This window comes from Phalacrocorax aristotelis, chromosome 2 (assembly GCF_949628215.1).
Source record: "Phalacrocorax aristotelis chromosome 2, bGulAri2.1, whole genome shotgun sequence".
Classification (NCBI taxonomy): domain Eukaryota; kingdom Metazoa; phylum Chordata; class Aves; order Suliformes; family Phalacrocoracidae; genus Phalacrocorax; species Phalacrocorax aristotelis.
In genome coordinates this window covers 75,828,826-75,900,299 of record NC_134277.1, presented here as the reverse complement: position 1 = coordinate 75,900,299, position 71,474 = coordinate 75,828,826, and the positions used below count along the sequence as shown (strand labels likewise).

The 71,474-nt window shown below is 46.3% G+C and overlaps 1 protein-coding gene across 1 annotated transcript; it reads right to left on the bottom strand.

Annotated features, from left to right (window-relative positions):
• Window positions 1–36,890: 36,890 nt before the first annotated feature.
• Window positions 36,891–43,305, bottom strand: FOXF2 (forkhead box F2). The gene is made up of 2 exons (XM_075084159.1): window positions 41,838–43,305; window positions 36,891–37,855 (listed from the first exon to the last, which is right to left on the bottom strand). The coding sequence occupies exons 1-2, from the start codon at window positions 42,853–42,855 to the stop codon at window positions 37,689–37,691; spliced, it is 1,185 nt and encodes a 394-aa protein (XP_074940260.1). The 5' UTR covers window positions 42,856–43,305; the 3' UTR covers window positions 36,891–37,688.
• Window positions 43,306–71,474: the final 28,169 nt, after the last annotated feature.

Sequence of the window (71,474 nt, the reverse complement as noted above, 5' to 3'; positions counted from 1 at the left end):
AGTATTCACTGACCTCATAGTTTGTTACTTAAGATTGATCTTGACTTTGGAAAAAAGTTGGTTAAAAAAAAAAAAAAGGTAGCTCTTCTTTCTAAAGCTGTATAGGAAAAAAAAAACTAACCACAGGAGCTATACCTTCCGCTGGCGGAGGTCAGCATGAGTCCATTGTCCTAATTTATTGTTATGGTCTGAATATATCTGAAATGCAGAATTTTTTTGTATTAAATGGAAAATATTGAAGTCAGTGGCAGAAGCCTTGTTAAGAAAAAAAAGAAAAGCACAACAAAAAAACCCAAAAACACATGTTCCAATTTACAGGTCAGTTGATATCCTCCCCTGAGGTTGCCTTAATTTCTAGTTCAGGCATGTCAATAAATCAATGCCACAAGCCATCAGCAAGGCAGTATCCAGCAAAGCAGCTGCCATGTGAACACCATCCTTGGAATCCAAATATGTGTAGCCAAAAATCTCTCAATACATTTTCTTACTTCATTAGTTTCTGCTTTACATAAAAATAGCTGTCATTTTTGCAATGAATAATCATGTCTGCCATGTAGACAGATATGTCTACATGGTATGTTTGTTAAATAAAGGAAAGGAAATAAGTTCCTGTATGACCTGTAATGCAATTCAGAATTACAGTTTTTTTTTTCTTGTTAATATATGTTTCATTCTTTAAGCATAGATTTTGTGCTTGTTATATGTAGTTGCAGAGGCAGTAGATGAAGCAGCATCATTATGCAAAAAAAAAAAAGTGATGATTTTATGCATATAAAATACAAGAGAATACTATTGCTATGATTAATAGAGGGTTGTAACACAAATAAGACTCTCTGGAGAGCAGACTTTCTGCCTCATGCTATGTGCATTTTTCACTGCTATGCAGAGTGGCTATAAAATGCTCTCTTATTGGATCCTTAAGGTTTGATTTTCCTCTAATTTGTGCTGAATGCACTTGAGCAGGTGAATACAAATCCCTACTATTACTGGACCCCTGATGTCCACCGAACGTGCAGAAGTACAAATGACTGCATCATCTGCAAGGCTGTGGGAGTCGAGCCTGGTTTGTGCTGGCAGGTGAAGACTTGGAAGGGGAGGCCCCCCAGTGCGCCCCAAAGTCTTCTGGTCCCAAGAAGATAGAGACACCACAAGACAGGGAGGTGGGTGACAGGGAAGCCTCAGAATTTCTTCAGCCTTCAAAGACTAACACAGTACACTCTCAGATCTCTAAAATGATCTGTAACTTTTGAAACTGAAGGGTCCACCTTCAAGAAGGTATGATGGAGTACGGCCTGCATGGTATCTGTTGTGCCGGATACTTCCTGTAGAGATTAAGCTAAACAAGTAGTTCCCACAGCAGAGGAACTAACACAACCTGGTTTCCTGCTAACCTGTCTCAAATGGTCTCTTCCTCTCTGACTTTTCTGTCTCAGATGGAAAAAGCATATGATAAAGCCTTTCTCTTAGGGGAGACATAAAGAACAACAAAGGCTTTTCTCCTCCTGGACACCAAGGTGCAAAAAAAGCTTAATGTACTGGAGACCTCAACCCCCACTGTCTGGTCAAGACAACTAATGAGAGTTAGGCGTAGGGAACAGAAACAGAGAGACAGACCCAGCGTGACTTCATAGACCTTGTTTCCTTAGGAAACTGGGCTCAAAACAAAGCACACAAGTCTGGTATATTTATAGCTAAAGACATGGGGGGCTTTCCTTTTCAGAGGAAATACACTGCTTTCCTGGGCCTTATCCTCACTTTACTGGAAGCTACATGAGTTCGTGCTGCCTGCAGATCCTGTCCTGCTTTTCCCAACCTGGAAACCTGTAGAAGTTCTGGAAGAAGGTAGCAGTGCCTGCAGAGGTATCAGAAGATACCTCAAGCACTCCAAGGGAGCATTTATTTCTATATTAATGCTATGTGTAAGATAGGTCTAAGGCATTTACAATATGTGTCAGTCAACTGAGATAAAAATCAGCAAAAGAGAAAGGACCATACTGAAGACAAGCTGCCCCAGCTCCATCCTGTACTGTAGCTTAGCAGACACTACACATTACCAAGTACAAATTTGTACCTTTTGAGTGGTATGACGGTAGCTGCCTGTAAGAGTATGGTGCTATCCTTTGTAGGTGGGAGGTGAAGAAAGCAGAGGGCAAGGCTGAGGCAAAGTCAACCCAAAGTCTGGAGACCGGGCAAATTGTTTCTGCTCTCAGTTTTGAAGATCCCTCCCAAAGGAGAGAGCTGCATGAGCTAGAAGAGGCAATATTGTTCAGTGAGGTAAAGCACTTGGAAATCCAGACTTTTTCTGCTCTACCACAAACTTGGAAGCCTCTACGTGCCTCACATGCAGCCCAACCTCTCAGGAAGCCAAGAGACATGTAGATATTGTGATACTGAATACTAAAGATACCTGTAAAATCTAGTCCCTGACAATGTAACATTGTTCTCAGTTTGAAGTTTTTTGGAGTTCTTTTGTATTTCAGGTTCTTGTGTTTAGAATTGGCTGCGGAAAGGTTTTCTGTCATGTACTCAAGATACCCAAACTGAGCTTAGGTTACTAGTTAAACATTATGAAGTGTTTTTTAAAGACCTGTAAAATACAGAGCTACTTGTTATATAGCTAAGCTTTTATTATTCAGTCTTTCATCCAGAAGTATTTGAAAAGCCAAGAATAAAATGGCTTTCCTCCTTGATACACTGATCTTGTGTCTACTGATCACAAATGCAGATTAGAGTAAAACTCACCAACCTAGCTGACACTGTGTTTCTTGACAGCCCCCTATAGCCTGTACTACATAACTGCCTATAGGTTTTCTTTCACGGTGTGATTTCCAAGAGTAAAACAAAGCAAAGCATTCAGAGATATTTTAATCTGCCACTCTACCTCCTCTACTACACCCCTATGGATTCTTACAGCCATACATTTCTGGCCCTTCTGTGGAGCTGAATGTGACATGATCTGAACTGATTATCTCAGCTAATTCCAAGATGATTCTGAAACAAGATTAACCATAAAGCAAAGCAAAAAAAAAAAATTGGTTTAATTTCTCACAGGTTGGTCTTGCAGCAGCATGTGCAGGCCTGTTTCCATGTTTTAACGTAGTCATTGGTTTTGAATGACTGTTTTATGCTCATGGTCAATATACATCCTTAACCATAATTTATAAGAGATTTCACAGTGCATCTTGTCCAACATTTACTGACTTGTCCTGTCAACAGTACAAAGGTATCATGGTGTTTAATGAATGTCAGAGGAGTTAACCCATTTGCTATGAATACCAGCAGACTACAGCAGAGGAGTTCTTTGTGGTTGTAACCAGAAGTTAATAAAAGGTGTATCTTCCTCTTCCCTTGGTACCTATTGTTCTTCCTAACACTGACTTTTTGTTGCCTTTCATTAAGATCTATTTAAAAATTAGCAGTCTGATCGGCTTTCTTCATACAATGCCATGTACTTTATGGCTCAGCGGGGAGGCGTGCTGACTTTCAGCAGTAGAAGTGCTAACACGTTCTGGGAATGGTGTCACAGAGGTAATTGAACAACATGCTTTCTGTTGCGCTGGGGTTTTTTTAAAGTCAGGTCTGAACATATCTCTGTACAGCTCTGTAATGAAGATTAAAATCAAAGGCCTGATCCTTCTCTGGCTTCTGCTGGACTAAGTGGGGAGAAGTTTTGCTGGAGTCAATGCAGTGATATGAGTGCAAGCGAATCATAAGACTTGGTGTTTTGAATTTTGCATAAAAGGTGTTTTTAACAGCCTGCAGTTTTCTTGGCATGAACTGCATTCATGACTCAAGACATACATGGTGGGCTGAATTTATGCTGTGTGTAGGTTTCATCCAGGTGGGGTTTAATGCAAAACTTGTAAATGGTCACACATGTATCCACTGACCTCTGCCTCATAACTGCCACCAGAGTCACAAATAGGATATTAGTATCTCTGAATTGAGCTATCTAAGACTATTAGTCTTGGCAAGGCCAAATACAGAAGCCTTGTACAGCCACTTGTGCAGCACATGACTGGAAAAAAGTGCTCCACACCACATTCAGCCTCTCCTGTTAAATCCATGCCTGAGTGAGGATGTGATTTATTGCATTGTGACCAGGTTAATGTGTATATCTGTACTCGGACTTGGAGTGAGAATAACAACATGTAGACAATAACAATGGAGTTTCATTCACAGACAATAGCTTTGGAGCCCTTCAATAAAACAGAGCACTGTGGATAAAAGGGGTATTTAGGAAGTTTCTGTGTATATGATATTTGTGCTTTTATTGCTGACTTACTTCCAATAAGACAAATAACAAGGAAATTACAGCATTTTTATAACCAGTGCAGTGAAATAGTATTTAAAAACCCTTTTATTTCAACATCAAAGCATACATAAAAGAATAATTTGTTCCCAATGGAATAACAAGACAAGACAGGACACTTTGCTGTCTTTTAAAGCAAGAGTTTTTCTTGCCAAGAACTTGAAGAAAATAGATCTACTCAAAAAGGCAAACTGATGCTTTCTGGCCTGTTAGCAAACTAATGCTCTCAGTATGAGAGAGAGTCAAATTATTACTTGATTTGAGAGAGAACAAAGATTAATGAGGTAAATTACATGGAAAAAACCTAGAAATACTATCAAATGCATATTATAATCATATTTGTTCCTTTGAAAGCTTAAAGGAATACCAACATTCAATCAAAGAGGAAACCATAGCAATTTAAAAGCAGGGAATAATTTTCCTCATTAAATCAGCTCCAAATCCCACTGCAATCAGTACATAGCCTTTCTTCCACTCCTCCTTTTTTCTTCCCCTCCACCACCTTCACTGTATTAAAAGAGTGGCATTGGGAGGTCTGTACAAGCAACACACTCCGTGCCTTGCCTGTGTGACGTCTTGCCTCTTGGTAGGAGCACATTTGTGCAGGGTCCCATTCCACCTGGCTTGTGCCTGAAGCAGCTTTGGAGGAGGCTTGGCTGCAGGGGCCTCAGGTGAGCCTGGTCCAAAGGGCTGCCCTTAGCAGACAGCGTGGACCTGGGCTGGAGGAGAAAGACTCCCCTGCTGTGTGCTGCGCCTGCCAGCATGCCTTGCAGCTGGGCTACACGCTCAAAGGCCCTTTCCTGCAGCAGCCGGCACGTGCAGTGTGTCAGCCGCTGTGTTCCAGCATGCACGTGTGGGCATCCCTCACCGCCCCTGGTGCTTTGAACAGGCACTTTGTAGATGAGTAGGGAAGAGGTAAACTGAGTGTGTGTGTGGGGGGGGGGTGTGTGGAGGTAGAGGGGGAAGGAGGGTGGGGAGGAAGGAAAAGAAATGTGAGAAAGCTTTAGATGTAGTCCAAGTGTCCATCTGGTGGGTCCTTCTGATGTTCCCTCGCCGAAGCCCTCCCACTGAGCGTGTCTCAGAAGGATCCCTCCTTTCTCCCTCTCCTGCCAAAAACTGAGTCAGAGGCTGGTTTTGCTAGACAGGGGTCATGAAAGCTTTGTTCATCCTGCCCCTGTAGGGTGTTCGATTCTTTAGGAGGATATTTAGGCTGTCTGAGACTCAGTTGTTCTTATTCACACAAAGCTGAACAGCCTCAACCTGGGAAACCAGCTCCTCTGAAATGCAGCTGGAAGGTGCCATGCTAGAAAAAGCCTGTGGTTGCTTTGGCTCCTGAGCTGACTGCTGAATCAAGGGGTATTTCTGGTTACTGATTAGTGTCCTTAATCACATTTCAGGTTGCTCATTTATCCTGACTTAGCGAGGGAGAAGGAGCGGGGTAAATATCTGTTGTGGGCACAGCAGCTAGGCTTTTGACCCACTGCTGCTCCAGGGGAAGAAAATACCTTGCTGTGTGCCTGGTCTTTTCTCAGCAGACCTGGTGAGGGATGGGAATTCCAGCTTCACCTATGCACCTCTTCCTCCTGCTTTCTTGGGGCTCTCTGGAGCCTGCATCTGCAGCTGTGCTGCTTCCGGTCATGTAGGTGGCTTCTGCAAGGGCTTGAAACAGTATCTTGTCTTCCCATTTCTCCCAAACCCAGTGGTGCTTCCAGCCACAGCTGGGGCTGCGGGAACTAGCTGTAATGTTACTGGGCTGCTTCGAAGTCACCAGTTTGGAAAATGAGCTTTGCTTTTTACTAGGCTAGGTTTTGACTTTTAAAATGGAAAACTTTTTTTTTTTTTTTTGAGGAGGGGGGGATTACATTTTGCAGGTGTTCATTGGATGGGGGGATTAATGTAATGCACACTAGGAGAAAAATATATGGTGTAACAGAGCTCTAAGGAGCTGTAGAGAAAAAGATAGAAGAAACTGAAATACTGAAATGAAAGTAATGGATTTCAGAAAGACTTTTGTGAAAGTCTGGGGGATTTAATAATTACATAAGGGAGTAAGAAATAGAAGAGAATTTTGCTATTCTACTTGCTTTAAAAAGCACAAAAATAGGTTTTTTTCTATTTTACTTTCGATTTGGAACTTACAGGTTCAAATTAAATTTAAACAGATGTGCACCAGCTATTCAGTTTCAAACTCCTGAATAAAGAGCACGTCTGCATTTGTACTGATATAAAGTGACATGCAACCATTATAAAATGAAAGCCATTGTACAACAGAGTTATTTCTCTTGCTCATTTAAGATAGAGAAACATTTTAAATGAAAATGTAAACAGGCCATTAAATCTGACTATAGGAGGATGCCAAAAAATATGTTTCTAAAAACATATGCTTGAAATCAGAAAACAGAAAATGAAAGATGAAGCACTGTGACTGTTAAGATCTCATCCCTGGCTGGGGGGGGGGGAATGAATAGTGGGGATAGAGGGAGATACAGCAGGATTTGAAGAGTCTTGCATCCAGTAGTTATTTTAAAGACTTAAAAAGAAAATATATGGAATTTTAAGTTATTGAATTGCTGGTGGGAGGTTTCTTTTGTTAATACAGTGCTCAGTTTGCTTCTCGGTGAGGGTCTGGGCTCAGAGTCTGTTCGCAAAAGAAGAAATACACACACTCTTTCCTGCGAATGATGGGAACACAGGGGTAGTTCCTCAGCACTGCTGTAAGTCAAAGCAGCTCCAGCACTGTCTGTGGAGGTATGCCAGCTTATATGAGCTGAAGACCTGGCCTAGAGTTTCCAGCCAACTGAGTGGCTGTACTGGAATCCATTTTGGTTTGCTCTTTTTGTTTGTTTGTTTGGTTTTTTTTGTTTGTTTGTTTGTTTGTTGTTGGTTTTTTTTTTTGTTTTGTTTTGTTTTTTGTTTTTCTGGTGCTTAGCAGCATGCTTGGGTAACCTTGGTGGGAATTTAGGACACACAGCTTCTGCCACAGCTCAGCTCCTAAGTGGAGCTGGGCCCAGCCACTAAGAAAAAGGAGTGGGAAGGGGATGCACACGCGTGTGCAACCATTCAGCCACCCCATGGCCATGCAGCTAAGATCATGGGCTGCATCTAGTGGCAGAAAGGAGGCAAAAATCTTACATGCCCCATAAACCTTCTCCAGTAACTCTATTCCTGGTGTTCAAAAGGTCCTTCTCTTTTCTAAGTCTTTTTCTGTATTTATGTGAAACTGCCCTTAGCCCCTTTCTGCACTTAATTTGAGCTCTTCTAATCTTGAATTATTTCCTTGTCTCTCTTTTTACCCTGACATTCCTGCTTCCTTATTTTTCCTTCTCTTTAAAGGGAGTAGGAACATTTCTAAATAGCTACGACATTATTCAGTGGGAGCTTTCTCTTTCCACTTTGTCCTGCACTGCTCTAAATTGTGTTTGTTTTCCCTCCCTAGAGATCCAACAGGAATAGTCTCCTTACTGTCCCCTCTGCCAACACTTGAAGCCTTTCTCTGGTCATTTCTTGCTCCAGTTACCACATCCCAGTCTCTGGGCTCAGACCATTTTGCTCCCAGTTCCTCGGTCTGTTCCAAATCCCCCCGGCAAGCTCACCACCTTGTACCATTCATTCCATGTCTCCTTGGCTCTGTGTCTTTGTTCTGTCTTCATCTCTTCTTTTCCCTCCAGAGGTGTTTGAACTCCTTAAGACCTTCGCAATTCATACTTTACCTAAAATAGCGCTTTTATTTCTGCTGCGTTCTTTCCTGCCCTTGGTGATCTGCCGTGACTGTTCCTTTTGTCTGCTTTTCCCACTCCTGCCTCGGGGCCCCTTTCCATGCTGCCTTCTGATTAATGTGTGTCAGTGCCCTCCATTTCCTTCTCCAAATCACTTCTTGAAAGCCCACCTATACTATAAAATGCAACCATTTGAAAGTTGCTCTTTGGGGCTGGTAAGGAGCAATTCCACCTTATTTGATGGCATGAAGCCAGTACGAAACCAGTACAACCATTGCTTTCACACTTGGTATAGCCCCTGTTACCACTTTTGCTGCAATACCAAGCTCTGTGGTGCTTATTTTCACCTGTGCCATAGACATCCCTTAAGACACTGAGAAGCAAAGGAGGAAAGATGGTTTGATTGCTTCTGCGCTTCTCTAATTTCCTCTTCCTAATGGGGAAGAATGGCTGCAGCTGGGTCACTGAGGTTTTGCACCACATGGGCCACCACCCCAGATGCCATAATCTCTTCCCATCCTCCCCACTTCTCTTCCAGACATGCCAGTTGCATTCCATGGCAGAAAATTTTAAAGGGTGTGAATTCTTTCCACTGCAGAGGCCCTGTGCCGAGCAGGCATTTCCCTCATGTGAAGGAAGCCCCAGATGGTCCAAGGTGGGGAGTGGGTCTTCAGGATAAAGCATGACTTGTTTTTTGCTTACTATTGTGTTTCTCTAAGGGCAGCAGGCAAAGTTTCAGTGCTTTATAAATATGATTAGCTCTAATAACTCAGTCCTAATAATGCTTTTTTTGAATGACTTTATTTTTATGAATGTAATTATGTTGCTTGTATTTAATAATTCTAATTTAAAAACACGTCTTTGCAAAATTCCTCAAATTAAATTGCAGTTAGCCCTTTTCCTATGCAATGGATTATGGGTGTAGTATATTGGATCTACTCTTAAGTTTTTTTCTTCTTTCTAATCCAACCAGACCTTTATAAGCAGTATTTTCTTTATATTAGACCTGAGTCTCATTGATATTATGGGCACTTCAACCTGACTGTGTTTGGGGGTATTTATTTTGGCTGTTGCATCATCACATATTTAGACGAGAGGAAATAGCTATGTGCCTTCTAAATTGCTAACACTAAGGGGAGCACTTAATCTTTGGAATATCTTAACTATAAATCCAACATCAACACATGTGTCAGAAAACACATGAATTCTTTGTGCCTAAATATTCAAGGATCGTGATTAATGCTTAACGCAAAACACACACAAGGTGTGTGGAAATGGAATGCCAGTTGCTCCGTTAAAGAACCTCAAAATCTACATTTAATGATATTCCTGAAAAATCCTTCGATACCCCCTGAGTCATCTGTGTTTCTTTACTGCTTGCTTGCTTGCTGTTAGTCTTCTAGTGGCAGGCACTGTGCCTGTTTGCCAACTCTACAGCCTTCAAGTCAGAGTCACCTTTGGGAAAGTGAATGTGGGGATGGAGACAGTGGGAACAAAAAGAAGAGCCCGTGGCTTGCCAACAGCTCACTGCTAGCTGAGTCAGCCAAGGGGATGCAATGGGATTTACACAAGTGGCAGGACGAAGCAGCCCATTTTCCTGCTGTGGGCAAAGGCAGAAAAAGGATTAATGGATCCCAGTCCTTCAGGGTCTTCTTCCTGCTGCTCCCAAGGTCCCTGCAGAAAGGCAGCTCCTCACTGGACCCAGTGCCTTGTGGCTTGTGTAAGAGCTGAGACTACACGGGCAGCCTGGTCATGCTGCTGGGGGGGCTGGCCTCGGCAATGCTTGGAGCGAATGGTGGGTCCCTTCTGCTCCAGGACTAGTGCAATGCTGAGACTTCAGAAGCAACTGCCATGTGAAAAAAAAGCTGAGCAGATTCAGCGCCAGATACATACCAGCGCTCAGCAAAACCTCCCTTTGGAAGGCAAGTCCCCCTTTACCCTCATTATTGTAAATGAAGGTGCTGAGAACCCTGTGAACACTGAACTGCATGCCCCTGGTGATTCAGTGTCTGGCCATGGCCCCTGCCCTTCAGAGTTACCTGGCAAGATTGCTTTTCCCTGAGGAAAGACTTTTATGTAAAATCTGCTTCAGTAGTTGTTAAAAGTGCCTTCTCACATTCACAGATACGATGGAGGTAGATTGCTCCTTGAGCATGGGTACTCTCCTTAGATTTACTTGCGTTTTGCATCCTTCACATTTTCTTTTAAGTATGATGCACACACAGCATTCCCTAAAATGTACTGTGAACTGAAGGAACAGTTTTAATCTCATTCTATGAATATGTTTTAGTGGGTCTGTAAGACCTCTTTGAAGAAAGCTGTCTCAACAATTCTACAACACTTTCCCTAGATCCCTTATTTATTCAGAAGTTGTATTTTCTCTATATGTCGTGGTTTAGACCCAGCCAGCAACTAAGCACCACGCAGCCACTCACTTACTCCCCCTCTGGTGGGATGGGGGAGAGAATTGGAAGAGTAAAAGCGAGGAAACTTGTGGGTTGAGATAAGAACAGTTTAATAATTGAAATAAAATAATAGTAGTAGCAGTAATAATAATAATGTATAAGGCAAGTGATGCACAATGCAATTGCTCACCACCTGCTGACCTATGCTCAGCCTTTCCCTGAACAGCGATTGCCGCCCCCCAGCCAACTGCCCTCAGCTTATATGCTGCGCATGACATCGCATGGTACCGGATACCCCTTTGGCCAGTTTGGGTCAGCTGTCCTGGCTGTGCCCCCTCCCACCTTCTTGTGCACCTGGCAGAGCGTGGGAAGCTGAAAAGTCCTTGACTAGTGTAAGCACTACTTAGCAACAATGAAAACGTCAGTGTGTTATCAACATTATTCTCATATTAAATCCAAAACACAGCATTATACCAGCTACTAGGAGGAAAATTAACTTTATCCCAGCTGAAACCAGGACACTGTAATAGGAAGTGTGTGTGAGTGTTTGGAATCTTGTTACATGCCTACTTTAAAATGGACCTTTTCTGTATCAGTATCGCTAGTGAAATGCCCAGAAAGTTCAGTGTTACGTGAGGTTAAAAGTCTTTGAAATCACAAGCAGCACTCACTCAAGCACATTTAGACTTTTCTAGGCATAGCAGCATCTGTCAGAATCCTGCGGCCACTGACGCAGGAGCAGGTGCAGGGATGTTTATTCTGCATGAAAACATCTCTCTGTTTTTTCTTTTTTCTTTTTGTTCTGGAGGTAAATAGTTGAACACACACCCATTTTTACTGTGGAGGATATATCTGCCATGACAGTATCATTCTGGCAGGATGAACAGATATGCAAAGTGTATTAAAGATTCACAGGCTTCAACTTTATCTGTTGATGAGCTGGGGAAGGCCTTAACTATGACAGCGCAAGTACTAGTAGATACAGCAGTTCCACAGTTCTGTTTTCTCCACAGCGATATTTTATAGTCCACCATTACTGGAAAGCAGCGCTCTTAATCCCCTACAAATTGTGAAGATGGCATTCATGACCATTTTTGTGGGGATGCTATGGCAGACCAAGAATAAAGAACCACAAGAAACTGGAAGAGACTTTTATTTAAGGGCCCTTCAATTCAGATCAGAAACCCTATGAGCAACTTTCCTGGGCCTAGAAGGAAAACTACACTGATTAAATGCAGCCATTATCCTGCTGAAAGCTTAAAACTCACTCTCCCAGGCTTTGTCTTGCAGTGCAGTATGCCTATATTATCCACCATTTACAAATTCTGCAAAATCTTTCCTGACCTCACAGGGAGAATGCATGACTGGGTGTTATGGGATCCAGATGAGACTTCTGGATAGTGAATTAAGAAAATCAGATTTAATTTGGGAAAGGGGTAATGGTCATCACCATCTATTAGGAAGTTTAGCTACCTGTTTTTACTGATGCAGTCGAAAGGTGGTTGGTGTCTTGGTTCAAAGCATGTTCCTTGGCAAAAGCAAGTTAATGCTTCAGCTTTCCTCCTAGTGGTAAATGGCCACTGCCTACTTTCAGTAACTGATATATTGGAAAATAAGCAGAAGCATTTTGCTTAATTGTGTAGGTATGAGCAGCTATGATTTATTTTGTGATTGTGGTGCATCTGTAGACTGTACAAGGAGGTGAGCTGATTTTGGAACTTAGCACCGTGTTATGACTTACCAGTGTTACAATTGAGGAACATCAACAGTGACAACAGTCCTTCTCACACACCTTTCATTTTTTTACATCCACTTTTCTTTATTTAATTCCACTTGATATTATTTGAGTCTCTTGTTTTGTTTTCATTTAAGAAAGTGTCTTGCAATGACTCAGCTCTACTCCCTACTGTTGCCTGCTGCAGTTTTAGACATAGTGTGAACCACTCTAGGTCCCATGACCAGAAATAACTCACAGACCATTTAAATTGTTTGATGACCACAGGTACGTGTTGAAGAGTGACTTGAGTGAGAAGGTCCCATCTAGGCTGCCATGCTGCCCTGGCTGCATGGTCCTCCACTGGCATTCAGAACAGCGGGAACCCAAGCTGCTGTGCAGAGAGCTGGGAAAGCAGCAAATTCTGGCACCCACCATGAGTTTGCTCTAACCAACAAATCCAAAGCTGTTTTTTTGGTAAACATTGGCCTAAATAAAGACTGCTGGGATTTAATTTTACTTGAAAAATACAGGACAAAGCAAAGTACGAAGCAATGGTTTCCCATTCCTTCTCTTTGCCATCACTCTGTCTATTTAGCCCAGGTATCAATGCCTCATTTTAGAGGAAAGACTGCAATGCTGGTAACAAGTATACGCCACTTACACCTTTTGGCTGTGGTGCCTCAGTCCATGGTATGATCATGGGATCCGATCACTCTGGAGTCTCTCCTGCTTATGTGGGTTTGGGCAGGTTTCAATTCAATGTGATTCATACTGCGTATTTTCAGTAGTCGGGCGCTATTTTAAATAAACAAGCACATGTCTCACATCCCACTTACAGAGCCTTCCCTATTCCTGAACCCATACAGTCACTGTATGAGGGCAGGAATCTGTGTGCTTCCTTATGATGCGATTTCCCTCAGTCCTCCTTTTGCAATTGTGCTTGGATTAAACTTAACAGGAACACCTTGGAAAAAATTTAGAACTTCTTTCAAAACAAGAGAGCTGGGTATTGTGGGAGCATCACATCCATCCTAAATTATTAGAGGTGGTACTGGCAATATATTTTGTAACAAACTCTCATTTGACCAAACAGAAGAGCTGTGGTGGGTAGACAGGATGGATGGGCTACTGTTTATTTGCTATTATCATTAGGCTGCATTAAGAATGACAAAAAATGCTTAACACATCTGTCAAAATTATTATTTTTCCATGCCAAAATGTGCTTTTGTTGCAGATTTTGCTAGGTGGTATTGATAAATATAGCTTTTGAGTCAATTTCTCTAGTGTGTGAGGAAATGTTTGATCTTGGGAAGGGATGCTGTGTGGTTAGCAGGTTTTGCTGCTCAGGATTATATGAAGAGGCAGCAGTCCAAAGTGGACAATGTAAGCAAAGGAGAGTTTGCTGCTTGCCTGTTTCTCTGATTAGAGGAAACCTTTGAGGCAGGAATTGCTTTTCTTTAACATTCCTGAAAGAATAATTTACTTGCACATTCTCTGACCCATTCTGTGCCAAGATTGCGATAGATGGGTAAATAAAAGTCAATGCTTTGATGCTAGCTAAGCTCAATATCACTGGTGTTTTTTTTTTCTCCTCTGTGAGAAATCAAATGGTGCTGCCATTCAGTGCCAGAACAGGGATAACATGTGACAGAAGAGGTGTACTATCAATTGCATCATTAATAGAGGTATGTTTGATGTCTAGTATTTCCCAGGACACGGTCTGGCTAGTATGCTAGTCTGAGTTCATTACTCCCATCTGATCTTGAGGCCTCAGCATATTCATACCCTTTTTTTCAGAGCAGGCAGGAGCTGATATTCTAGCCACATACAAATGAAGTTGCTCTCAGTGAACCACAGCGTGCCATATCACCATCTGGAGAACATTTCTGAGAGAGCAATCAGTGTTGTTGTCTATCACATCTCTCTACCAGCAGCTGCTTCCTGCCAAGCTCGTTGCCTCCAGGTCTCTGCTGTTGTCTGCTCAGTTGGGTCTTTCTAGACTGTGCAGATCAGGAGCAGCCAGTCTGGGGAGCTGTAAAGCATACAGACCATTCACTATACAGAGTCTAACAACGTATCTGTTTCTGACTTTGCCTGGTCCTCTATGACCTTTATTCCAAGCATTACCGAAAACATACTGTTAATATTGTATGACTTAATTTTCCCTTAGGAATTCTGTGGTGAAAAAGCGCAGTGGTGAAAATCTGTAGTTTGCTGGCACATAGATGGATAGGTATTGTCTGTATAGCTTCTGCCTTCTTACAAGGTGCAGCACTGGTGTTAAAGAGCATAGGCTGGAATTGTATCAGTCACCAGTAATTTATACTATCCCTTCCCTCAGAAAAAGATTCAGCAGTAGCATCCTGTTCAAAATCCTAAATGTTTTGGGAAAAAATCTCACCTGTTTCAGATAAAATACTAAACTATGTTTTACCTGCTACACAGAAGTCTCCATTAAAAGTCATGGTAAAATGAATACTGAAAAGCTTAGCCCTTTTACATGCTATGACCATAAGATGGAGATATTGGGCTACAAAAGAAATGATGTACTTCATTTGCTCACCACTTTGGTTAATGTGGGCTTATTTAAAGAAAAATGATGACGATTAGCTAAAATTAGTATTGTGGTAGGGATTAGAGACCAGCCAAACCAGGATGGCAGAGTGCTAGAAATATGAAGTCTTGTTTTTAAAGTGCATCATTAAAAGTGGAAATGTGAGCTGCTACTGTAATAATTTCAACAGTGGATTAGGGTGTGCCTTTGTGTCACAAAAATATATTGAAACATCATACTTCCAAACAGCATAGAGACCCTCCTTTCTTATGAGTGGGAAACTATATATAGCCCTCCAGTCAGGTAAAATAGCTTGTGGGTTACACACTCTATACAGTTATTTTTTAATCTTTAAGTACATTGTCTGAGCACGGGGTCTAGCCGGCATTTCACTCTCTGTAAGAGGCTCCAGGTCTGCAATAACTGAGTGGAGGAAATTTTTGATTGCATTAAAGGAGGAGGAAGGGTTTCCAGGGAAAACTGGGAGGCAGGGGTTTCAGCCAACCACCCTTAGGGTACACTTCAAACAGGAAACTTTTGCCAGCCTCTGGGTAGTCATTTTATTACTGAGAGGATAATTTTAATTTGAAAATCATCTTAAAGATAGTACCTTCTTACTCAGCTGATCCACTTCTCTCTGCAGATTTTAATGTCTGGCAGTCCATTGTCCCCTTCTTAACTTGTCCCAGGCTGAAAGAGCAAGCTGGCCCCAATTCTTGGTCATGTGTCCCCCTCAGAAGTGTCTGGAAAGTTTAAGTCAGCTGCACTTGGTCTGAACTCAGTGAATGCAGTATTTTTGCACAAGCAGAGATGAGGGCTTATTTTGGTTCATGGAAATTTTCAATTATTAGCTGTTAATTATTAATGGTGGAAGATGATGATTAGACAAAGGCAAGTGTGATTTCTCATTAGCAAAGGTAACTACTGGAAAGATAACTTCATCAAGGGTATAGCGGATTTACCATCAGTTGAAATCTTACACCCAGTCCAGGCGCCTGTCTAAAAGTGATGTTGTTTTCAGTTGGCATTTCTGAATTGTGTGTATGAGGAAGCTGTGAATGAAATTCTGTGGTCCATGTAGTGCAAAAGATCAGACAAAATGATCACAGAACAGTTGAAGTTGGAAGGCAGCTCTAGAGTCTGTCTAGTCCAGCCCTCTTTGTTCAAAGCAGGGTCGGCTACAGCAAATTTCTCAGGGTCATGTCTTGTTGGGTTTTGAGTATCTCCAAGGATGGAGACTGTACTACCTCTCTGGTCAGCCTATGCCAGTGTCTGACCACCCTCAGAGTTAAAAAATGTCTTTTTCTTATGTTTAAATGGAATTTCCTGTATTTCAGTTTGTGTCCATTGTCTCTTGTCCTGTCACTGGGCACCACTGAGAAGGGTCTGGCTCCATCTTCCTTACTCCATCCCTTCAGGTATTTATATAGATTAATGAGATTCCTCTGATCCTTCTTTGCTCTAGAATATACAGTCCCAGCTCTCTCTGCTTCTCATATGAGAGATACTCCAGTCCCTTTACCATCTTTGTGGCCCCCTGATGGACCTGTTCCAGTAAGTCCATGCATCTCTGGTACTGGGAAGCCCAGATCTGGACCCAGCACTCCCCATGTGTTTCACCAGTGCTGAACAGAGGGGAAGGATCATATGCCTTGACCTGCCAGTTACCATCTTCCTAGTGCAACCCAGGATGCAGCTGACCTTTGCCATGTGGGTTCATTGCTGTATCACGGGCAACTGGCTGTCTACCAGGCCACCCTGGATCCTTCTTTGCAAAGCTGATTTCCAGCTGGTCGGCCCCAGCCCTGTAGTGGTGCATGGGGTTACTCCTCTCCACATTCACAGTCTCCACAGGACTTTGCACTGCCGTTTATTGAACTTCATGAGGGTCCTGTTGGCCCATTTATCTAGCCTGTTGAGGTCTCCCTGAATGGCACCGCACCCACCTGGTGTATTGGCCACGGCTCCCAGCTTTATATCTTCGGCAGACTTGCTGCGGGTGCACTCTGTCTGCTATCGTCAATGTTATTAATGAAGACGTTTAACAGTATTGGACCCAGTATTTACCCCTGGGGCACACCACTAGTCACTGGACTCCAGATGGACTTTGTGCTGTTGATTACAACCCTTTGAGCTTGGCAGTTCAGCAAGTTTTCACTCCATCTCACTGTTCACTTATCTAGCCCATACTTCATCAGTTTGTCAATGAGGATGTTACAGGAGACAGTGCCAAAAGCCTTGCTAAAGTCAAGATAAACAAAATCCACTGTTCTCCCCTCATCCATCGAGATAGTCACTTTGTTGTAGAAGGCCATCAGGTCAGTTAGGCATGATTTCCCCATCACAAATCCAGAGTGAATACTCTCGATCACCTTCTTGTCTTCAATGTGTTTGGAAATGATTCCCAGGATAATTTGCTTTATCATGTTCTCAAGGATTGAGATGAAGCTGACTAGCCCATAGCTCCCCAAATCATCCTTATTGCCCCTCTTGAAGATAGCAGTGATACTCACTTTTTTTCAGTCCTGAGGAACCTCTCCCAGTTGCCATGACCTTTCAAAGATTAAGAGGGCTGATAATCAAAGATTCTGTGATTCTGTGAAGAGTGGCCTCACAATGGTATCTGCCAGATCTCTCAGCACTTGTGGGTGCATCCCATCATGGCCTGTGGACTTGTGTGGACCCAATTTGCTTAAAAATTGCCTAACTGGATCCTTCTCCACCAAGGGTAAGGTTTCCTTACTCCAAACTTTCCCATCAGTCTTGAGGACCTGGGATTGCTAAAAGCCAGTCATACTGGTAAAGGCTGAGGCAAAGGTAGCACTCAGTGCCTTGGCCTTCTCTGTGTCTTTTGTCCCCAGGTCCCCTGGACTGCTCAGCAGAGGGCCCATATTTTCTGTAGTCTTTCTATTGCTGCTCATATACTTGTAGAAGCCCTTGCTGTTGCCCTTCATGTCCTTCACCAGATTCAACTCCAGATTCAAACCCAGATGGGCTTTGGCTTTCCTAAGCCCAACCCTGCATGCTAAAACCATGTCTCTGTGTTCTTCCTGGGTTACCTGCTCCCTCATCCACCTCTTTTACACTTACTTTTTATGTCTGTGTTGAGTGAGGAGCAGCTTGTTCACCCATGCAGGCCTCCTGCTACCTTTACTTGATTCCTGACTTGTTGGGATGGACCATTCTTGAGTTTGGAGGAGGCGATCCTTGAAAATCAAACAGCTCTTCTGGACTCCTCCTCTCTCCAGGACCATCTCCTGCGGGCTTCTTCCAAACAGATCCCTGAATATGCCAAAATCTGTTCTCCTAAAGGCCAAGGTTGTGATGCTGGTTTTTTGCCTTGTTCCCTTCTTTCAAGATCCTGAACTCCATCATCTCACGGTCACTGCAGCCAAAGTCTCCCCAGCTTTCATATTTATGACCCATTCTTGTTTGTAAGTAACAGGTCCAACAGAGCACCTCCCCTCATTTGCCCCTTGACCACCTGTGTCAGGAGGTCCTTTCTGACCTTAAAGATTCATGACTCCCTGAACGGGGAAACTCTGATTTTCAGCAGTGGTCTGAATTTGCCACATTAGCAATAGGTAAAAAGATGTCTACTGGTAAGTGGATCAAAATTCACAGGGAGAACAATGACAGTGAAACCCAGAAATTTACTTTTGCATTCTTTCTTCTGGCTAGAACCACACTTTAGCAATTCTGTTTCACAAAGCAGAATTAAAATTTTCTCCCCTTTTCTGTGATAATAGCAGTAACTAACTTTGAGCCAAGGAACTAAATACCTGTGACCCTGAATTTAAAGAGACATTCTCTTGAGAAAAGTAATTGATTTATGACAGTGAAAGGATGTTGAACTTAACAAAACCAGACCATATATTTGAAGTTTAGCAAGTGCATAAAAACGCTCTTATAAGAAGGCCAAATGGTGTAATATTTTCACATGGTTGCTTCCATAAGTGTAAACACACAAATTAAATTAGGAGTTATCTAAAAGAATTTTGGGTTTGTTTTTTTTATATATATATATAACAGAAGTCATCGGGGGAATGCAGTTCAAAGAAATTTGTAGAATATACCATGTACTTTGGGGTAGGGAAAATCTACTTGGTATGCCCTTTTGAATGTAGGTAAGGTACATGGAGACAATAATTTGCATTGTCTAGGTTGGGTAGGGGCCAAAGATGGAAGCCCAGTGTCCCTAGACCTTGTATGGAGGCAGTGGAGAGAGATAGGATACCCCTTGGAGAAGTCAAGTTTGTGTCTGCGCTGGACTCTGCACTCAGCAGTGCCATCCAGTTTTCTGCATGTGTATGTGATCACCCAGATTCAACACAAGGGGAAAGCCCCCCCTTTATCCTCAATACTTCCTTCTTGTGATCTGTTTTCCGTAAGAAAATAGCCTGGGCAAGAAGGAGTGAGAGCCCCTAACAGCAGATGACCAGCCTGGATGCCTGGGGCACAGGGAACATAGGGTGCCTCAAGAACCTTAGTGCACTTCCTACTGCAAAACTCCTTCGAGGACCCTCTCTCACTACACTGACCCTCTAAAACCATGCAAGTTAGGCAGCACAAATATGCAAACAGGTACAGTTCCATACACTGACCCTGTGGGAGCTTAGTTCTGCAAATCACAGTGCTTATTTCTGCCTGTCAATCTGGACTTAGGTGTCTAGCTGCAGTTTGTTTTTTCTTTTCCTGTGTGAAGATAAACAGTACTATTGACATTGGAAATTACTCTTGCCAAAGAGATTTTGAACTTTAGGCAGCCAAGTTGGGGAGTATTGGTGTAAGCAACCCATCTGGAGTTGTATGATAGATGGGCAGCACAGCCAGGAAAAGCACTCGGGTGCCCTGACACTGGGCCCACACTGCCTCCCCTCTTCAGCCACTGCACTCCTTAAGGTATTTTATTGCTTATGTCTTTCAGGACATGTGAAAAAAGGCTTAAAATACACAAGACAAATTATCCGACGTGATTCTCTGGAAAATGTTGTGTATCTTAAATGCAGCCAAAGTGCAGAGTGTATGCCAGTTGTAACAGTAATCACTCATTTTCTGTTTTGACCTAGCTGAGAAATTACAGACTTGGAAAGCAGTAATTTGAATGTAAGAATCTTTGCCATTTCAAAGGTTTTCTTTCTTTTTTCCCTCTGGGAGCAGCATGTGCCGTGTGAGCTGTTTCTCCACTTGTTCAGAACACATCCTACTTCACCTGGTCCTGCTCTCCTAAGGTAGTTAATCTATTGGAGATACATAATTATATCATATCTCACTTTCTGCCACTCAAGCTCTGTCTCAGACATTCACCCAGAAGCCAGAAGGTGGGACTAGTAAGGGTTAAACATTAGAAGATCAGTGAATTGCGGAAGAATTTCTCACTGTTTCCAGGTCATGTATTCATAGGTGGTTTTGTTTTGAGCTGTGGCTTCTAGACTTGGATCATGTCAACACACAGAGCAGGGCTGACACTGAGACATCCATTTAATAAATATTTACTTTTATATGTGTGTGTGCTTGCATGTGTATCTGTGTTCACTGTGCTCACATCTAATGTCTGTCCTTAGTAGATGGATTTATCCCACTCTTTGACTTGCCCGCAAAACAAACCCAGGACACATATTTACTAGAAACAATACTCTGGAATGCATTTGTGGTTGTAGAGTGTATTTCATGGTATCCCACTTTAAACTTATATTAGTGCTACTATTTTTAACAGCAGGGTAGCTGCATCACTCAACTGTTGGCACAATGAACTGGAATAGAAAAAAAATCTCTTTACACTACAGTCTCCACTGATACAATAAGTTGCATTAAAAACATTTCCTCATATTTATTGTCTCCTTAGAAATTAAATTAAAACATTTGAAAGGTTTTTATCCTTCCACTAGATTGTTTTGAAAAGCTTGTTGTTATGTGAGCTAAAAAAAGGAAGCTGGCAGTTTTTTATGATGGGTACAAAAAACATTGATATGTCAGTATGCAATGATTAAAATTGCATACAAAGGTATAGGCAACAAAAGACAGTTATTTTCAAGTGCACGTCAAAAAATCATAGTTAAGATGAGGCTTAAATGCACATGTTGGGATAGTGTATGTGGAGCAATGCCAGTGCGCAGCAGTATTTGTAATTTATCCTTCTTTGAAACAATCTTCTTTCTGAAAATCCAAAGAAATCACTTCAAAATTTCACAATCATTTATCATGGTTAGGGTATTTTCATGTCATTAAATTTCTTGGAACAGACTGTTATTTCCTCTTATTTATTTATTACAAATTTAATCTATTGCTCACTGTATTGATTGGTGTATTCTAAATTTGAACTGTAGGGTCCAAATGTGATTACTAAAGCCAACAAGTGATATTCTATGTTTTGCAATGGCACAGCTCTTTCTAGCATAAATACTGCCACTTCATTTTAATACTTGTGTATGCAGCTCTTTATTTTTAATATTCTCTGTAGACCTCAGCTACCTTTAGATTACGCCAGAAAAAGCATGGCTACTATGTGACTAGCTTTTCATATCTTATGAAAAGCCCCAGATACTACTTATTCATTGGTAGTATAAGCCATTTTTCTTCCATGCACGTTTGTGTGCCATGAAGTGTCCTTTTCTGATCCTTGCTTTTTAATCAGTGCTATATTCCATTTCCTCCCAGCCCCATCCATAGGTAGCCAGGCCACAAGGTGTTTGCCTGTGGAAAGTCGAGAGCAGCCCGCAACACGGAATTTTAACTTCTTGGAGCGAAATGAGGAAAGTTTCTCTTTATGTGTTAGGGTCACTTGGACAACTGCTTTGTACCAGCCTTGCAGTAAAGCTGATTGACTCCGCTCCTCAGATTCATTGTGTATTTCATCCAACAACCATTCGCTGCTTTATATATGAATATGACACAACAATAAAATTTTCATCTTGATTATGATAGCTTAATCTAAAACAATGAACCATCATCCATAATGGCGACTAACAATTAAACCTATCCAAACCACAGTAAATCACTCCTGAAACCACCATTATTTAGAAAGTTATGTATTTGCTACAATGATGTGAAACTGGCAGGCTATTTAGAAAGAACAAGTTTCACCTGAATTACTAGAGTTAAAATCTTTTCCTCCAGGGAAATGTGACCTAGAGAAATGTTTCACATTATCCCAGGAAAAAGAGTCATGCTGAAAAGATTAGAAACCATCCCATGCGCACACGCACACATATGCTTACACACACGCACACTCTCCCACCCCTAGCAGTACTGTGGGTAGCAGAAGGAGCAGTGTCCTTTTGTAGATTCCTGCCTTGTGCTCAAAGGAAATGCAGCAGACATTTAAATATTTCCAAACCAAACAAGACATCCTGAAAGATTCTCCTTCTGTGGCCTCATTATCTGCTTACATCTGTGTTCTTAAAAATCAGAAGAAAGGCTGAAACAGGCAGAGCCACCCTAGACAGGAGGAAAATGGAGATGTGGACAAGAAAGGAGAAAAAGTTTAATACCTTCACTCAGGCTGCTCTCACTTTCTAGGAGACTGGGTTTAAAATATGATGGTAGGGAATTAGAATAATCATTAAAACAAAGCATCTTCCTTTGCTGAGGTATCATATCTAAGTGTACAGCTTTTAAATGTATAGGAAGCCTAATCCTGCAAAGACCTTGCAAAGTGGCAAGACCTGTTTGTAAGTACCTGATCATTCCACTAGAGTTTAGGGATCAATTCTTCCCTAAAGCTGCACCTTTTTATTTGCTTTCCAATAGGAAGATCTGGGGCTCAACTCTTCTGCCTATATGACCCTGGGGGCCCTGCAGGGCCTGAGGCTGATGCGATGAGCAAGCTGTTGACATGAGTAATAGGCTGATTCAGACAAGACCTTTTTCAGTCAGTGCCAAATGTCATCTGAGCTGCATCCACGCCCAAGGAGAACCTTCCAAAGGGTGTTCCCTACATCACCTGCCTTCACAGTGTCTCCTCTTGTCCCTAACCCTCCCTGGATCTTTGCTTTAGTTTTGGGCATCTTTACACCAAATAAAAATACAGCCTGCCCCATTGTCCCTGATGGGCTTGTGCACCTACTAACATGAAAGGGTACCCGCTGAAAAATTGCCAATCATTTTGAGTGTGTGGGGAAGGAACTGCAACAGTGATTGAGCATTGAGGGCTTACTGCCTGTAAACATTCAGCTTTAGGGAAAAAAAGTGTAATCAGCAAGGAATTTGGCTTCAAAGTCAATGGCATGATACAGTGTGGTCAGGCTGCATTTTCCAGTGCAGGCTGAGTAGCCGCAGAGAGATTGTGCCTTGCTGATGCAAAGCGTCTAGAAAGCATCTCCAGGACAATCGCTCCAAAGATGCTGTCTCACCTATAAAACAGGTTAGCCACAACCTGCAAGCTGGGCTAGCTGTGGTGGCAGCGTCACCCCTGGGAAAGGGCTATGGGTTGCGTGTGTGGGCCGGTCCCACGGTTTGCCCCTTCCCACCACCACTGGGAAGCTGTAATTTTTGGGACTGGGTACGGGGCTTGCAGAGAGGCGGAAGAGAGGGCAGGCAGGAGGAAAGGGATTCATATTTGGCTGAGGGTGAGGTAGGGAGAGAAAAAGAAGCAGCCTGAAGCAAAGGAGATGAGAAATGAGAAATAAACTATTTTTTATTTTTAAACATAAAAAGCACCTCTACCTATGACATGCCTGTAGGTATTTGCCTTAGCAAAACCATGAGCAGCTCTTAATACTATAACATCATGGCCTTCCTTGATAGGCATGCTAGATAGGCTGTGTGTATGAGTCAGCCAAGGTAGACTTTTTGGCAGTTTGTATTACAATTGAATGCAGTACAAGCTCTGAGGACCAGCTTCAGTGTTGCTTTATATCATGAATCACCTCTTGCCTTGCACTTGAATTACCCTGCTGCAGAGGCAAAGGCTGCTTCAGACACACCAGGGAACAGGCTGAGGTAAGAGCAGAGCTAAGGAGAAAGGCAAGAAGTGGCCATGGGCACAAGGATTCTTCTCCCCTGGGCTGGAGAGAGCAAGGGTGGAAAATGTTGGCCTGACCAAATAAAAAACACACAAGGAGTTAACCCAAGGGCAGAAAGTGGCTCCTTGCTTCAAAACCCTGCTTGCCTTTGCCCTGCTGTTCCTCTGGTGCCTCTGCTCTGAGCAGCCAGGTTGAGTTCAAACCAGCCCTCTTCTCCAAACTGGGTGCTTCAAGGTATTCTGGATCTTGAGGCCCTGGGAGTGATGGGTGACAAATAATCTTCAGTTTTAGGCAACAGGCTTCTGATCCAAGTGATGGCATATCTTGCTGAAGTGGCATGCAGTTCCCATAGCAAAGGTGTCTTGGGTTTCCCAGATGAAAGCTGAGGTTTGCCTTGAGAGACAACACGCAGCACCCCGCTCCAACCGCCCCACTGCGCCTCTGCTTGTGCTGTTGACGGTTGTTGCTGTGTCACAGCACACTTAGGAAAGATCCTAATGGGGATCTTTAACATCTAAGTTTCTTTCTACCCCCAGTTTCTGGGTACTGGCTGTCCAAAAGTTACAGATGAGCATTTTTACAGCCTCAAACCAAATGCTACATCCTTCCTACTAGAAGAGTTGCCGTCACTGAAGTCCAGGATCTACTGGCTGCTGACATTTACGTGAGAATTTATGGCTGTAATAAATTATGCGTCAGATTTTCCTTGTTTGGAATAATTTTGGAGTATATTTTCCCCACATTTTTTATGGCAATGTAATAGACTACACTTTAAAGGACCAGGAAGATGTTAATGTTACCTTTAGTGCATAAAGACTTTGGATACAAAGCTTTCCAAGAAAGGAGTTTTTGGACAATGCAATGTTATTTATTTACTTAAGCCATTTTATAATACTCTGGCAGTCTAGTCCAATGGTGGGATCCCAGAGAACTTTGATTTTTTTACTTTTTTTTTAGTCTCTGTGCACAGGATGTACTTATTTCACTGATAAGACAAAAAACAAGGCTTTTCTGAAGGAGCAGATCTATATTCTTTCTCAGTGACTTTATCTCTGCAGACAGACTACAGGTATAAGGGAGACAGCAATACTGAGGTAGTTAAGACAGCTAAAGCTCGTCTTTGAAGGAATCTGCAAATGTTACCTATGTGTGAGCTGAATGCATTTTCCTCTGGTAGCTAAAAATGCTTTTGATGGGAGATACCATGTATTGAGATCCTTGTGTCCCCTCTGTGCAGAGAAACCATGTCAACTTCAGTAAGGATCTGATACATTTGTAGTAACAATTTTAGCTACCTAGAAATATCTTAAAGAAAGGAAAATAAAAGGCTTGAGGGGATAAACAGCAAATCACCTGTCCAGGATAAATGAAGGATCATTTTCATCGCCATGTAGATTTCTCTTTTTTCCCATACCCTGCTGCCTTTCCATTTCATAAGCTTTCAGGGAAAGGTGATGGCCGCTCCCCTCCTATAGTGTACCAAATGGGCAGGTCTTCCCATCCCACAGGTAAGCCATCTTAGCTTCCCTCTTCCCTTCAGAAAGGCCTTCCCAGCATCATCATTTTATTCACTCCTTTCAGCCTCCTTGGCTTCCCTCTGTCCTAGCCTGTCCTTGGCCTAACGCTTTCCTTTCTTCGGATTTGCCACCCTCTTTCCTCATCAGAGTGACCCCAAACATCTCTCTTTTGTCCTTTTTTTCTCATTTTTATGCAGCTGAATTCATACTTGTTTCCCAGCCCTGACCCCATATGAGTTTCTCTATCCTATAGGTCAAAAACCTTTCTTTGTAGGCTCACTTTTTGTAAAGCCACCCTGCTCCTCTAGTCATCTCTCTGGGCTTTCCTGTTTTCCATGCACATTATTGGTGACACATTCCCTAGGTGTCACCTCACGGGAACAAGTGGACATCATGCATTCCCCGTCCCCAGGCAATTTTGGGTCTGCAGGCTGTAGAACCACAAGTGAAAAAGGGAAAGTGCTGTCAGCTGTGACGGGCTTGGTCACATTGGCATGCCACAGCACCAAGCTATAAGAAGAACCTGTACCCGTCTCAGCATGACCCCTTCATGGCCAATGTGCCTGCTGTCCTGTGCATGCCTCTGCAGCCTCTCCACAGGCACCCCTACCCTGCAATCTCCATCCTTTCAGACTGCGACCCCCCATTTTGGACTAGATCCCTGGCGTCAAACCCCCATGTCTCCCATGACTCATTTTGCCAGACTGATTTGGCCTGAGTCTCAGCTGGAAGTCCAACTTCTCAGAGGCTCTGTAACCAGACAATGTGTCCAGCGACACAGTTTGGCCTTTTCAAAACAATGTAGGGTTTAAGAATCAACAGGAACACATTGCTCCGATAACTGGGTTACAATAACAAAAGAAGGCCTGCACACATGAACGTGACTTCAGTTTCATTCTTCCCTCACAGATTTTGGGCATGTTCCACATCGTCTTGGCACCTCAGTGCACAGGCTGGGAGAGGCAGGGCACCGCTCTCTGTCCTGTCGGAAACAGTGTTAGACGGGAGTGTCTGTCAGGTCTGCGTCTGTATAGGGCTGGTGACACACCAGCTCGCACACCAAACAGGCCAGTGCTGGAAGGACCGGCTACTTCCCAGTTCCCTGGGCATCATCGCTAACCATTTCTGCGGGCATCTTACAACCACCCTTATTTCATTTCCTGCATTTTTCCTCCTACCTGCCTCCTTTGCTTTGCTATGTACAGAGAATAACATCAAGGAAAGGTGCAGCAACAGATCTCATATCAAATATTTTTAGTATGTTCTGCAGGGTCCTAATATTTGCTGGTTTTCTTTCTCTTTCTCATCTCTTACTGAGTTCTCCAGATCACTGTTAGTGCCTATTATTAACAGGTGCATTTAGTAATAAAATACTAGATAGCTGCAAGCATATAGTGTTCCCAGTGCATTGGACAAGGTGATTTTATAAATAAAATTGTTTTTGATAGCAACAGCTTATGATCTTTATAAAACAGTGTCTGATCAGACTGTCAACTTCTCAAAACTTTTGGAGCAGATTTTCTTTCAGTTATGCTAACTCATCCCAAGTAATCAACCAAAACTAATAAAGCTTTTGCTTGTTTGCACCAGCGTAACTAAGATGAGGAGTTTATTCATGGGCTTGAAATGTATTGCATACACTCTGGGCGCTCATCTTCCAATTGCATCTAAATATTTCCAACCTGATTTCTGTAAAAAAGGAAATAATTATCTGAACTCTGGCATCCATCATCCTTCTATTAAAAGCCTTTGAAAAAGTCTTGGTTAAGTGTTTGCTAAAGAAAATACAGCTGTCACATGAAAAGCTATGAACCAAAATCTGGCTACAGAATAAATGGCAATTTTTTGTCCCTGAAAAAAGGTCGGCAGAAAAGTGCCAAGGTCTGGTATTGTTTAAGATAGATATTGTCAGCCTGGAAAGCAGAATGGGAGTAAGGAAGTGAAAAGTCTAAATACCAATGAAGTTATTTATTTTAGCCAAAGCCTGGTACTTCAGTGGGGGAGACATGTCAGAGGGACTTAGCCAAAGCAGGTGAAGGACCAATGTGATGGCAGATAGAGATAAACTGGCAGCACGTGCAAAATCAGACATATTGGAAGGGAAAGCAAAATATTCTTGTGACTGGGAGCATTTGAAATTAGCTCTGGAAAAAGGCTTGGGGCATACTGAAGGCAGCTTAATAGAAACTTCTGCTTCCTATGCAGCTGTGAGCTGCACATGGAGAGTGATGGGGACTATACAGTATCACACTAGAAGCCAGCGGTGCAGTCTTGTCTACTACCACTTGTTCAGGACCTGGCATCTTGACCACATTTCACCTCACCTAGGTAAGGAGCAGTCACCTTCACCTGAGCTCATCAATGAGCAATGGTTTCAAACTGAAGGAGGGTAGATTTAGGCTGGATTTAAGGAAAAAAAAGTACTATGAAAGTGGTGAAACACTGGCAGAGGTTGCCCAGAGAGGTGGTAGATGCCCCATCCCTGGAAACATTCAAGGTCAGGTTGGACGGGGCTCTGAGCAGCCTGATCCGGTTGAAGCTGTCCCTGCTCACTGCAGGGGGGTTGGACTAAATTACCTCTAAAGGTCCCTCCCAACCCAAACCATTCTATGATTCTATGACCTGAAGTCTTTTGCAGCCAATGGAGAAAAATGTGCATGCTGAGGTTAAGATTCATGTTCACCTAAAGCAAAGACCTCCAAGAGGTCAGATCACTACTACTTTTTCTGTAGAAGGAGTTTTAATCACTAGCTTTGGTGTCTATGCTATAGAAAATGGCAGTCTACTGCCTAAGCAGGTTTTACTTCTGAGGTGGGGGATTAGAAGAATCACAATAAGATGGTAGGGGCCAGAATGTCTGAAGATGGTGGTTAGCTGCCTCAGGAAAGAGACAAGAACAGATGTGGTAAAACCACTTAAAAATTAATAAAGACCTAGTTAAGGTGAATCAGGAGCATCTGTCTTGGCATTAAAGTTAAAAGAAACACAGACAAAATGGACAGAAAGAAAACAGTCTTTTAAATACCACCTAAACAGCCTCTGGTACCCCCCAGCACAGGATGCAGAGAGGCCAAGAGTTAAACTCAAAGCTGAGTGCAAGCTTCACCCTCAGAGTAGTTGATGAAGATGCAGGTTATCTCATACTTGCCTGCTGCAAAATTCCTCGCATCTTCTGAAGCATCTGGTGTCAGTGAAGTGGGCTGAACAGGTTCAAAGAATATCTTAAATAGGTGCAGCATTCACCTATGGGCTTGGAAAAGAAATTCATGCTGAATTTGGTGTGCAGTTCTTAGACTGCCAAGTGGGGATCCTGGGAAATGGATACCCTGGCAAAATTAGGTGCAATGACTGATCTTCCTAAAACAATGAATGACATTCAGGATGTAGATCACACCCTCCAGAGACACTTCACTATGAGCAAGCAGGGAATGTTAGACCCCTTATTGCTTTTTTCAAGTCCACCAATTTTCTGTCCCCCTTTCAAACACAGGATCCTGGGTGGTCCAGGGTGGTCCTTGAGTCTGAACTGATGAGGAGCTTGCTACTCTTCCTTAATGACATGAGTCCACCTGAAAGAACATGAAAGCATGGGCACTTTCTGGGCAGATGGGTTTTTTCTAGGCTTCTACCTACTGCCTGTGTCTTTAAGAGTGTGAAAGAGCTGTGTCAGGTCCTCTTTCTGGTGGAAGGAACCACCTTGTGAATGACAGCTGTGCAGACAAGAGAGGAATTTCTTCTCATCACCACAGAGCAGGCTATGCAGAACATATGCTGTAAGTGGGGGCTTTCCCAGCTCTAGGGGGTCCTCTGTCTGCTCTCCCTCTGCTCAAGTCTCTCCTGAAGTGCTGAGCTTGGGACTTTTGTTAGCTGCATGCTTCTTCTTCTGTTTTTATTTTACTCTGCATTCAAAGGACTAAATAGTGAGAAAGGGCTCTGGCTGTTTCACACAGCGTACAGGAAATGAACAAGCTGAATGGTGTCTTTGCCAGCACATGGATCTTTTTGGCATATCTAAAGGCTGTCTGGACTATGGATTTGCCTCATTTTTAGCCATTAATAGCCAACCATCAAAGGCTTTTCCATACAGGAGAGTCATGAATTGCTGTAGTGCATACTCCTGACTAATAAATGTGTCCTGAGATGCCCCTGGATGGGATGGTCTGTTTCACTCGAGCATCTGTTTTCTATTTCTCACCCTTGGAGTGTGGTTCCTGCCTGGGGATCCTGGGGGTACTTAGGTCCAGAACCAACTATGGGCAGGTGGAAACTGCTCAGATATCTTATGCCCTTCCGTACTGCTCTTAGACTGTTTGTGGGGAGGCAGCCAGCCCTCAGGTGATGGGCAGTGGAGGCTGAAAAGGAAGACAGGGTACTCCTGGGATGGACAAATGTCACCTGCTTACTGCAGATGTTTTTCTACTGATTTAGAGCATGGCCTATTGATCACATTTCCCTCTGAGACTGAAGGATGGGGCCAAGAAGGAGCTAATCAAATACAGTACAGGCTGGTAGAACTTGCCCATCTCTGCTGGGCTAAATACAAGGTTTTCCTTTTTTTTGCTTTTCCCCATGCTTCCTGTGGGTCTGTTCTGCTGAGTTACTATGAGTCTGCCCTCATTTATTCTGGCCATCTTCTCTTTTGACCTCTTCGGCAACTGAGTTGGAAAGTGCCTGGTATTTCCTTTAGAGAGTGGGAACTTGGGAGGAGGAAATTAACGCGCTACAGTAGAAGAGAAAGTTTCAGGAATTCTAGTTCTTCTCTTTGGTTTTGGGAAATTAGCACGTGTAGATGCCTTTTCTTACTTCCCTTAGTGAGGGATGCCTTTAAACCCTGGTCCTATAGTAGGACTGCAGTGCAAGCAATTAATCTGCAACAATAAGGAGGAAATCAGCGAGAAAATGTAGAGGAAATGTCAAGGGCTTGCAGAGATCTGCATATCTGGTGTTATAATATTCGAACAGAAACAGTGATGTATGAATCATTCACAGCCATTCCTTGCCCTCATGGTTTTGGTAACAAAGGCCATTGTCTGAAGAAGGACAGGAGCAAGGCTTATGTCCTGGGATTGAAAGAAAACTCACTCGGCAGAGGGAGAAATCTTCTGGCATAATCAACGGGCATGGAAAGGTGAGAAGGGACAGCAAAAGAAGGTTTAAAATATCAGCAGTCTAAGGCTAAAGCATGCTGAGGGACCACCACTCTGCACTCTGTAGGCTCTTGCTGCTGCCATCACCTTCCTGGATATTCACCGCTGTTACCGTCACAAACACACTGACTTCAGGCATCACTGCTCCAGGTGAGCTCTACCTTTATCCACTTTGTGCTCTTGCTGAAGGCAAGCACAGAGTTGTGGTCCTTTCCTCTCTTGGGTGGAAGATCAGGCATCGCTGGCTGGAGGCTGCACTAACACACAGCGTGCCAGCTGCACTTCCCGCAGCCTCTGCAGGACTGGGCATTTGCCATCCTTGGGGGAGCCTGTAACTGGGAGTAGCCAGGGACAAAGTAGTCTCCTGAAATCCAAGCTATTGGTTGATTTTCATAGAAGAAATAATGCTTTTTGAAATAAAAGATATTTGAAAAACAGCAGCTCTGCATGTCTCTCCACACTGCCTACTGCTGGGAGCCTGGGAAAGGCTGGGCTGCTTCAGACATGCCTGTGTCTCGGATAGGTTTCCCTAAACAGCTCCTACGGCTTTCTTGACAGAGCCTCTGAGCCTGCTGAGTAACTTGGCTGAGTCCTGGGCCCTGGTTCTGCTGTTTCAGACTACTTTGGACACTTTCGACAGGGAGTCAAGCCAGATTCCTCCTACCCCCTGCTCCTCTGCTGTCCTGGGACAAGTCTCTGTTTACTGGAGGTCACTTTTCTTGAGCTATTGCTTTTTTCCTGTCCGCTTCTCCTTGCTGCCTCACACTAAGCGAAACCAATATATTGATGTACTCAAGTCTCCCAGTTCTCAGAATAGCATGAGAGTATTTGTGAATCATTGCAGCACAGCTCTGTTCCTGCCTCAGAAGGGGTAAAAGGGGTGCACTGCAGTGAGGGGAACTTCTCGTGTGTGAAAGGAGGATTTACTGCATGATATGAGGAGCGGAATGTGATGTCTATTTTTAAGGGACCTAATTCTGCCTTTCATAGTTACATAGTGGAGCTTCTCATGATGGCTGCAGAAGTTCTTGCATCTCTTTTATCAGTGATGACCCTGACTTGATAACATTCACATTGCTCCCCAGAATCTGCACCCTCTCTATTATGGCTTTGCCTGTTAAGTCACCTGAGATCAAAGTACACTTCCTTCAGTGCTCCTTGTCCTCTCTGGTGAACAGCTCTGCTCTCCCTTCATTAATGACCAAGTGACCATATAGCCTTACCAGCACTAAGAGACCATGTGCCAAAGTAGACGTGGCAGAGGTTGGAAGCATTTCTGTGTTTCAGTGACTTGAATGTTGAAAGCATTTTATTTCTTCTTCAAGAGAGTGAATCATGCTGCTGACTCTGATCTTCACTGCATCTTCCCTCTCCCATCTGTTCATATTCTCTCCACCACAAAGGATGAGAGGCACTGTCCTGTAACCAAACAGCGGTCTCGAAGCCACCAGCAAATGCTCTGCAAGCCACCAGTGGTCAACATATCTCTGGCAGGGAAACCTCCAGATGAAAAAAAGCCATGTATGCAAGAAGGTCTGAAGCCTAATTTTAAAGCCTTGATTCCACAACTAAAATTGTCCAGGAGCTTCCAGTATGATCATGCTTTAGACCCAGTTTCTAACATTCAGCTATCTCACAGGGAAAAGCCGCAGCCCTTTAACATAAGGATCGCCTAGTCGCAGACACTGCCCTGTTTAGTTTCAATCAGCTTTGGGGAGTTGATACCACTTTAAAGTTGGTCGCATTGGCGTAGCTTGCAGCTGTACATGTATAAACAAGGGATTACAGTGATGGAGTGTCCATAAACACCAGTTCTGCAGTTTGAACTAAATCACACCTTTCATCATATCAGAAAACTGTTGAATGTGAGACACAGTCTCAGAGAATAATTTTAATCTAGTTTGAACTGATACAAAAATAAAACCGAGAGATTTTTCATCAAGTAAAATGTGTTTCGTATATGTTAATCAGGACAGGTATAAACCAATCCGAAGAGAATCTCTGAAAATGAGATAAGATTGTGTACATAAAGGATTTCAGTAGCTCAGCTAAATCGGTTATAAAACTTGTAATTTAAACTAATGCTACTTATATTTGGAGAGTAAGAATTAATGGGCTGCAACTCTATTGCAAGGAAAATGTTAGCAGTAGGGATATAGTCCAAGGACTTTGCCTTTTATCAGTTCCTCAAAAGCAGTTCAGTCTCTTCCAATTGCCCCAAAAACATCAAATTGCGCATGATCCCAACGGTTCTTCGCACAACGCTGCAAATTCATTTTGTGATGGTTAAAATAACCAATGTAACACAGTTAGCATTTCTCCATAATCTCCTAAATAAATCTAAATCCACTGTTAAAATACCTCTAATTCCAGCTGCAGTTTGGTAGGGGTGTCCCAACAAATTTTAAAACCTCCTCCTCTTCTCGGCATATTTCTTTTTAGAAATGACCGATGGAGAAGCCAATAGATTTCTATAAATCACTGTTGGATGAAAAGGAGTCTTGAAGTTGTTTAATATTACAGATGTTTTGGAGCTCTATTCAGTAGTTGGCAAGTCACATGAAGCTGCTCTGAATTCTTTATAATCTAGACACAAAGATCATTGAACTCTGAGAGAACCTCTGGGCTTTTGTTCAAAAATATGTTGGCTTCTATTTACCTCTTTCTTCATTTATATCTATCAAATGGCTCAATATATAAATAAAGCCCGGGTGTTCTTATTAGCTAAGGCAGTATTTCATGCAGATTAATGCCAGCAGGTTTTGTAAAATACATCTCTATTCAAAGCTGGAGTGTGTTTTGAATTAATTTTCATCCTGTATATGAATCAGGTATATTCTACTCGAGTTCTTATACAAGGCTCAGCTGCAGCACATAGGAGGAACCTGTAGTGTTTAATTCTAGTCCCATCATCCTTCTTCAGCAAAGCAATTTTAACCCTAAACGACTTCATAATCCCGTTGACATTAATGGGAGTACTCACGTGCTCAGGTATATTAAAATTAAAATTGAAAACAGCACCTTGCTTTCTCAGGGCCTAGGTGACATACCTAGCATTTTATTGGACAGGCTTATTTAAATATTACCTTATGCATATGTTATGAGCAAATCTTTCTAATTCAATAAAATCAGGCTTATTGTTATTGAGTTAGAAAAAATCACAACGAAAAACAACTTTACTTTTCTTTGCCTCCAATGCAGGCTAAAACTCTCATACTAAACTGAAAATATTGTGTAAAGTAGTTTGCCAGCTGAACCAAAACACAGCAAGATATTAATCTGATGTTGCTCTTAATAGAATAATGAGCAAGGGGATTTAATGGGCTTAATAAACTGACTGTTTCAAAGAATGCTTTGGTCAACTACCAGCTAGAGATTCAACATCCCACATAAGGTATCTCTGCATTTGGCTAATTTTGCCAACATTAAATTGATTGTTCAAATGATCCCAGCTTTGGAGCGGTTCAGTGCTTTTTTTCCTGCGTAACGTAAACACCCTCACATGCAAAATCCCTCCACTGAGGCAGTAAGACCGTGATGAAACCAGAGGATGGAGAAAATATATGTCTATAAGATTATAGCAGATCACATGCAAACTGTTTGAGGCGCTCCAGTGTGATTTCATTCCCATCCTGCGGAAACTCTGCCTAGTGTGCTCTCATAATGGAAATGTTTGGATTAGTCTACGTTCAATCCATTTGCCTCAGCGCCTCACCAAATGTGAGCTACGCCATCAGTCTAGATGACTAACTATTTATAATTTTGTTGTAGCTTTCTTGTAGCTGTGGCGGTCTGAGGTCATTAGAGAGGCAAAATTTGCAGGAGCCGCATTACTAATGCATTAGGCCAACTGATATGGTTGGAAAAAGTAACGCAGCTTTTTGGATACGCAAGCTCTTCATCGGGGTAGACCAGACGTGTACCTAGGAGTTATCTGCTCTCACCCTCCTCTGTGCTCACCCGTAAGGACAGGGAGGTTGTACGGGCTGCAGCCCTAGGCTGAAAGCCAGCGCTGACCATATTTTCAGACTCAGTGGAGGTGCTTGACTGTTGTTGGGTGCTACTTGGGCTACAGCACTGCTAAAGAAAGAACAGGTATCGCTTAGGCATCTCACAATCCACACATAGCGGACAAAGCAGTCAGGGGCACGTTAGCAGGCAAGGAATGAAAAGATAACAAACGATAAAGAGGAGAGAAAATATTATTGTCATAGAAAAGAGCAATAACTAAGAAAGCTGCAGAGACACAGACCTTCCCGTGTTTTATACCGATGCTTATTTTAGCACAGCAACTAGAAGTTTCCCTGTGGGGTGACTAGCAAACACACGCTCAGCTTCGGGTATGCCCCCCTGGGCTCTTTCGCAATGTTCAGACCTAGATACACGCATCTAGATTTCTGGTTTTGTTTTAACACCAGAAATTTCAGCTTTCTCTGATGCTGTGGGTCTCCAGGAGTCTCAGAGGTCAGTACTGCATCACTACTGCTGTGATTAGAAGTCTCAATGTGCTGGATCTCTAACAAAGAATTTATTTTCCCAAAATATGAAGTATCCGGGCATGTTCAATGACTGTTAACAAATGTAAAAAGATGCAAAGGATTTTTAACTGTATGGCTGAAACATAAATACCTTGTCCTCGCAGTGGCATAGCTCTTGGTCTTGACTCCCACTGGCTCTGTGGCCACTGGATTTCTTTAGACTAAACAAGAGCTGAATTCCTAGGGTAAAAGGTACTGTAATAAAATCAAATATCAAAACAAAATCAGATCAAATTAACTTGAAAACCTGGCCACTTTTTTCCTCCCCGTCGTTTGCTGGTCACCCTTCAGTTCAGAAGAAAGAGGCTGGGTTCATTTTACTAAGCCCCCAGAAACATCCTGATGTCTAAAGAGCACTGCTTCTGAAACGTCCTTTGTTTGGGACGCTTTAAGGGGGAAAAGGCAACCTTGGTCTGTTAAACGAGAATAGCCTTAAATCGTTACAGGAGAGCACAGAAGACCAAAACTGAAGGATGCCCCAGCAAATCCTTCCCCTTTCTTAGGAGAAAAGCCAGTGCCAGCATTACCCACGTTTTCTGGGATATAACGGCGCTCGGAAGGGCGGCGGGGGGACACCCACGACCCCAAGCAAACTGTAATGCCAAAATCCCGCGGAGCGGCGGAGGCGGGAGGCCGCCAGCAGCACGGGGAGCGGGGCTGGCTTGCGGGGCCGGGGCCGCTGGAGGGCACTGGCGCCCCGCGCCCGGCCGCCGGGGAGGCGAGAGGCAGTTTTTTTCTCTTTGAGGTCCTGTCATTCCTGTATAAACAAGTTACGTTCAAGTGTTTAGGATATAAATTACGACCATGCAGGCTTGCCTCGGAAAGAATGTAAACACAGCACTGTGGTCGGAGCAACCTCTGAAACTGACTTTATAATTTATCACAGGCCCTGAGAAGCTCGGGGAAGAAAAGGGCATGTTTGAGCATAAATATGTATTTAAAAAGACGAAGAGTTTTATCTCTATGTGTAACTACATAGAGATAATTTTATACGTAGATGTGTGTGCATGCACTTCTATGTATACGTCCGCATATACATGTACCGTTTGGCTGAAAGCCGCGCGCTTTCCAGCCCTTGGGCGCGTTGGGGTACGGGGGCGCCTCTGTCCCCTCCGTGGGACGGGACGGGCTGCGCGGGGGGACAGTGGCGAGCTGCGCCCGCCGGCGGGGCCGCGCAGGGCTGCCCCCGGGCCGTGGCCGTGGCCGTGGCCGTGACCGTGGCCAGCCCCCGGGCCGAGGCGGGCCGTGCCGTGCCGGGTGGGTTTGGTGGGCATCCCCCGGGCGGGGCGGTTGCGGGGGCCGTGGGGTCGGCCCGCCCGGGGGATGCGCGGGCAAGCGGCTCCCGTGCGCGGGGCACGGCGGCATCCTGGGGACAGGGCTTGTTTTGCCTGGGGTACTTTCGGGGCCCTCTTTTATTTTCTTTCGCTTCCTTTTTTTCTTTCCTTTTTTTTTTTTTTTCTTTTTTATCCCCTCCCGCCCCCTTCTCGGGGCCTCCCACCCAGTCCTTGTCAAGCCACGGCTTTATCGCGGATCCCCCTCACCGCCCACCCGTGACATGCCCTCCCGGGTGCAACCCCGCGTTGCACAGGGGCTGCTGATCCCCGCACCTGGCAAAGGCCCCTGGGGGCACAGAGGGACTCCCACGGGGCTGCGTGGGCGGGCGGGACGGGGACACGGGGACACCTGGACACAGCCCTAAAACGCGGGGAGGGCGTTTCGGCGCCGGGGGAGCCGTCGAAGAGAGGAGCAGGCGGTCTGGACCCTGCTGCTTTTGTGTCCACTGCCCCGGCTATTTCCAAATCTATCCAGCAGCGGGAGGAAGCGGGGTGGGGAGCGGGCGAGGGCGGGAGGGGCAGCCCCGAGACCACGGCGCTGGCCCCCTCCGGTCAACCGCTCCGTCCCTTCCTCCGCCTCCAGCGGCTGGGGGGTTTGGGGTTGCAGCTTTAACCATCTCGGATGCTGGAGTGAAAGAGTTTTCTCGGAAGGAACCGAGGGAAAATAAGTGCCTGTCCAGCGCATAGTCGTTTATATACATTTTATTGGAAAAAAAATTTGTACATCAAAATATTTTGGCAAACTGTAAAAAGTCTACATAAGTGCAAATATAATCTCCTTTTAAAGCAATAGTGTGTGAGTATACACGAGATTTATTTAAATTTTTTTTTAAAATATTGTGGTAGAAAACAACCTTTGTAAAAATAAAAAACAACACGTTGTATTGCTGCAATACTGAAAAAAATTGAACTTTTCTTAAAGTCTATACACGAAAGGGCTAAACAATACTGTTTTAATAATATCGATCGGTCGGTGCTGAAGTCCACACAAAGTGTCCTTGGTGGGGCTCGGGGAGAGAAGAAAAAAGAAAAAAAAAAGTAAATTTCCCGCTAAGGCAGCAACGGAAGGGGGAGTCCTCGCAGGTGCGGAGCTGGGAGGTTTCTATTTCATATTCAAAGACACTTTCTCGTATAAAAATATATCGAATTGTTCCCTTTCCCAAAGCTCGAGTCTTTAGGAGATCACAGAAAGGTGGTTTATGATTAAGCTGGTCAGACTTGGCTTAAGGACACTGAAGTCCCACCTAACCCAACACACCACTCAAGGCATTTTTCTCTTAGGAAGAGCTTTGGGGCGTTATATCGGCTGTACGTGTCCTTCAAGGGATGGAGGGGGGCGGAAAACACTGCTTCCTTAGGTAATTTTGCTAAGTGACTCGTGTACTATCAATGCTACCAGAGTGCACATTATAGTTAACCTGCGTGGGTCCGTCTATACCTCGGCTCTGTTAATGCCACCCGATTGTCTCTGTTGGGGCGCTGCCTTCACATCACGCAGGGCTTGATGTCTTGACAGACGCTTTGATGGTGGTGATGGTGGTAGTAAGATCCACTAGCGGAAGGGTGAAACGAAGAAATGCCATTAAAATTGAGGACAAAATCTTTCCTGTCACACACCGGGGAGGGGTGATGCTGGTAGCGAGGCAATCCCACTGCAAAAGAAGGAAATAACAAGAGCTGCTCAGAAGCCGGGTAGGTCTGCTCGGGCGGAGCAGCCCCTTCTCCCTCTCCCGCGGGGAGGAAGAGTCTCCACGCAGCAGGGCTGACACACCGCTATCTCCCCCCGGTATCGGCTGCGTCCTGCGGGGTTTGGGACCGCCTCTCTGGCTTTCCTGGCAGCGGACGGGGCGCTGCCCCGGGGCAAAGCCTGTCCCGTTTGCAGGGCAGAGAGCGGCGGGTCCCACCGCCCCGAGCAAGGAGGGGACGGGGATCCCCCGGGAAGCCCTCATCGCCCCGGGTGGGCCCGGGGCTGCACCCGTGTTCGTATCAGCCCCCGTGCCCGCTTTGCGGGGGGTGGGGGGAGAGGGGTGGGTTATAAGCCACCCAGCCGTGTGGCACGGAGGCTGAATAGAGGAAGGTGGGTGGCGGTGGATGCCCACGGACAGATGCACGCATATCTCGGGGCACTCCTCCCGCGTGGGCGCACACGCACTGCCATCTGCCCCTCTGCCTGCGTGTCTGTCAGCCTGTGTGGTTAGGTCAGCCTCTGCGTGTGGTTCAGATGAGGGGGTTGAGGGGGTGCGTGTGTCCGAGGGGAGGATGCGACGCGCGTGTTTTTATTGGATGCGCCGCAGCCGTTTGAATCCGATTCCCACCTTTGCTCCCTCTTTGCCCTCCCCATCCCGTCGCTGGGAGGTTTTTGCTTTTGATTTGAATGGCTGCAAATTGAATTCCAGCCACGGTCCGTTTGTGTGTCGATAGTGTATTTATTTGTGGGTGTCTGTGCGTGTATAGGAGCGTGCACGCCTATACACGCGTGTGCTTTCATAAACGTAAGATACAGCCCGAGGACACCCTGCTGTCCGTCAACAACAAAAGGCGAAGCGCATCCGCGGAACCGACATGTAAACGACCTTGCAAATTCCCATTTTCTTTTCCCACAGCCTAAGGCAGCCTTTCGGGAGACAAAGACAAGAACCGCGTGGGAGATCCCCCCGACAGCGCGCGCCGTGGGGCCGTGCTGGGATCTTTAGCCTGGCAGGGTTCCTACTAGATCCGGCGGGGAGAGGAGCGTTGCCTGAGCAAGGCCTGCAGGGTAGAGCCAGGGAGGGATTTGATTTGGCGTGTGGATGTCAAACTCGGCTAGCGGCATCCTGTCAAAGCTGACCGAGGGTCAAGAAAAAAAAAAAAAAAAGAAGAGAAAAAAGCAGCAAAAGAAGGGGGGGGGGAGGGAAGAGTGAAAGGTCCCCGGTTTTCCCCAGGGTCGCAGGGCCGAGCCCTTTGGCTGCGGCCCGCGGGGCCGCGCAGGCGGCGCGCACAGCCCGTCTCCTCCGGCACTGTCCCCTCCTTCACCCCGCAGAGCTCACTTTATAAAAGTGATTATTTCGCTGGATTTCCTCGGCTTTCTAATAACCCTCCTGGTATGCTCACCATAAACCGGAGCACTTTATTACAACCTTGATTCAATCATTTAGTAGGATTTAATAGTGTGCGAAAAAATTCCGGCTCCCCCCCGCCCCCCAGTTTCAAAATCCTTTTAGCAGAACCGAGCCTTCTGTTTCCAATTTTTTCCTCTTATTTTTGGGTCTGATGCAAATTCAAGGTTTTAAGTCCGCCCTGTCGCTGTCATGAGTAGTGGATTATTGACCGATCAACAGCGGTTGCCACCGAATTTGCTTTGCATTTAGCCAACAGAAAGGGAGCGGCGAAATTCACTTGCTACTAGTTTTGTGGGGAGAGGAGGAGAAAGATTATTGCTGGTAATAATTACGAGTGAAGGAGCTCGGATCTTTTTTCCCCATCTCCTTTCACTCTGCTAAAACGTTTGCACCGCAGAGATTTTATGTAACACACATGAGTAAGGATTGGATCCATCAACAAAAATAAAGGGTTGGGTTTGGGTTGTTGGTTGGGTTTTTTTTTTTTTTTGGTTAGGGGCTTTTTTTGTTTGTTTGCTTGTTTTTAGCTAGTCAAGGAATGGGGATGGCTTCCACTAAAGTCCTGGGCCCACATCCTGAAGCTGTGGAAAATAAGCAGAGAAACGCCGTTTTGCAGAGTGCTGGCGTTAAATCTGAGCTGCTGGAAACGGACGCTCATCGTCGGCATTAAGAAAGCGTCCATCGGTCCGTCTGCATGTATATCCGTCCTCGAACAGAAACAATTCGGATTTAAACCGCCCCAGCCTCGGAAACCGTGTTGGAGGCTTTGGGGGGACCAGTTCCCTTCCTCTCTCTCCTGCTTTTTGGTTTGAAGAGCCGTTCTTGTTTCCAAATGAAAATTTCTCTTCCAGGAATTGCCTTTCCCACCTCGGGTGTCTGTCAGGAGGAGGAGACAGCTGCCTCTCGACCCCGCTCCCCGGGCCAGCCCCACTCCCGCGCCACGCGTGGCCCCGTGGGCCCTGCGCGGCGGCCCGCGGGACCGCAAGGAGGAAAACAAACAGGGGAAAAAAATCCAAAAGAAAGGAAAAAATAAAACAAACAAACAAAACAATTCCAAGTAACAACAGCGATAACAACAAAGCAAGGCAGAAATTCCTAACGGTAAAGGTACGTATTTCGGCGGGGGGGTGCCCTTGTGAACCCGCCGGCCTCTCGCCCCGGCGCCCAAAGCCACGTGGAAGGACGACCTGAATCTCCGAAGAGTGGGTTTAAGCCTCCGTGGGCACGGAGGAGCCCAGCTGGGGAGGCACTGCGTCCCCGCAGCCCTCCCTTGCGCCCGAACCCCGGTAAGGCGGCGACCCGCTCCGCAGCCGCCTCTCCCCAGGAGCCACATCGGGGCTGTTGAGGGGTTTCGGTGGGCTTTTTTTGTTGTTGTTTTTAAGGGAGGAAAATTTGCAACCGCTTACTCTCCCCTGACACCCCCAGTCCCTTCTCCGGCGCTGGCCGAGCGGCTTCCCCGGCGGCTGGGCTCCGAGCTCGCCCTCCCCGCGGCGGCGGCAGGCTGCGGCGAGGCCGGGGCGGGCTGCCGGGCCCGCAGAGGGACAGGAGAGTGATTGACAGGCGCCCAAGGAGGGGGCGGGAGGGGACGCAGAGCTGAGGGTCGCCTGTATTTGTTACTTGTTGAAATTCCCATAAAATTGAACAAGACCCCGCTCTCATAGGGGTTAAGTCAGGCTAAAATCCTCTTCGGTGTGGTCCAGCCCAGACTGTCTTTGTTTGCTTAACCTCCGGGACCCACGTTTAAAAGGGCTATTTGGAAAATTTCCCCGTAAGAGCCCAACATCTTTTACCCATTTTTGTGCTCGGATTTTTCTGAGCAGACATTGTCTGTAATCACCGGCCGGGGGGCGGGGGGCGCGGCGGGGGGAGACAGAGACCAGAAAACTCTTTCCCTCCGGTTGCAGAAACACACTGGATCCGCTTTAATCTCTCTCGCATTTTTCAAGATCAACGGTTTGCGTTTTTTGGTTTTGGGTTTTTTTTTTCCCGTTTGTTTGTTTGTTTCGTTTGGGGTTTTTATCCCCCCCCTCCTCCCCCCGCAGGGCCTAGGGGATAATATTTAAGGCCTTTTTTTTTGGTTACTCCCGCGACGCGCCTCCGCGGACCGCGGTTCACCGAGGCGGCGGCGGTGCCTGGCGGTGCTCCCCGCTAAGAGAAGCCGCAGCCCGGGGCGGCGGGGTTCGCCTCGCTCATGTCGCCGGCACCGGGGGCGGCGCGGCGGGTACACGGACGTGCGAGCCGGGATGGAGCCGGGACGAAGCCGGGACGGAACCGGGCTTTCCTCACAGCGCTCCTTCTTGACGCTGGGCAAGAAGGAGGGATGCTCGCAGCCAACTCCCCCCCTCCCCCCAGACATCCCCCCTCTCCCGAAACAGCTCCAACCCACGAGTATTTTCCTCTCTCTCCAGACAATGCCCCTCTTTCTCCGACGCCGTGGAGGTCGGGCTTTCCCCGCGCGAACCCCTCGTCGCCGGAGAAAGCCTCGGCGGCGCCGCGCTCCCCGCCGCCCCTGCCACCCCCCCGGGTCCCTCCCTACCTGAGAGGTCGTCGCGGGGGCTCTGGTGCAGGTAGCCCTGCTCCAGGGAGTAGGAGGGCACGCTGGAGTGGATGCCGGAGGAGGCGGCGTTGGCGGCGGGGAGGCCCTGCTGCTTTATGTAGGGAGAGGCCCCCGAGGCTGTCCAGTGAGCCGAAGGGCTCGTGTAGGGCGAGTGGCACTCGATGGCGCTCGCCATAGCCGGCGAGGAGGGCACGGGGCTGCTGCTGCTGTCGGGGCCGTAGTCCCCGTTGGCAGTCACCGGGCAGCTGGCCATGTAGGTCGAGCCGGGGTTGGGCGACATGTGCGGGACGTGGTGGCCGCCGCTGAGTCCCTCGTAGCCGCTGGCCATGGCGTTGGGCATCATGTCGAGGTTGTAGCCGTTGGAGTGGCAGGCGAGGGAGGCGGGGGGCGCCTGGAAGTCGAAGCCCTGCGGGAGGATGGAGGCGCCGAAGCCCAGCCCGTTCATCATGCGGTACATGGGCTTGAGCGCCTGGCATTTCCTCCTGAAGCCTCGGGGCCGCCGTCGGAAGGAGCCCTCCTCAAACATGAACTCGCTGGCCGGGTCGATGGTCCAGTAGTGGCCCTTGCCCGGGCGGCCCAGGCCCTTGGGCAGCTTGATGAAGCACTCGTTGAGGGAGAGGTTGTGGCGCACGGAGTTCTTCCAGCCCTGGTAGGAGCCGCGGAAGAAGGGGAAGCGGGCCTGCAGGAACTGGTAGATCTCGCTGAGGGTCAGGCGCTTGGAGGGTGAGCTCTGGATGGCCATGACGATGAGGGCGATGTAGGAGTAGGGGGGCTTCTCGGGCCGCCGCAGCCCCGAGCTGGCCTTCTTGCTCTTGGAGGACGCCGCCGCCGCCGCCGAGGAGGAGGAGGAGGAGGAGGTGGAGGTGGAGGAAGAGGAGGTGGAGGTCTCCAGGGCGGAGGAGGGCGGCCGGCTCATCTGGAGAGCTCCGGGAGCCGGGCTGCAGGAGCGGAGAGGGACGGGGGGCTCCAGCCGCTGCTGGCCGCTCTCGGTGGTCATCTGGCGGAGGGAGGGGAATGGGGCAGGGTGGGCTGAGGATGGGAGGGAAGGGGGGGAGCCGGGCGGGGTGGGTACCGGGGCGGGGGGTGCCCCGCAGGGGGAGAGCGGGGGGGGGGGGGGGCGGTGGGAGCTGCTGTCCTCCGGGCACCTCCTCAGCGCGGCGGGCGGCGGCGGGGCGGCGGCAGCGCCCTGCGCATCCCTCCCCGCGGTCCCTTGCGCAATGGCTCCCCTGCTTTCCGCCGGAGCCAGGCGCTGGGAGGGATGGACCGGCCCGGCCCCGGCCCCGGCCCCGGCCCCGGCCCCCGCCCTCCCCGCGCCGCCCGCGAAGGCTCCTCTCAGCGCCGCTCCGCTTCCTCCTCTGCCCCCCACCTGGGGACCATCCCGCTGCCTAATCCGGCAAGGGGAGGAAGCGCAAGAGCCCCCCTCTCCAATCTCTTCCGCACTGTTATTCTCTCATATGTTTTTTTCTCGCGCAAAAGGCACAGCGCGGCCGCCTATCAGTTCCTCCAATCTTGCTCTTTTTGTCTCCCTTTCCCCGCAGGCCCCCCCTGAATCCAACCGAGAAATCGGCAGAGATAGAGAGAGGGAGAGAGGGAGCAAGAAGAGGGGGGAGAGACCACCCCCTTTCCAGCTGGCCTCTGTCCACCCGTCATCTGGGCAGGAGGCGCTGCTGCTGCTGCTGCCGGCGCTGCTGTCGCGGCACCATCCCCGGCCCGCTCCCGCTGCCGGCCCCGAAGCGACACCGTTCACCGCCTCCCCTGGGCTCCTTCGGCCCCGCAGGCACCGGTCCGCCCGCTGCTCCCCGGCACGGCAGGCCCCGGGGGCGAGGGGAGCGGCTGCCTGCCCTGGGGCACACGGGCACTGATGCCGCCGGGTGCGGGCGTGGATGCATGTGAGGGGGTCGCCTGCCCTGCGGAGCCGCAGGCAGCGGTGCCTGCTGCTCCTTGAGCCTGCCAGACCTTCGGGTTTTAAGACTTCTCGCTGTCCCTTGCCGTCGTCCCCCCGCCTCAAAATGCAATTCATTTTATCGGGCAACGGGGGTCGATTCCGAGGCGCAGGGATGCGCCCTCCCTCTGCCCCCCGGGGACGCCCCCTCGGCGCAGCGGGGCGGTCACGCGTGTTGGCAAAAGCTGTTTGCCGGAGGAAACGGGGCGCCGGAGGGGGCAGGGAGGAGAGGAGCCGGCGGAGGCACAGGCCTGCTCCCAGATGATGGAGGAGGCTCCAGGATCAAACTGGAGACGGAAGGAGGACGGCGGCAGAACGAGAGGCAGAGCAGACAGGGATGCTGGACCAAAGGCACGGGGGTGGGAAGGGCGCGGGCAGAGCGGGACGCCGTATCAGCGTGCCTGCAGCGCTCTGTGTGTGTGTGTGTGTGTGTGTGTGTCTGCGTGTGTGTGTCTGTGTGTCCGTCTGTCTCCAGCGCAGCTCCGTGCTGAGAGCTCGCTGGTGGGTACGGGCAGGGAGGGGGTGGGGCTGGTCCCAGACAGTGACCTGCAGTTGAGTGGTAGCAGGCTTTTTCCATCAAACTCTGCCTGGATACCACACACAGAGCCCAAGTGTCAGTTTACTGCCCTGAGCCCGGCTCCTTTTCCCTAAGCTCCACAGTAATTAGACAAAGAAAACCTAAATTAACTGAACAGGCGTCGACAGCTTCCTCCAGATCACCACTGCTGCATGCATGGGAATGTGTCCGAAAATGGCTTGATTGTACCTGAGGATCAGCTAAGAAAAACACTACGGAGCCCAGCAATGTTTACTACACTTTTTTAATAGAAAAAAAAAAAATTGGTCGCCCAGTCGATAGATCGTATTTACCTTTCCTGAGGCATCGATTTAAATTGTTCCAATCGTAAAAAAGAAAAATCATCTATAATTCTATCATCTGTATCTATATCTATATCTTGTGCATCTATGTCTATATCTATACCTGTGTCTATCTCTCTCTTTCTCTATATATATCTCTCTATATATATTCTCTCTCTTTTTTTTTTTTTTTCCTGGTGGGGCAGGGAGGCCGACGTGCGATTCCTGATCTCGTTGTAACCACCTATTCAGAATACATAAAAAAAAAATACCCGTGATTTTATATGTAAACATCCTTCCCTGCTCTAGGTAGGCGAGCGAGCGTCCTTTTTCGCCTTCCGCGACGGGACGTGTGTCTAAATGCCACCCTCGGGTGACATGCCCGAGTCATTTCGGCGAGGATCAGGAGGCTAAATGTATTAAATGCAAGGGGGGGTGGGGGCGGGAAGGCGTCGTCTGAAAATGACTCTAACCTACCCCCCTTTCAGATAACGCGTTTCGATCATTAATATTAGCCGAGAGGGAAGAGGCGTTTACTCCCAACACAGATGTGACGATATACGAAGGTGTCGTTGCCTTCTCTGCGGTACGAGACGGGACGGACAAAGCCGGGCAGGGCAGCCGTGTGGCAGAGAGCCTCACGCTGCTTCAGTCGCGACTTGACACAGCCCTGGTATGAGGATCGGGGGTAACGCTCTCAGTCAGGAGCCTTCTACCTGTTGGCGGTGTCCTCTTCGCAGCAGGCGCTTGTTTCAGACGTAGCATTGAGGAGTCTCCAGGACGTGGTACCGAGACTTTAAAAGATGGTTTGAAGTGCCTGTGATTAGACAGAAGTGCATTTGCTGTTTGGTGGAGATGTTTATTTTGGTTGGTGTATCCATTTCTGAGCTGATCCCAGCTTTGGAGCACAACGGGTTTGTTTTACCAGAGTATACGGAAATTAAACTTTTTGGCAGATTTGGTTACTCAGATGTTGTTCTATAATCATCGTTTTTATTCTAGGAAATCTCTTCATTATTGCGGTTTCAGTTTCGTGTTCATAACACTGGCCCCTCTGCTTCGTGGGCTAAATGAAGTAAGTTAGACTAAACGAGCTAAGAAAATGAGAGACAAGTATGAAAGATAAATGTTTACGGTTATCTTGGAGTCCTTTCTTTTCTCCCCCCCCCCCCCCCCCTTTTGTTCTTTTTCTGTTCTTTTCCTCCTTTTTTTTTTTTTAACTGCGTGCTTCAGGCTCTTTCCTCTCCTCTGTGGTCCTGCAGATGAGAAGCGTTTTTTCAATTAAAGCCCAGACTGAAACTTAAACAAATCCCTCCAGTATTGTAAAAGTGCGTTTCCTTAAGCCCCGGAGGATTTTCCTCCAACTGTCAGTTTCAGGGTGCCTGGATTTAGATCTCGATCTACAGCGGCTGACAGAGATCCCTTTCCGCATGAGGGGCATGCGGGCATTTTAACGAGCTGGAGGAGCCAAGCAACCACAGCGGAGCCCCAGGCAGCCGGTCCCGGTGGCCCCGGTGGCCCCGGGGCGACGGCCTGGGGCTGCAGTGGTGGGGGGGGGCGGGAGGGAGGAAGGGAGGCAGCCCCGCCGCAGCGGAGGGAGCAGAGAGGCCGGGATGGGATGGGAAGGGACTCGCAGCGGTCCTGCCCGGTCCTTTGTGCTGCTCCCGGGACCTCTTGACTTCTCGGGACCTCTGGCAGTAGCCGTGCGATCCCGATGTTTGTTTGGAGAGGTTTTTCCGCTTGTTTTTTGCCCCCTCCCCTCGCCTCTTTCTTTTTTTTTCTTTGCGTAGGCAATGGGTAGCAGGCATGACTCTTTTTATAGACGTCTTCCCTGAAGGCTGCCATCAAGACCCTTCTTCCTAGCTCCTCTTGAAGGCTCGGTCTCTCTCTCCTTTTCCTCGGAAAAGGGGAGTCGGTCCCGGCATCCGAGGGGTTGAGACACCTCCCATCTCAAGGGCAGGCAAGGACATTCAGCGCAGACGCAGGGGCCTACCTCTCCTTGCGGGAAAAAACCCAGCCCGACCCCAAAAGCATCACCAGACACGCTCCCTGCACACAACGGGCACCTCTCACAGCATTTTGCAGGGTGTTACCTGGGGTTTTGCCACACGGGTTTGGCTGGCTTCCCGTGAAGATACCTTGGGAAATTTTTCGGCAGTGCCTAGATGTGGGGGGAGCTAAGGCTGGGTCAGAACACCTCCTTGAAGGTAGTGGTCGTGAATTAGCAGGGCCGCACCTTTCCCTTTCCTCCCTGCTACACAGCTCTCCCGTCCGGGGCAGCTTTGTTCAGCGCCCGAGGACGGAGAGAAGGACCAGGCGAGAAACAAAGTTTGGGCGAGAAGCCAGCCCAGGAGCAGAATCTATTCGCCTTCAGGGAAGTGTTTTTTTCAGGGGGAAGTCAGCCTCAGCAGGTGGGAGAGGGGGCGCCACCCGACCCTCCCACGCTGGACACGCAGGACCTGGGCTCCCGGGCGCGTCCCGCAGGGAGCTGGGACTCCGCGGAGGGCAAAGTGCGAGCCCTGAACACGGGGGGCGCGATGACATCCCACCCCCGACCCCACCCCGGACAGGTTCTGCTTTCCAAGGCGTTTGGTCTCTTCAACGGGCTGAAAAGAATCTCTTAGCTTTTAGACTTCCCCGGAGTGCACCTACAGCCTAAGATTTTGTTGCCGTGTTGACCCCCCCATCCTTCTCAGCCCCCCTCTCCCCCCCAAGACTGCCTCCATCCCCTGCATCCCATCTCATCCTCATCCCTGCGCGGGAGCCGGGGCAGAAAGACACCCTGGGAGCCTGAGGTGCCCACTCTCCGTTTGAGCTCGCTAAGCCCGGGGTTTAGCAAAGCCGACTTCCATCCAGCCGCGGGGCTCTCCTGGGGGTGCCGAGGGTGGGTGGGCTGCCGGCACCCAGCGGGCTGCCCGTCCCGTGCGCCCCTCCATACTTTTTTCCGCTGCCCTCCCGGGCTGGGGGACGCAGGAGGAAGGGGGCCCCCAGATGTTGGGGTAAAGCCGGGGCTCCGACTGACGGAGAAGACCTGACCGCCCTGCAGACACCGTGAGTGTTGCAACAGCCCGTCGGAGCTGCGCCGACACCGCGGCTGTTAAACCTGCACAAAGACACGCTCCGCGTATAATAATAGCGTCGGTTTTGTAGGTGTCAGCCCCCGAGTACTTCCACCAAGTGTTTGTGTGGGTAGGCTTTGCTTTTCCTATGCCAGAAGACAATGTTAAAGATTTTATCCCCTCCCAGCTCTGCACAGCTCCAGCTGAACTTCCCGGAGCATCAAAATAAACCCCCTACAGCGGTCAGGATATAGGTCACCTCTCTAAAAGGAAACACAACCCTTCCAAAAATATAAAACATCTTTGACGTTAAAAAAAAATACTCTTTTGTCTCCGAGCATCCTCTGTCGGTGTAAATAAAACGTGACAGGCGCGGGGTAAAATAAGAAGCGGGATGTTTCAAGATCAGAGCAGAGGCGAGGTCTCGGCGCGGTGCGGGCAGGCGGGCGGCGGCGGGGGAGCAGGCAGCTCCGGGCAGGTGGAGGGGCTGCCGGTGAGGAGGCAGGAGGCTGGCTTGGGCAGCCCTCCCAGGGGACGCCGCAAAAGAGATGAGTGTCGGATCCGACACCCCCCGCACCCCCCCCCTCCACCCCGCACACCCCGGTCGGGTCTCGGTGGTAAAGGTCGCGCAAGAGGCAGCAGCGACAGTGCAAAAGTATTAGCGGCAGCCCTTGCCGTGGGATTCGTCGTGTCTCTGCAAGGCTGTAGGAAACGCCGGCCCCTAATCCCGCTCCGCATACCCCACTGACAGCCGCGAAGAAGGGCGAACACGCTTTGGCCCGAGATCTGAACACACGGTACCTTTTTGACGGGCTTCTCCCCCGCCCAAGTTTACATTCCGATCAAATGAGGTTTCTGACTTTACACGTTGTCAATAATTTTCATACGTGCTCCAACCTTAATTACTTTCCATACCATTTGAAGCAGACAAATAGTTTCAGCGGGGCGAGGGAGCCAGCGGTGCCCCCGGCTCTGGCGAAGGGGCTCCAGCTTTTCTCTTTTCTCTCTTTTCTCTCTCTCGTTTGGACCCTCCGGTCCCAAACGCCCCCGACAGGACGGCATCCTCTGCACGCAAAAACCCGCGTGAAAAGCTCCGCAGGACGCCCCCCCGGGCGCCAATCAGCGGGTCTCGCCGGGTGGGCAGCGAAGGGGGGGTGGGGAGTCATTGGAGGGACTGGCTGGGATGATAGGCATAGCGGGAGGTGTGGGGGGTTTGTTTTAATTTCGGACGAAGTAGTTCCCGAGGCGGCCCTGAGCGCCTCTCACCCGCGTCGCGGCGGTGCCCGCGGGCCGTGGAGCGGGGATCGCCCGCAGCCCCGGCCTCGCTGCCGGGGAAGGCGCTAATCAGGAGCAGGTTCCCCCGATCTCCCTCCCTGCCCCCCCCTCCTTTCGTGAGAGGTTTTCATTAATTTTTAAGTAAAGCCCATAAAACATAACGACCCACTCAAAGGTAGGACCGGGTTACTGAGTGCCGGATTATTACATGATTTACGAACATAGTTTGGAAAAAAGTAATAATCCAAGCTCGCACCTCAAGGAACGAGCCTGCCAAGGCCGGGCACGGCGGCTGCGGCCACGGCCACGCCACCTCCCGCCTCGGCGACGCTCATTAGAGCCGGGTCGAGGTGGCGGAGGCAGGAAACCGTAAAGCCTATTTTACATCTTTTTGTGTATGTGTTTTTACGGGCTGTATCTCCCCGTCTTCCCCCTCCCCCCTTTTTTTTTTTTTTACACTGGCACCTCCAAAGCCCAGGGTCGGCTACGATCCCCCACCGGATCAAAGGGGAAGAGGAAGGGGGGCGATGGTGCCTCCGGGGTCTGTCCCCCCCACTCCCATCACCCTTTCTCTCTTTCCCTCCTCCATCCGGGAGGCTTTTATTGATGAGCTGCCTCCGAGCCCCCGCACGAAATGTCCCTGAAGGGTTTAGACAATTCATCAGCCATCACTTTCGGTATCTGCTTCCTCCCTTTCAAATACAATCCTCGCACACCACGCTGGGAGGGGAGGGGAGCATACTTGAGACCAGAACAGCTACATAATCAACGTCAAACTGATACAACTGACCTTTCGGAAATATGGAGTCCGGGCCAAAAAAACCTTCACACGATTTACTTTTACTTTTTTTTTTAAAAATATATCTTTTTTAAAACTTTCACTGCCGCAGTATACACGTCATTATTGCTTGCTTTCCCAAATTCATTAGGGCTTTGCGGCACGGCAGATCCATCTCTTCCACCGCCACAGAGAAGAGGGGGACAGCAAAAAAGGAAAAGAAAAAGTGAGGTATCAAAGCGACGCCCCTTGCAGGTTGCTCCCCCTGGGAGGGCACGGGGGTGGCTCTCGGAGCCGCAGTGCCTCCGAGCCGGGGAGGGGATGTAGCGGCGGCCGCCGGGGCGCCCCCTCTGCCCCGGGGGACACCTCGGTCCCCCGCGGCGCCGGCTGGGCCTTTCCGCTGGGTGGCGCTGGGCTCCGGGAAATGGGGGCTCCGGCACCGCCCCACCTGCCGGGGCAGGGCGGCCCGGGGACCCCCCCAGGGACCTCCTCCCCGGTGCGCACCTCTCTCCAGTACCTCCGGAGCTGGTCAATTAAAAAACAAAAATTACATCTACATCGGGAGTTTTTTTCGCCCCTTATTCAGACGAATGATGCCACTGCATGGAGCGGAGGAGGGGGGAACTCCTCCAACGCATCCCGACGATTTCAAAGGCCCCCTTGTTTGGCTCTCGTGTCATCCCTGCCGATAACGCCAGCCATGCCTGCTTCTTGCCACGAAAATAAATTCCCAGGCTGACAGGCGGAGCGGGGCGGCGGGGGCGGCGCGGGGGCCCCGGGAAGGCCGGCTCTGCTCGACCCTCGCCCCGGGCCCGGCCCGCCCCGCCGCCAGCCTGGGTTTAAACATCCCCCGTCGCTCCAGAAGCGAAAACTCTCGCCTCGGATTTGTCCCAGGGCAGGGTAATATCCTCTGCTTATAAAGACCTGCGATGCCTTTTAAACACGGGGCTGACATCACACTTACGTTATGTGTTCGTCTTTATTAAAACTTCGAGGAGAGGTTTTTATTGTTTGGACCGAGGGGAGGGGAAGGGCGAGGTTTGCTGGGGGGTTCGGGTCACATGGCCCTAAATAAACCCCTTGCTCTGGGGCTGGGCGGTGAATCGGGTCTCTGTGAGCCAGGGGTTCCTCCCGCCCCCGCCAAAGGGGCAAGCTGGGTGCCAGGCACCCCTGGGCGGCGGGGGTGCCCCCCCCGGGGCGGGTTGCTTCTCCCCCGCCGTCTCCCCGTGCAGCCTGGCACCGGCTGCGGCTGGAAGGGGAAAACGCTTGCGGCTGCTCGGGTGCAAAAAGCCGTTCTAACGGCACCAGGGAAGAGGCAGAAAAACGTCCAAATGGACCCGGCCAAGAAATCGTTTTACTCCTCCTCTTCTGCAAAACCAAGCCACCTTTAAAGCTGTATGTTACATACAACGCAATAGATCTCTTTGAGTGCTAGATACAGTCAAATCCCTTTGGCTCCCTGTTTTTTTCAGTCTCTAGAAAAATAAAACCCCAAATAAAAATCAAACAGAAGAAACTGGATTTGAGGAAGAACTTTTCCATTTCCTTTCCCTTCTCTTTTCCCTTATCCTTCTCCATATGAAAAGATAACCGTCTTCTTCCCACTCAGAGAGCACTGTCCTTTCTTTGCTATCGCACATATAGATGTTTGTCTTTCCTTGAGCCACTACATGTAATATACTATACTTAACAACTACGTCGGCCCATTATTAGCAGAACACTCTCTTTCTGGGACCTGTCCCTGTCCCTCACTTGCAGCAAAGCCGGTAGAAGAAGGAGTGGGCTGGGTAAGTGGGCACTGTGGCGGCACCGCCTATGGGCTGGGTTTTTAGGCTGCTAGGCAAGAAAGGGGTCCATGAAGGAGGAGTGGAGCCCTGCACAGGCAAGGCACAGTTCCTGGGGTGGGGAGTGATGCTGTGCGAGTGTGCAGGGGTGAGTTCCTAGTGTGTGGAGCTGGGCTAGATGTGGGGTCCTCTCTGCAGGTGGCTCACTTTATTACCGGTTGAGGATTGCTGATGGAGACTGCAGGGGATGAAGGCAGACCCTCCCAGAAGAAAAGCAGGGTCTGCATTGGAAGGGATCTGTGGTGGATTCAGATGAGGGCAGCAAGGTGGGCACCTGGAGGTGTGGGCAGGACATCTGGCCAGCAGACCCCAGGGTGGAGAATTGCTCTCACGGCCAGAACCTGGCTCCACCTCCAGCTGTCACCCCAGTCCTGCCTCTGAAATCCAGTATCATGCATGAAAGATGCTGAGATGGCAAATTCATGCTCTGGGAGATTACAGCCCTCCAGATCTTACCCTGTCAGTTCACAAGCTGTGTCTAAGGACCAAGGCGTACTCTCTATAATCTCTGTGCAGAAGGATTCCTTTCCTAGGTGTACATCCAGCCACTGGGCAATGAGGCTAGGGAGTGCAGCAGGGATCTACAGATGCTTTTTCAGTACAACAAATAATACCCAGCGGGGGACATTGCATGGAGCCTCTGATCCAGTCTGCACATGAAAACACACTTCTCTTCTGTCTCCCCTTTTCCAGAGGCTCTGCATGGGAACCATAGCGTGCACCTTCATGGGACTGAGGCTTTATTTCCTGCATTCTGGTTAAAACATTAGCTAAAGTATCAGAGTCCCATCTAACGGGGAGCTTACAGCTCTTACAGCTAACTGTGCATCTGATTACCTCAACAGATCAGACATGGTGGCTTGGAGCCTCTGAAGACATCTGAGACAGAACAGAAAAAGAAATGAACCGACAGCCATGGAGCAGGTGAGAGGCAGTCTTCCGATGGGGAAGGCAGTGTAGGTCCACTGCTCCACATGGTACAGAGGATACAATGTCCTGCGTGCTGTTATTCAAATCCCACTGTTACTTGAATTATACTTTTTCCTCTTCTACTCCTCCGGTTCTCATGAAAAAAGGGGGAAAAAAAACCGCCTATGGGCCTTAATGGAGAAGAAGAGTATCTGCTAACAGAAAACATCACATCTTTTCCCCTCCAAACTGAGTCTTATTACAAACTCAATCTGAGAAATGCTGGACCCTGGAGGATGTGCCCTTTTCTCCAGGCTAGAAGAATGCTAGTGGAGCAACTGATTGGAAGATTAAGCTGCTGCCAAAGTTATCCTGCCAGTAACTAATTTATTCTCCAAAGCATAACTTATTCCAACTCCCAAAATCTGCAGTGCGGATCCAAGGGGAGATTTGGCTCAGAGGAGGTAGCACGTTCAGTCTCTGAGCTTCATGCAGAAATATGAATCTCTTGCTGGGGGTGCCTTTTAAGGTTTAAGCCCTCATAGCGCTCTGGCCCATTCATCTCACTGGGACATCTGGGTGTAAAAATAACTAGTGGTGACATTTGTGCATCCCCAGATTACATCTCAATGGCCGTCTTCCTTTTCAACCTGTCTCCAGTTTTATTCTAAAGTTATTTCTTCTCAGAAACTGGACCTAACCCTGCAAAGTGGCACATTTCCAGCTGTAAGTTAGGAACAACAGGCTTATTATCAATTACTTAGATCCTAAACGGAAAACTGTAAAGAATGTTATATATATTGGTAGATATATATGTTTACACACACATACAGCCTTTGCCTATGTATCTTTATATATCCATACATACAACATACACATAAAACATTTAAATAAACTCACCAGTAATTGCAGTTGAGACTGGCTAGCTATGTGTTAATTCAACTAGTGCCATGTACAATTACTTTTAGTGCCCTGGTGTCTTCCTCACCTGAAGCTTGCTCCAATTCCAGCAGAGTCCATAAAAGTAGTTTTTCCTTCAGCAGCAGTCAAGTTGCATTTGCCTCATCCTATGGGCCACTGAGTGATGTCAGGGTGACAGAGGTGAAATCTCAGCCAGCCCATGTTGAAAATGGTAGTTATGCGTGGGGTAGGTCCGATATAACTGCATTTCTATTGTCAGACTGGATGTGTTGGTGATCCCTGCTATAGGTGAAAAGGATGTGGTAGGGTATTTTTCATATAGGTGAACGGGTGACGCCTTGGTTTACAGGGTTGGAGGGATGTGAGAGAAACTTGCCTGATTTGTGCGGCTGGCTGCTCACCTTCCCCACGCATACTGCTGCCTTTTGGGACTTGTAATGCTGGTTGTGATGTCACAGAGAAATTCTCAGTTTTGAGAGACTTTTGTGATCTTGACATTTGTTATCAGTGGCCACCTGAGCGGATCTCTAAGCACCCTGAATTGCTGACAAATTGTCTACTGCCCTGGCTAGATCTGGTGAGGGAGCAAGACTAACAGCAGAAGGAGGGAGGAGAGATGAAAGACTGAGAGAAGAGTGAACTCACCAAAATGATTGTTCAGAGTAAGGAAAGGTGTAAAAGCTTACGGGACCAAAGCAGCCAATGCTAAACCTAAACTTTGACTCTAAACCCAGAGCAATCTTGCTGGGTAGGATAAAAGGATTATTTCTTATCCCATTGGCCTTTATTTTCCACTCAATTCCACTGCTATAAACAAGGAGTAATTCAGCTAAGTTAATGAAATTGCGTTAGTGTAAGTCTGGTATACAGAGCTTATTGAAGCCAATGGAAATTTTACTGTGACCATGAGTAAAAGCAGGAAAAAAAGAAAACCCAAACCTTAAAGCTTTCCCCATTTTTCATGTTATTTATATAGCAGCATTAATCAGTAGTAATATCTCAGTGCTATTGGAACAATGCAGACGCATTGAAAAAGTGGAAGTGGTGCAGTTATTTTTGGGCTCGTGCCATTGGGTGCAGTCCATTTCTGTGGCCGTGAGCTGGTTCCCCATGAAACCACAATGAGAGGGTGTTCGATTGGCCTTGCTGTCAGGGGTTGGGGTGGAGTTTGAAGTAGCTGACAAGTGCATTAGAAAAAATAAATATAACTGGAATGCTTGGGAAGTTAGCTCAGCCAGAGCTAGAAAACCATTTGGACTGCTGTGAGAAGGAATATTTGAAAAAGCGATTCAGTAGGAAAATGCTTGGATTGGCTAGTAATCCCCAGTGCTGAGCACATTTTTCTATATTTCTGTAATTATATTATTGCCAGCTACTGTGGGACAAATGACAAACAACATCTGGTCACAAAGCCTTTTCAGAGTGATGGAAAAATCACTATAGCAGCAATTAAAAAGTTTAGAGACAAAGAATAAAACAGCATGCAGCAATCGAGTGAAACAGAACACAGTCTACAGTCAACATTTCCCCCCCCCCCAGTTTTAAATACAGCAGTGCCAGTCTCAGTTGTATGAATGAGAGTAGCTACTTTCTCAAGGGGTTCCTGCAGACTCCCCTGACCCATCAAACTCAGCAGCACTTTTGCCTCAAATTTTGGTTGAACCTAGATGAAGTTTCATGCATCCACAGCTATCGTTCTGTTGAAAAATACACATTTCAATTAATGTTTCAGTATTTTTGATAAAACATCTTTAGACTTAGAAAGTTGAAAATACATTTTTTGTTTCTATATTTAGTTCTTCACCCTCCATCTTTTTTCTTGTTTTTCCTTCTCTTTTTTTTCCCCAAGTGGAGAAATGGGAAATGAAAACAGGGCAGTGAAAATTGTTTCCAGTTTGTCTTATTTCTGAACACCTTATGCATATGCTTAATTTATAGGTTTACTCAGATAACTCTTGAATAAAAATAAAGACCCCACAGTTACCCCTGTACATATATATAACTCTATACCCAACACATATGAAGAAACATGGGTGGATGTTTACAACTCAAGCCATATGATATTTTCAGTTTACACGGAACCGTTTAAAAGCTCTGTTCAATAGCTGAGGTATACACATCAGTAGAATGATTACCTTTAAACTTTTGAAACTATATTTCAGCAACAATTTCCTTGTCTACAACTTTACAAGGCTGTAAATAGCCCCTGTGTGCATAATGAATTCTGACATCATAGGCCAGGGTTCTTATACACAGCAGGTTTTCCAGAACTTTTATTAGCAAGTTACACCTTGAGGCGAAACTAAACCCCCCAACTTTCTATTATAAAAGTTACAATAAAATGTTCCTTTGAGTTTTCCTAGAGCTCAATGTTCCTTCTTTCTTCCCATTCCAAGTCATTCTTTCTGCAGCGTATACGGATTTGATACAGTCAGATTACATGGAAAATGTGTTTTGCTGCAGACATATTGGATATTAGGTATTGTTACAAGGCGTTTTTTATGGCTAGTCTTGCAGGACCAATGTAACAAGGTGATAAAGAACACGATTTCTTGCTCTTACTGTACTCATGGCTGTTGCTATTCCTACACGGTGCATGTGTTGCTGATTTTATTTGTCCAAGTGCTGGGTGTAATGAAGCTCCAGTATGTTACAACTGAGGATTGGGAGGAGAAAGTGTCAGATTATTTTTTTCAGAAGATTGAAGAGATACAGTCAGAGATAAGCTTGCAATGAAACTATGCCTTGTAGCCTGTTTTGCTTTTCACCCTCTGTTGCAGCTAGCCCACCTAACGGTGCTGTTCTAAGTTCTTAAATACAACACTGCAAAGCTGATGCAGCTACAACGGTCTTTCTCCTCTGCATGCCTGCGGTGTGGTGCACAGCGAAGCCAGGCTTTGAGAACACAAACATTTTGAGCTAGGTAAAATACTGTTGTACATGTGATTTCCTTTTGATCGCTAGTGCTGTTCCCGGCAGCTAGGAGTGATCCCAATCAGAGGAAATGAGGCGACATCCCTTCTGTCCTCTGTATTGCCACTGGGCAAGTAACTTCTATATAGATTTCTGGACAGTAGACTAGCTAAGGTGATGGGGATGCTTGAATAAGTCAAGAAAGCACTTCGATATACCCTAGTTTCTAATCACAGGCTTTAAGTATTTTCTGAAGCAGACTGCATGCCTAGGTGAAAAATGCAAATGGTAGAACATCCTCACTGTGTAACCTCTCCTCGCAGCTCTTCCTCTACAGAAAAGATTTAGTGACAGTGTGACCAACACCTCACTGTGCACCGGAATAAGAAACCTAGGCAAGGGTTTGTTACTGTTGTTTGCCTTTTAAGGTATTTATACAGACAGCTGCTTACTGAACGTATGATGCTGTCAAGCAGCCACGCAAACAGCCCCCGTTCCTGTGTTTAACGCTAATCTTCCCTTAATTTTCAGTTCTGTATGTGCTTCTATGTTTCTGCATCTCCCCTTGTCTGAATTACCATATTCCACACAGAGATAAAGTATCTAAGGCAAAAGGGCTCGACTTGCACACTCCCTTTGTGCCTTTGGGAAGACAAGCTGTAGGCAATGCAGAGCCACTTTCCCTTTGGATTCCATTTCACCTGGGTCTGCAGAAAAGCAGAGTTCTCAGGTGAGAGGATGGAGGCAAGCATAGGCAGCAGCACATCTCAGTGCTAGTGCCTGGGCTCTTATGGGGCAACAAGATTCACTGCAAATCTGTCAGGAAACAGTTTTTCTAGCAAGTTGATACTCCTCTCCTTTTACAGACTTGTCAAGCGAACATCAAAAATGATGGGAGAGTTTTGCTTGGCCCACTTCCTATGGCAGCAAAGCATCTTCCCAGCGTTGCCCCTTCACCTCCCCAGCATACTGTAAGTTTCATTGTTGTTGAAGTAGGTTATCTAGAGGTCAGTAGGCTAACAGGGTGTTTGGATTTCCTAAAATTGTGCCTGTCCTTAAACGTGGCAAATTGGATTGTTTACACACCGCTCCGTGAACCTGGACCGCACACTAAAAGCTGCACACAATGCTGCTATTTCTGCTTCTCTGCTCCCTTCCCCCTCGATGTAGGTATTTCAGCTTTCTGGGGGGGCTCATTAAGGTTCATAAAACACAGTAAAGAAGCTGGCTGGAGACACTCGTAATTCTACAGGTCCACCATGTGGGTTATGCAATAAAAAAAATTGCATAGCTAGAAGGAGATGTCCTCAGTAAAAGACTTAATTGAAAGCAGCCCTGATGGTCAACGTGGTATTGAGAGGAAGGAACTACCATGACACTCAGGTTTGCATTTGTTTCCTCTGACACTGATTTCCTGTATGGCTTTGAGCAAGGCACTTAATTTCTTCAGAGCTCCATTTCCCACCCATAAAATGAGGATAATAAGATTGCTTTTCTTTTGTTGTCTTTTATCTTACCTATTTGTACTTTGAGTCCTTCTGCACAAAGCCTTTCACTAACTAGCTAACACTACCCATTTGGATTGTTGTTTAAGGTATCACTGTCAGACTGTCAGAAGCCAGGCAAAATCTCTGTCCTCTTCTGCTGTTCCTGGGTTCAGGAGGCTTTTATTATCAAGTGCAGGAGTGGGTGTTGCATTGTGCTCTTCATTCCGGACCTGCAACAGAGCCCCTTTGCAAGAGCTCACTTGAGTTTCTGAGCACACTTTTGGGGCTCAATTAAGAATTCCTGTATTCCTATTTACCCCAGTGTACTTTCACTGAAATAATTTCACTGGTTTCACAGGGTTTTTTCCTTCTGTGTTTTCTCAATAAAAATACACCCATGAAAGATTGGCTCAGCACATATTCTAAACTGGAAACTTTCCACTAATGTCACTGGCTTTGGACTGAGTACTAGAAACAAGAAAGAACCTACTCCAAAAATAATTTTAAACATCTAAAGTAGTAATAATTATTAAAAAGCCCTAGTTGCAGGGAGTGACATTTCTATGGCTTTGTGCTCTTCTTAAAGTCAATATTCAAACTCCATCTTAACTTTGGCTCCTGTTCCATCTTGAAAATACAGAATAGCATCAACACATAATACTCTTAGTATGTTTTCTTGCCCATTTGTGCCATAAGGATAACATTAGAAATTGTGCACTACAAGTTCACTTACATATTCTGACTCAAAAATTATATGTAAGAAAGACTGTAGGTGCTTGGGGAAATTTTGGGGCAGAAAAGTCAAGAGCTACTTTTGGAGATGCTGAAAAATCACAGGAATTTTCAAAATGTCTATGTCTGCCTCAGGGGTACAGAAGTTAAGGAACTCTTACTGGAATATTGAAAAATGCATAATAAATTGAACTTATGGGTTCATACTGTTCTGTCTTTTTGTCATGGCTTCATACCCTTTCCCTCATTCCATGCATGCTTAGCACCCAGCTGGGAACCATCCAGGGTCACTATAGTGAGCACTAAGTACTGCAAGGAATCCATCTACATGCAGAAGTGGACAGTGTAGCAAAGCAGAAGCCATTCCCACAGCTAAGGCCCATCACATGCCTTTTAATTATGTCTATGTCAGAAATGGGAAAGATGCTATGACATCAGAAACTACACTGGGGACAAAGGAACCAACATCAACGCCAAATACACGGTTGTATAAACACGAGAGACCACCTGAAGGATGACAACCACCTGCCTGCTATGATGAAGAGACTGGCCTGAGGGAATATAAGGATTGGCAGAGGGAAGGTAGGTGGATACAAACATTCTGAGCCTGAGCAGCACAGCTCTTTTCACTATAATGCTGATTAAGGAAACTATAAAAATGAGGATGGCCCACAGCCTAGGGTTGTCATTATGTTTGGGTGTTCTTTGTGGTTTGCAACAGGAGGGGCTGCTGTAGACCTTGTGTGTGGGTTTTTAGAGCAACTAAATGGCTGATGTAGTGTCAGTTATGTTTATCCCCCTGGAGAGACAGAAGAAAAGGTCATCTCTAGCAGAAAATGATCTGATGGATGTCTGAACCTTGTTGCTGTTTGGCTTTGGTAATGTGTGCGTTAGTTCTTGGTACCTTTGAAGTTAAAATGGAATGATTCCTTTTCAATATGTTTTTAATTAAAAGTAGTTGAGGCAGAGGGTATGGGTAAAGCAAGTTGTGATTTTGTGTGTGAACCTGTGAAGGACTCCTTCCTAGAAGAAAAAGAAGAGGAAGTGCCACGAGTGCACTAAGAGGCTGAGAGAAGAGGGGTTGGTGGTGGTCAGTGGCTGCCTTCTGAAGGGCACAGAAATAGCCCTCTGACTGCTTCCCCTGCAGCCTTGAGTAGTAGGATGGATGCTTAAGCCAAAACTGGACATACCAGGCAAAGATAAGCTGTGACAGTGTTCCTGTGACCACTTTGTCTTACGCCAATTGAGAGGTATAACAGTGAGGTGTGGCCCTGCCTAGACTGGAATAAGTTTGGGGCTTGGGGGAGTCAGAGCTCCTGCTACTGCCTGAAGTGGAGGGCCAGGCAGGGACAGGTAGGTGCCAGAGGGGAACATGTAGATGAGTAAAGTGGCCTGACGGAGTTGCTCTGTGTTTACTGGCCATGAACTAGTGCTTTGAGAAAGAGGAACTAAGAGATGATGTCCAACTAGCTAAGTAGGTCAAAAGCATTTCTAGACAGAAGACAACTGAACTAGGCTTGAAGGGACAAGTAAATGAGTACCCTGGCACCTGTGGAAGGGAGAATGGGGAGCTGTATGAAAGCCATCAGAGAAATAGGTCTCAGAAAAATAGGGCAGTGAGCTGAGCACTTGGGATCTCTCTACAGTAATGCCAAGGATATGGCAAGAAACAAGAATAATTCAAAGCCTTAGACCACAGCCAAAGCTACGACATAAGAAGTATCACAGAGACCTGGCAGATGGATTGTATGACTACTATATCAGAATAACTTGCCTTGGAAGGGAGATGGGGAAACAGAAGGGAAGGATTGCACTGCATGCCAAGAATATATATACTTTCTCCAAAGAAGGGATGAGTGGCAAGTTTACTGAATGCTTCTGGGTAATAAAAGTAAAGATCCAGAAGTCTTCTGAAGGTCACAAAACTCAGTGGAGGAGGTAGAGCAGAATCTGGTTTTGAGTAACTACTGGAAAGATTTAAAAGGCAGGCTGTAGAGGAGTTTTATTAAGAAAACATAACAGGACAAAACTAATCAGATTCTTGGAGTGTGCTGAGAATATTTAACTGTGTAAGAATGTGGAGAAAGCAATAAAAGAAGATGCTATTATATTTCTGGCTGTTACTGTTTGGGGGAACTGACAAAGGATATGAAGTTCTGAGGTAATTTAAGTGAAGAGGATCACCTGGAGAACCACCTGAAGTAGCTTGAAAATGGTTTGTGGTAGAGCACCTGACCTTCAAGGAAGGGAATATGTTAAAGCAATGGAGGGGAACAATAGCCTTGAAAAAAGTAGCCCTCAGCAGACTAGTTAGTGGGACTGTTTTGGCATCTGCCATTTATCTGGCATCTAAATCAAAGAAATTAATGAAAGTGTTAGCTGATTTGGTCCCCAATTCTGCATTCATTTTCAATTCTAAGTCTTTCTCTATTTCCCTCTTACACTCCCAGTTCTGTGTACAACTGCATTTATTGTTTGCTATCTTGAGTTTTCTCAGCATTTCCCATACAAATAAAACATGTAAACATCCAAGGTTAAAGAAAGACTTCTACAAATAACCTTCATAAAGGCATTCAGTTTTTGGTGGTGGTGGTGGCGCAAATAACAATTTCCTTCTGCTTACAAATCCTGCCTGAATAATTTATTTTTGGTCTACTTCACAGTGACTTCAAAAGATCCTCCAGTCTGTCACTGCCAGCATGCTCTCCTCTGGGAGTGGAGGACAGAGGACTACCCAGGTGTGTCCTGGTGTTATCTTAAAAGGCACCTGCAGGCTGCAGTGTTGCCTTGATTATCTGCACACCTCTACAAACACTCTGCTTAGTTTTTGTTCTTAATGGGTGTGCCAATCACCAGCTGTAGAAACTGGAGTCAAGGGAAAGCCAGCAGTTAAGCCAATTCTTCAAACTAAGAAGAGACTAGCTAGGCATTTCAACCAGTGTTCAAGCTAATGGGGGAGCAAGAATAATATTGGTATTTTGTTAGTTCTGATGGTGTGTTTGTTCCTACTCTGTAGATCTATGAGATGCAAGGTATGTAAGGGCTGGTGATGTTCCTTTTGGAAGGTAAACTCATCTTGGCTTAGAAATTGCCTTTTTCTGCAAGTATCTAAAAGTTCCCTTTGATACAAAAGGCGTTTAGCTTTATGTCCAAGAAGGCTGAAGAAATAATATGAAATTCTCTCTTATCCTTTCATTTGTAAGCAAGTATGTAGTGTCTAAAGAATAGAATGAGGGCCAGATGTCTTCTGTAGGAATAGCTCACCCTTTTGTAAGGGTGGATGATGCAAAAGAGACAGACTGTTAAATCTGAGCTTCCTGGCCTGTGTGGAGAAGGGTTAGTGTGCCCAGAGACTATTGCTGAAGAACACAGAAAGCTGAGTATTCCAGGAAAAGCAAACTGACACACTAGTCATTTGGGTAGAGGGAAGAGAAGGATGCTCTCTTAATTGGTGGGTGTGTGGGGGGTTTTGTGTTCTCCTTCTGGCCCTTGTTGGCAGTGTGACTTTGCCTGGCTCAGGGCAAGAGTATCACACTTGCTGGTTCAGATTTGGAAGTTGCAGCATCAGAAGATGGTGTACCTCCAGTGTCCCTATGCAGGTGCGCTCCTGGCCAGGTCCTTGGTAGATCCAGTCCCCAGATCTGATGCAGGCACATATCAAAACACGCAGACCAGCACCTTGCTCTGCTGCCCTCTGACAGTGGGAACCAAAAGGAGTTACAAATCAAGTTTGGATACTTTGGCAGGACCACAGGCTATTCAGCACTGTTATGAACCCTTCTACCTAGAAAGCAGTTGAACTGGAAGAAATGATGCTTTACTGAAAGGTGTCCCCTGTTATTGCTGACCTGATGAATTTGCCACATAGTGCTTCTGTCTTTGGAAAAACAGGGTATTTGTTGGAGAAGCACTGTGCTGGCCACTGTGCAGCCTTGGGAAGAGGCCAGGCTTAGGGCTTACAAATGTGGTCTAAAGGAGAAATTATGAATCTGCAGAGACCAAGGGTGCTCTATCAATCCTGAGCAGTGTGACTGTCAGACATAGGGGGCAGAGATGTGGGTGTTGCAACAAAGGCAGAGGTCCAGAAATCAAGCAAAAACTCATGGGATTCTGCTGAGTGGAGCTGCCCTGCTCAGTTGCAAGGGCACCTCTCTGATGGGAGCTTAAAACCTTTTTTTTTTTCCCAGGACAAAACAAAACAAAACACCTCAATCCTACCAGCTTAATCTAATGGCCCTTAGGTTATTTTGAAAAGATGGTTAACAGCTGGACCCTGTCCACCTTCACCACAATATTAAAGATTCTGTAGATTTCTGTTGTATTCTGAGGTAATCTTTTCCCCTCTGCCCATGAAGTATATTGACTCTGGGTATATTGTGGTTAACTGCTAGAGAGCAGTTACTTCCACTGTGAGATTTTTTTTTTTTTAACCAGATCCTGAAGATTTCTTCCTGCCAAGTCAATTTGAAGTCTTTGGTTTCCTGCTTTTGCAGGAGTCTTGTGTTTTCCAGGTCAATGTGTGTGACTATATTTAGGATAATGTTTTTTTCTTTGTCTGTAGTATTTCCCCACTGAGCTGTGTCTTCTCCACAGCCCTTAACAAGCCTGAAGAGCCCTCACCTGGAAGCTTACAGATAAACTGTTTTACTAGGGTGTCCACTCATGCAAAGGGGCTTCCTGATGGCTCACAGCTGACAACTATTTCCATACTGCAGATGTCACCTTCCTGTTATAACAGTACAGCTGATTGTGTTTTGCATTTTTCTTGACATAAAAGTGTACAGGAATAGATATATCCATCTGAACTGCCTGACATATTACCTGCAACTTCTGATAGGACTGGCTGCATAGATCAACGTTTCCAGAACTGAACTACCTAGAAAGCATTTGAATCCATATCTGGGAATCTGAATTCTTGGCTAGCTTTTTTCTGAGAGGATGTAAAGCAGATGCTGCTACCACCAAAATCAGTGCCAGCTTTCAGTTCTCAGCTCTGACAGGAACAAACGCCTGTTTTTATTTCTTCCACAATTCTAGTTCTCTAGTTCCACAAAAACCCAAAAGCAAACTCTGCAACATGGAAAATACTGAATGTATGGTCCAAAGCACATTGAAATGTATGCAAATCAATATGATGGGCTTTGCATCAGGTCCTAAGTAAACTAATTTTTGGATTGTCACCTCTGGTCATAATGGCCCTTTGTTCTGCCTTTTTAATGAATAATGATTATGTTATAAAAAGCCTTATGTAATTTCTGGCATGGTTAGACATCATATATGAGAGGTGTATAATCTTAGAAATGCTCTAGATAGTTTCTTGGGTTGTGTAACAAATAATTATGGAATCTCGCTGAGTCTTGCTTTATTATTATACAGCTCCAGGCTCTTACCCCCAGTGGCTTTACATGCTTGTTAATATTTAAGCTATCTTGTAGCTTGGGTACGTTGTAATGACTTTTTTGTTACTGAAGCTAATATTAAACAAAAGAATTTGGGGGAAAGGAGAAAAGGTGTGATGGATGTTTTGTTCTTCTGGAAGTGCTTTTCCTTGCTTTAATAGCTTTTGGCTGATTTGCAAATACAAATATGAAATAGAAAGCTCTTCCAAAGCCTTCCTTGTGTGCTTTTCTGGCTAATCAGGAACACATAGCACCACTCACTTCAGCAGATTGGGCAATGGTTGGCAGGCAAGTTTACCATGAAGAATACCCTTGTAGAAAATGTAGATCGCTCTTAAAGATGGTGGTTTTGCCTACTAAGACTAAAGATCTAGCTAAAAATAGAGAAGGTCATATGACTGCAGAAAGTATTTAGGCCCATAGAAAGGGCCCAAAAAATTCAGCCACTCTTTGCTATAAATTGGGTGGACAAGATAGCTCTTGTTCCTGTTGCTTTTGTCCCATCCTGCTAAACCATGAAAGCTTTCTCTGTCTGCTCTAATTAAAAATTAAGATTTTTCTAGTTACTTATTCAAAACTGTGCTGGTTTTGGCCAAGATAGTGTTAATTTTCTTCATAGTAGCTAGTATGAGGCTATGTTTTGGATTTGTGTTGAAAACAGTGTTGATAATACAGGGATGTTTTTGTTATTGCTGAGCAGTGCTTATGCAGAAGTAAGGCCTTTTCTGCTCTCACACCACCCCACCAGCGAGTGGGCCGGGGGTGCATGAGAAGTTGGGAGGGAAGACAGCTGGGACAGCTGACCACAGCTGACCAAAGGGATATTCCATACCATATGACACCATGCTCAGCATATAAAGGTGGGTGAAGAAGAAGGAAGAGGGGGACATTCAGACTGGTGGCATTTGTCTTTCCAAGTATACATTATGTATGATGGAGCCCTGCTTTCCTGGAGATGGCTGAACAGCTGCCTGCCAATGGGAAGTAGTGAATTAATTCCTTGTTTTGCTTTGCTTGTGTGCATGGCTTTTGCTTTCCCTATTAAACAGTCTTCACCTCAGCCCATGAGTTTTCTCACTTTCACCCCTCCAATTTTCTCCCCCATCCCACTAGGGGGAAGGGAGCAAGTGGCTGGGTGGTGCTTAGCTGCTGGCTGGGGTTAAACCACGATAGTCTCTTTTGGTGCCCAAAGTGGGGCTCAAAGTGTTTGGGATAATGGTAGATTTGATTGGAATGTGCTAGAATGAATTTATACCTGTGATTGCTGTTTAGCTATTAACTGACAGGCTCCTGTGCTTGCCATGGGGTTTGCTTGTCTAGGAGGGGGTGAGGAGGGGATGTTTGGAGTGGTGGTGTTTGTCTTTCCAGGTATATGTTCTGTGTGATGGAGCCCTGCTTTCCTGGAGCTGGCTGAACACTGGCCGGCTATTGTGAAGTAGTGAATGAATTCCTTGTTTTGCTTTGCTTGTGTGTGTGGCTTTTGCTCTACCTATTATACTGTCTTTATCTCAATCCATGAGTTTTCTCACTTTTCCCCTTCTGATTCTCTCCCCCATCCTACTGGGGGTGGGGAGTGAGCAAGTGGCTAGGTGGTGCTTCGTTGTTGGCTGGGCTTAAAGCATGACAAAGATACCTGTGGTCTCTCATCAGGGTCAGAAGAACAGATCCAAATCAGAAAAATTTTGTGTAAAATTGGAGTTAGTCTTCAGCTGGGCCAGTGCTTCTGCTTGCACAGGTGGTAGACAAGGCTTCAAGAATGGTGTGCACAGCTACAGTTGATCCCGGGATGGGTGATCACCTGTACAGGTTTCAAGTGAGACTCATTGTTAACCCCACCTTCCACTAGCTTTCATGGTCTTCAGGGGGACCTGAGGTCAGTGTGTTGCATGATCTACAAAATCCCACACTACCAATTAAAGGCAGAGGGACAGAGCTACTACTGATGACATACATAGGTCCAAGCTGACCTACCAAAGCTGGGGTATGTCTGGTTTTTGATATATAGAAATTCAAATGGTTAAAAAAAAAAATAACTGCAGGTAGGCTCTGAAACAACACTTACCACACATGAGTGAGGCTTTGGTTTTTCTAATGAAAACCAAAGGCCCATAGCTAGTTGCAGTTGGAAAAAACCCAATAGTATCAAGTAAAGATTAATTTGTTCATGATGACCAGTGTATTTGGATAATATGGATCCATGGTATACTCAGCATTCAAATCCTGTCTGTGGTTGCAGGACTCCCACCCCTGTGCTCTTGTCACTACTTCTAGCCCTCAAAGCAAGGTAGAGTAAAAGTAGAAGAGGTTCACAAGTATGATCAAGATGAGGAATTAATTTACTGTAACTCTTCAAGTGATGACTCAGAAGGGGTTATGACAGAGGTCTCATGTTGTGAGAGAAAAGTGCTTAGCAGAATGGTTGCAAATCTCTCCCAGATGGCATCTGTTGATCCATGTAGAAGGGTTGCGTGCAAGGTTTTGGTAGCAGGAGGCTACAGGGTTGGCTTCTGTCAGAAGCTGCTAGAAGCTTCCCCTATATCCGATAAAGCCAATGCCAGCCTGCTCCAAGAGGGACTTGCTGCTGGCCAAGGCTGAGACAATTAACAACAGTGGTAGTGCCTCTGGAATAATGTATTTCAGAAAGGGAAAAATACCTGCAAGCAGCAATTGCAGTTGAAGAGAGGAGCAAGAATATGTGAGAGAAACAACTGCACAGACACCAGGGTCAGTGGAGAAGGAGGAGGTGCTCTGCATGCTGGAGCAGAGATTTCCTGAAGCCTGTGGTGAAGACCATGGTAGCTGTCCGCCTGCAGCCCATGGACGTTAATGGTGGAGCAGATGGTGGAGCAGGTGGATACTGCAGCCTGTGGAGGACCTCATGCTGGAGCAGGTGGATGCCTGAAGGAAGCTATAACACTGTGGGAAGACTCTGCTGGAGCAGGCTCCTGGAAGGATCTGTGGACCTGTGGAGAGAGGAGCCCATCCTGGGGCAGGTTTACTGGCAGAACTTGTGACCCTGTGGGGGACCCATGCTGGAGCAGTCTGTTCCTGAAGGACTGCACCCCATGGAAGGGACCCACGCTGGAGCAGTTCATGAAGAACTTGTAGCCTATAGGAAGGACTCATGTTGGAGAAGTTCATGGATGATTGCCTCCTGTGGGAGGCACCCCACTCTGGAGCAGGGGAAGAGTGTGAGAACTCCTCTCTCTGAGGAAGAAAGAGCAGCAGAGACAATGTGAGATGACCTGACTGCAACGCCTGTTCCCTGTACCCCTGTGCCCCTGGCAGGGAGGAGGTAGAGAATTTGGGAGTGAAATTGAGCCCAGAAAGAAGAGGGATGGGAGTAAAGGTGGTGTTAAGATGTAGTTTTATTTCTTATTACCCTACTCTGATTTGATTGGTAATAAATTAAACTAATTTCCGCCGGTTGAGTCTGTTTTGCCTGTGATGGTAACTGGTGAGTGATCTGTCCCTGTCCTTATCTTGACCCACCAGTCTTTTGCTATATTTGCTCTCCCCTGTCCAGCTGAGGAGGGAGAGTGATAGATCGGCTTTGGTGGGCACCTGGCATCCAGCCAGGGTTCACTCACCACAATCCTGTGGTCTGTAATTGGGTGGCACATCCAGAACAAAATAGCAAGAGATGCTTCTTTACATGACACAGATCGTACTATGAAATTGAACTGAAAAAGTTGTCATGGGCTCAAAAAGTGACAGGACAAATTTGTGAAGGAAAAGTTCTTCAGCATGAGGGTGCTGGTTTTACTCAAATATCCTAAGCTTCATGCAGGCTTAGGAAATACTTTGGGAATATGTTTACCTGCTGTTGTACATTCCCAAAGCTATGGAGAATAGGTGTGCCAGAGACAGGACCTTGGGTTAAGCAGATTCTTGCTTTGACATAGGACAGGTGGATTTTTAAATTGGACATATCTGAGAGGATTTGGGAATCATGTGTCTTCCTATGAGAAGATGCGTAACGATTCTCTCAGTCTAGCTTAGTGTTTCTTGTGACATTTTCCACCAATTATGTGTCCATTGGAAAGATCTGCATGGGTCGAATGTAAGCCTGGGCTTCAAGTAAGATGTATTTGAGCTGCATGGCATGTACGGGAGCACTCTTAGAGCAGCCAGGGAAGAGGTAATCCTGGCAGGGCATGCTGGTGGTAGCCTGGCAAACCTGTCTGCCCTGCTTGGGTCTCTCAGCACCCTGTACAGGTACAGGCTGAGAGATGATGTTGCCAGAGCTCACAGGTTCAAGTGAAACATATGGGTCCCTGGGGTGATGAATGGCACAGTGACCTGTGCCACTCTCAGTGCAGGTGCACACTGTTGTCCAGAAAGGAGATTCATTCCCTTGCTTGTCCACATCAAAAGGCTGGATTCCTTCCTCTTTGTAGCATGTGGGCCTTCCTCGGATTGCAGAACAAGGAACTGGCTCTGCAAATCCTTCTACATACAAAACCTTTATTCTTCATGGTTCCATTTACATCAGTGAAACAGTACTTGCAGGTTTAAGCGTTTATTTTCTTGTAGCTCTGAGCCCCAAATTCATAGTTCAAATGTGACCAAATTTAATCTACATTTCTTCTCTGTCATATTATATAGCTTTTAACTGAGACAAACTTGTTATTTCGGTGAATACAAATATGTATTTATTTTTGCAGCCAGGAAAATGTTATTCAGGCTTTTTTGTCATGTAAGTGTAAATGATGAGTTGTCAAATGACGGAGACTTCAATTTGTAGATAAATATTGACATATTGTTCAGATCGTATGTATAGATAAAAATAATATGAGTTCCTTTGTTGAGATTACTTTAATCAGATCATATTTATAAAAATTAATTTTTTCACAATTTTTCTCCCTATTTTATGGGAAGGTACTAACTAAAGCATGTACTGGAACAAATAAAGCAAATGAAAAGCAGCAGCATGTTTGTCAGTGTTGATCAAGTCTCTGAAAAATAAACTAAATGAAAATTGATTGAGACAAGAATAATTTCAAACAGGATTTTTTCCTCCTAATAGAAAACCAGCTTTGGCTCTGTCCTCACTATAATTCTATTTTAATGAAAATATGTAAATTTTATTTAAATATTATCAAGTTTTTCTGTATGTTCAATCTGTAGAACTAATAAAGTAAGGAGAGAGAGCCTTATGCAAATAGGGCTACCAGTCAAGCCTCTCTACTAGTCTCTACATGTAAACATCTCAGAGGTCAGGTATGTTTTCAACCTGATATGGGTGATCAACACTATATAGTTATCACATATCAGTGTAACTTGAACAGTAGTTGAGTTTACATGATAGAAAATGATGATAACCTATCTGTGCATTGATGGGCCGAAGGGAACCCTCAGGGCGGTGTGCTCAGAGCTACACAGGGTGATAAGAGTGTTTAAGTTGGAAACTTATAAACCTCTTGACTTGCGACTGAAGTGCTGTCAAACAGCACTGTAGCAAGGCCTTTGTGAGACTCTAAATTATTCATTTCTTCTTTCTCAGGCTTCTTCCAGTTGCTGCTGTGGATGATAACTGATGGTCTTAAGAGGCAGCAGTGTCTTGGGTGAAGCTAGTACCCCTGCAGACAGCCTGTGGAGCAGCTTTGGTTAGAGGAACATGAATCCATCGCTCTGGACCTCAGGATTGTCTCCGAAGTCCTGGTCCTCATATATGAGGGAGTGACTTTCTTCTACTTTGTTAGGGAATGATGAGTCACTCCCTGTCCATGGGCATCTGACTAATTCCTGCCTATTGCGACTCTCCCTGAAGGATGAGTGTGTATTTTGAAGGCTTAGGTTTTTTTGTTATGCCCATCAGAGTGATATGCTGTTGGGAGACCTGGTCTGGTAGATCTTCCAGATATTGCTCATTGATTTTGCCTCACACCGGAGTCAAAGGGGTCCTTCTGTTTATAGTAAGGATGGCACTGCATTGACTTCTGGGTGGCATTGTATAAGACAGAGACTTTTCCTGCCTGTCTGGAGCAGAGCCTTGCAGAGTCTGTGGGATGGGTTGTTAATGTACAAAAGCAGGCATGCTTGGTTGTTTAACCTATTCTTTGTTGCGTGCTGGAAACTTCTGAAAAATTGAACACAGCCTGGCCCATGGTAAGCTTGGCACCCTGAAATCCTGTGGGTCCCTCACAGCTTGCTGCAGTCATGACCTTAAGCCTCTTTGTAATAAGTTTAGGATCAGTTGTTATGTAAATAATCAGCATGTTCTGCATTTGAAGATTTCAGATGTGGCTCTTACACAGGACAGTTTAAAGACATGGCACGGAGAAAGATGAAAACATACAGCAAACTATCAGATGAAAATGAGGTTTATGGTTTTTTGGCTTTATGCCAAAATGAGCCTCTTGCTCAAAACAAAGTTTCATGCTAGTGTTTGAGCCTTTTAATTGGAACTCTTATTTGGCCTTTTAATAATGCAGGGGACACAAAAATACCCCTTCATGACTCTGGTTGCTCAATTTTGCTGGGGTTTCCCATTGTCTTCTTTCCCAGACTATTTATAGAACAGCAATTAAGATTAATGTATAGCTGCTTCCATTTAGTTCCTGGCTCTGCTGGGTTTTGAGCCACTCCCAAGAAAAGCTGAATGACTGAGATGTTTACTGTCCATGAGAACTCCTGCTGAAATCAGCTGGAGCCATCTGTCATGTTGATGTGTATACCTTGAAAACAAATGGGTCTTTTTTTTTTTTTTTTGGTGTCATCAGCCTTTTTTCTGTTGTGAAATGAGAATTGTGAGGCTGAAGCTGAACAGAGAACATACTTCCCAGTCAATATAAGGAAATATGCTTCCAATATTTCTCAGTCTGTTCTTGCTATTGAATGGGAAACTTATCAAATAAACAGAGGGAGCTCATCATTACATGCATCCATTCTTACCAGTGCTTTTGTGGGGGGTATATGTTGTCCATACAATTGAAGTGTCTTACGGCTGTCATGAAATGGTGAAATATAATGATTGGGGTGTGTTGTTCTTGACCGTTTGCTACCTTTTATAGCATGTATATGCAGGCTTGGATGTAATCGGTATTGGTAGAAACTGCATGCAGTGGGCATGGTCTGAGGGCAGTATACGCCATTTTGAGGAACGGATGTTAGTAATGAGTTATGGATACCAAGTCCTCCTTTTGGTGTCATAAATCCCTGTGATGCTCCTGTGTTGCACTTTGCATACTGGTGGCTGATAGAGCCAGGCTATAGGCACAATCTCTGATTGTAGGATTCTGCTTGCATCAGAGGAGATGGATGGATGGTGCTTACGAAAGCAACCAACCAAAAGAAATTGAACACAAGCAGTGTTCAATCCTGTTTTGCAAGCAATTAAATAAGAATGAATATGGGGAAGAGGGTACAGTTTTGTCAGACCTCATCACATTTGGGAGTCCTGTAGGCACCAGCATGCTAAGCTGGGCTTCTTGTCCTGGTGAGGAAGAGCAGAACTGTGCCAAAGGGAAAGGTCCCACGGCTTAGATTATTATCTG

What these genes read in the sequence shown, in the direction of transcription:
- FOXF2 (XM_075084159.1), bottom strand. Translation starts at nt 42,855, where the DNA reads ATGACCACCGAGAGCGGCCAGCAGCGGCTGGAGCCCCCCGTCCCTCTC. An exon ending in CCCCCGCGACGACCTCTCAG is followed by an intron (nt 37,856 to 41,837) that starts GTAGGGAGGGAC and finishes CTTCTTTTGCAG; the next exon opens with TGGGATTGCCTCGCTACCAG.